Raw genomic sequence first — 72,089 nt, 5'->3', positions numbered from 1 at the left:
GGTTCGGACCTCATATGACCAAATTGTAAGATAAGTTTACTAATTAATTTGTTTGTATTATAACATTGCTTCTGAGTGGGGAAAAAGCTCTTGGGGAGGAGTTTTTGGGGACCGTCAAATCTAGCACGTCCAATTTGATGTGATAGATATGTCGGGACTGACCGAACTCAGTTTAGACCATGTATTCCTGAATTGGACTCATGGGTGGTTAAATTCAGTTTAGTGTACTAAGTTTGCATCTAATAGTATAATTTTCAATTGGCATGGAATTTTTGGGCACTATCAGATCTACCATGTTCAATTCGATGTGACGGACATGTTGAGACTGACCACACTCAGTTTAGACCTCGTATGCCCAATTTGGACACCTGAGTGCTTAAAATGAACTAATTTTACTAAGTTTGTTTCTATTCTAACTTTACTTCTTAGTGGGGAAGAAGCTCTCGATGATGAGTTTTTGGAGACCGTTAGATCTGCCATAACCAGTTTAATGTGACGAACATGTCAGGACTGACCATGCTCAATTTGGACCTCGTATGTCCGATTTGGACACCTGAGTGCTTAAAATGAACTAAGTTTACTAAGTCTGTTTCTATTTTAACTTTACTTCTAAGTGGGGCAAAAGCTCTTAGGGAAGAGTTTTTGGGGATTGTTAGATCTAACACATCCATTTTAATGTGACAGACGTGTTGGGACTAAGCGAACTCAGTTTGGACCTCGTATGCCCGAATTGGACACATGGGTGGTTAAATTCAACAAAGTATACTAAGTTCGCCTCTAAGCATATAATTTTCAATTGGCATGGAGTTTTTGGCCACTGTTAGATTCAAAATGTCTAGTTCTATGTGACGAACATGTCAAGATTGACAACGCTCGGTTTGGACTTTTTATGCACAATTTGGACACATAAGTGCTTAAAATGAACTAAATTTACTAAGTTTGTTTCTATTCTAACATTGCTTCCAAGTGAGGAAAAAGCTCTCATGGAGGAGGTTTTGTGGACTGTTAGATCCAGCATGTCCACTTCGATGTAACAAACATGTCACCACTAACCAAACTCAGTTTAGACCTCATATGCTCGAATTGGACACATGGGTGGTTAAATTCAACTATGGTTAAATTCAACTAATTGTACTCAGTTCGCCTTTAAGAGTATAATTTTCAATTGGCATGAAGATTTTGGGGACCGTTAGATCCGAAACTTCTAGTTTGATGTGACATACATGTCGGGACTTACCACATTCAATTTGGACTTCATATGCTTGATTTGGACACCTGAGTGCTTAAAATGAACTTAGATTACTAAGTTTATTTCTATTGTAACTTTGTTTCTAAGTGGGGAAAAAGCTCTTGAGGAAGAGTTTTCTAAGATTTTCAAATCCTACCGTCCAATTTGATATGACCGACGTGTCGATACTGACCGAACTCAGTTTGTACGTCGTATGCCTGAATTGGAGACGTGGGTGGATAAATTCAACTTAGTGTACTAAGTACGCGTCTAAGCGTATAATTTTCAATTGCCATGGAGTTTTTGGACACCGTTAGATCCGGCACATCTAATTCAATGTGATGGATGTGTCTGGATTGACCACGCTCGGTTTGGACCTCGTATGCCCTATTTGAACACTTGAGTGCTTAAAATGAACTAATTTTACTAAGTTTGTTTCCATTATAACTTTGCTTCTAAGTGGGGAAAAAGTCCACACGGAAAATTTTTTGAAGATCGTCAGATCCAGCATGTCCAGTTCGATGTGATAGACATGTTAGGACTGACTAAACTCAGTTTGGACCTCGTATGCCTGAATTGGACACATGGGTTGTTAAATTCAACTAAGTATACTAATTTCGCCTCTAAGCGTATAATTTTCAATTGGCATGTAGTTTTTGGATATCGTCTAATCAAGCATGTCTAGTTCGATATGATGGACGTGTTAGGACTGACTACACTTGGTTTGGACCTCGTATGCCCGATTTGGATACCTGAGTGCTTAAAATGAACTAAGTTTACTAAGTTTGTTTTGATTCTAACTTTGCTTCTAAGTGGGGAAAAAGCTCTCGATGAGGAGTTTTTGGGGACCGTCATATCCGACATGTCCATTTTGATGTGATAGACATGTTGGGACTGACCAAACTCAGTTTAGACGTCGTTTGCCCAAACTGGACACATGGGTGGTTAAATTCAACTAAGTGTACTAAGTTCGCCTCTAACCATATAATTTTCAATTGGGATGGAGTTTTTGGGCACTGTCAAATCCAGCATGTCCAGTTTGAAGTGATGGACATGTCAGGACTAACCGTGCTTAGTTTGGACCTAGTATGCCCGATTTGGACACCTGAGTGCTTAAAATAAACTAATTAAACTAAGTTTGTTTCTATTCTAACTTTGCCTCTAAGTGGGGAAAGAGCTCTCGGTGGAGGAGTTTTTGGGGACCGCTAGATCCGGCACATCCAACTCGATGTGACAGACATGTCATAACTGACCAAACTCAGTTTGGACCTCCTATGCCCAAATTGGACACATGGGTGGTTAAAATCAACTGAGTGTATTAAGTTTGCCTCTAAGCATATAATTTTCAATTGGTATGAAGTTTTTGGGTACCGTCAGATATGGCACATCCAATTCAATGTAACAGATGTGTCAAGACTAACCATGCTCAGTTTGAACCTCGTATGCCTGATTTTTACACATGAGTGCTTAAAATGAGATAAGTTTACTAAGTTTGTTTCTATTTTAACAATAAAAATATTGTTATGTGAAATCCTACATAAATTGGATCTATTAATTCATTGCATACACAATACATATAATAAAATATGAAAATATAACTGCGTAATTACAATGTGTAATTTATAACAACTCAATTTCAAAACTCCCCACACAAATTTTCCTACTGCATACTAGTTATACCTTCTAATGAGAGGAGGAGTCACCTGCATCATCTAGACGAGATTGGCACCACATTTGTTCCATCTGCACTTTCAAGATTTTCATGACTTCCATCTTTGCTTGGACGATGGACATCTTCGCTTTCTAGGTGGACACCTCTTCTTTAAGCTGCTGGTTCTCCACTTCCATCATCTGCATCCGGAGAACCATATTCTCCCTTTGAGATTTGGCTTCCCTACATGCTCAGTCAAGCATAGTACGAGACACTGTAGTCAAAGAATATGATGATGTTGGGGCGATGTATCCAATGCCAAGACCATTCAACTAGCCCCCCGTGCGTTCCCCAAGCACCTTCCTGCAGATGTCGTCATATGAAACTGGCTCACTCCCCTCTAGAACCTGTAACGACCTGCTTAACTTATCATTTATTAAAGAGTAATAAATAAAATAGTCAACCCAAACCCGTGGGTAACGGGGACACCTGTCATATACAGCGGAACCTAGGCAGCTGTAAATGTAAATCATCATTCTCATAACCACAAAATACATAATACCGGAGTCAAATATAATTCAAAACACGGTGTTTATATACAGTCTCCCAAAAGTACAAAAATTAACTCTAGGATCCCATATCCTAATTCAAGCTTACCCTCCTAGCGAGGTAACATAGCTGACTCAACGACAGTCTCGATCCGCCAGTCTTTCTGGGTTTCCTGAAAATTGTTTAATGTTCGGGGGTGAAACACTTCTCAGCAAAGGAAAATAAATTAAATACATCTGTGTCAACATGAATATTTGATACAATTATACATATGCAGTACATTCCATATACCTGAAAACATTCATCATAACATACTGAACAATCATAACTTTCATAATTTCTAATAATTTATACTGATCATGAAATGTCTTATATAACTGATAATACTGAAATTTACCCAAGATGTATAGTTAGCTGATGTCATGTATTAGCCCTCATAACAGTTTGTGCAGCTCAAAGATGGGACGTAATAATGGCTAGCCGACCACTACCGAGTCAAAAATGTCTGTAAGTACGATGGGCCCATCACACCCTAGTCCGGACTGACAGGTGAATGTCTACAACTCTACACTAAAAGCCACATCGAATATCCATCTCCCACCCCCTTGTGGGGCGGTTAGCACAAGTCTGAATATAATATCTTATATGTATAGCTACGGTACCGTGCTCCTGTAATTGAACTAAACTATCATCCGGGTTTTAATAACATATAATACATGATAATATACTTGCGCCAGTTTCTTTCATATTTGTGCCCTTGCGCCGAACATTCATAAATACGACCTTGCGTAGAAATCATACATATAACACAACCTTGCGCCGGCTATCAATCACGGCCTTGCGCCAAACATTTCATAAATATCATTCTAATTAAATATATCATTCATGATGTATTTTGAAACCATAATGTACTGCATTGTTTCAAAATCTCTGAAAACATATTTTACTCGTAAAATTGCTATAACATAATACTTTCCTTGTCAAATAATATTCATGCCACACAAAACTGAACAAAACCATACATTCTATTCTAAAATCATATTTTCTGGCATTACATATTAATTTATACATTTCAACATAATAGCAGTATTTTCCAAAATATGCATTTTCACCAATCTACTTATATATATATCTATATATATATATATATATATATATATATATATATATATATATATAGTACATGCTTTCTGAAAGTTAATTTGCTGATAAATAATAATAATTTACATGAAAAATTACAACTTTAGTTTATTCCCTTACTTAATTACTTGAAAAGAAACCCCCTAAATACACCGGTCCTGCACTCATAGGATTCCCTGCTCAATACCTTGAAAATGACAATTTCCAGAACTAAACTTCAGTATTTCTTCGTGAATAACCTTTCCTATAACTATAGAAAGACCAAATTTTGCTTAAAAAGTCTTACCTTAAACCAAGGATGAATTCCAACTCTGCCCCACCAATGATCCGCTTCGGTAAACTTGGAGAGAACTTCCCCAAGAGCGTCGTGGTGGCCTCGGATCATCGATCCAACGAACATCGGAGCCGAAATCGAAAAGAAAGGAGAGAGAAATTGTAGAGAGGAGAGAGAGTGAGGATTTCATGATTTTTCTACATAAAAATCCGAGGTTTGGGCTATTTATACAATGGGCTTCGTCGATGAGCCACGTCACCTCATCGACAAGGTCAAAAGGAAATTTGTCGACGAACTCTCCCCTTCGTTAACAAAATTTAGAGTCACCTAAAACATCCTCTCGGTATCTTCTCATTGACAAAACACACCTTCGTCGACGAGCCTATACTTCCGCGTCACCAACGAACGCAAAACGTTCGTCAAAGAAATCTGCTGCTACCTTTTTCCTATTCCTGTTTTCCTCTCTCTTCATCATTTAAATACCATTATTCTTCGGGTCATTATAGAACCGGTGCAATCCTCAACTCGACCATCATCGCCTATTTTCAATCATGAAAATGTAGAAAATGAAGAAATAATAATACACCTTTGATGTTTTGAATAAAATAATGAACTAAATAATATATTTGAAGAACATCTTTGCTCTCCGCACCCGAGCACCACTCCCTCAATGGCCTCTGATGTGTTCTCTAATAAAAATTCGACATCAGCTCCAGGTTACCAGTCTCGGGATCATGCTACATTATCATGTAAAGCATAATTAATATTAATGTGAAGGTGTAAACATAATTAACACGTGTTAGGTAATGATGAGATATATAAATATAGAAATGACCTTTTGATGCCTGACGAATAGTTTCGACCCACCGCAATGCGTCGTCTCTAGTTTGCTACGGTTCTCAGCAGTTCTCTTATAGGTAGCATATGAAAAATAAAAAACAACTTTTCATTAATTAGTGACATCAATATGACAAAGCAGTTATAGCAAAACAAACACATCACCTAATAGGTCGGGTCATGGAAATGGCAACACACCACCTCCAAATCCTTCAGGGAGATCATATCGAATGGGTGAGCCTCAGCCTGATCTTCCATCGCCCTAAATTGCTTGTGCATTTCAGTGTAATAGCGTTTGATTCGAGCACACAACTGAGTGTTCACCGCCTTTTTTACATGGTCAGCAGTGAGAATGTCCATATCAAACTTTACCTATATATGAAATACATATATATAGAATGTTAGACAATTAATTGTGTAGTATATTAAAAGTAAAAGAAATGGTTTAGAGTTAGTTACTAAGATGCGCTCTTAAAGAATTAAGCGCTGAGCCTCTGTCACATGTTGCCATTTGAAGTAGGTGACTGGAGTATATTGTCAGCATATAATGTCGAAAACCCGTGTCCAACCTATGCACCAATCGTTTAGTGGGGCCGTGTAGCCTGGTGAAATATTGATCCAGATCCACTACCCCCCATTCCTCTCTAGGTGTTTTTTAACAACCATGTTCTTTTCTACACCACAGCCTGACCTCTTATGTGTCTCCGACGAGGTCAATGCTGCAAGGAGAGTTAATTAAGAACAATATTGTTATCATGCACGTGTACGACCATACATATATTATTCTAAATCAAATACTCATAATCTTACCAACGCTACTCATTATGGTGGGCAACTCACCCTAAGGCTAATGCCCAGCTGATGGATTAACATTCTTGGGTAGGGGTCCCAAGGGCTCAAATGGTACGGCATGAGGACCGATATCCTCGTCTAGTCTCAAAGATGTTGGATAATCCTTTAGGGATGATGTGGTCAAGAGCCTAGACTGAACTCTGCGACGACGACCTCTTGGTTCCATGTCTTCAAAATAATACAGAAGTAAATATAAGAAGATTGGATATTAGATGGATGCATAGTAATTATTTTTTCAGTTATTTACACATGTCACAGTTATGGTGACAACATAACATGCTTACCCCCCATACGTCCTCAATATCGATATCATCCTCACTTTCTAAAATATCTTTCTCTTCACTATAGTACTCAACCATAGTTTCATCTTCCCCATCAATTTCATCATTGTCGATGAAGTCAATGTCTTCATAAGGTTCAATTCCAATGTCAGCAGTCCCTAGGAATTCTGTCATGGCACCAACCCTGTTCAATGGTATAGGATCGGCTCCTTCCTCAGAAACATTGATAGTAGATTGCGTTGTTGCACTAGTAGATGGCTCATCATCCTGGAAAGCATCCTCGACGACACTATTTTCCACATCTGCAACTTCTGTAATATCATTCAAATTTCTGGGAGGAATTTTTTTAGGTCACATGCCATTATCCCTTCAATTTTGTGTCCTTAAGATAGAACACTTGCTCTACCTGTGTCGCTAGCACAAAAGAATCATTTGGACACCATGTCTTGCTAAAATTGACACTAGTAAAGTAGGCATCCGTGTTTATCCCAGTCATTTTATTGCTAATGTCCCACCAGGTACACTTGAAAATGTGGATGAGTCTGTTCGCTCCCTAGTGAAGCTCTATAATGTCATCCAAGACACCAAAGTAGTCAATTTCCTCATCTCCTTCTACGCCTAGCACCGCAACCGCACAATTCTAGGTTCTTCTATGCAGCTCGGGGGACTTCGTATGAAATCTACAGTCATTGACAATGCAACCACTGTACCGGTATTGGGGCCACATGCCAACACGTACAAATCTTTACTTGTTGTAGGTTCTTTATTGTAATACATGACTTTCATCTATTAATTATAAAGGAGTTTAGATAAGTAAACCATTAATATTAAAAATGTACATTGCTTCGAACTCATATATTTGTTACTTACACGGTTCCCAAACCAATTGATAAATTCCTTCTCATGTCTTTCGTCAACATTCCTTTCATTTTGGGTCAGAAGTTCGGCTTTATGTTCACTATAAGCGACAATAGTACATTAATGTCAACTAAGTATATATACATATATGCGTATATATATATATATATATATATATATATATATATATATGTATATATGTAAATACAATGGAAAGTAAGGAGTTTGGAACCACGTACTCGATATATGGAGCAGTTTCATCACAATTATTAAGGACGTAAAAATGAGCCTTTCGTAGGTCATCCATATCAATGAAATTATAAACCCATGCATCGAAAGGCCGAACATTTCCTAAAAATATAGAACTCTTCGGTTCTTCATCCTTGGCATTAATAGCATGAACTTTTGCATTTCGCTCCTCACAAGTGAACCTTGTGTCAATATCATATAGATACATTGAGTTAAATGCAAAACATTCACTTTCAAAGTATGCCTTAATTATTGAACCTTCCAGTCGTGCCTTATTGCACACATACCCCTTTAAAGTGAACAAGAATCTATGCATTTTACATAGCATTAGTGACTTGTATGCACAAAAAAAGTGAGAAAATTGCATGAACATTGTAGGAGGACTTTATAATTTACCTCTCAATAGGATACATCCAACGATATTGCACCGGTCCTCCAATTATGGTCTCCCTTGGTAAATGAACGACTAGGTGGACCATCACATCAAAGAATGCTGGTGGAAATATTTTCTCCAGCTTGCATATTTTGATCACGATGTCCTCCTCTAACTGTACAAGTACGTCAAGTTTTTGGAGCACAACTATTGGAAGAAGATCCCCAACTCAATTAGCACTGAGCGAACATTTTTTAGTCAAGTATCATCAAAGGAAAATGGGTAGAACCCGTTGAAGAATGACGTGATAGTCATGACTTTTCATTCCTAACATCTTCCCTTCATTCGTGCTTATGCATCGAGCTATGTTTGATGCATATTCATCAGGGAACTTCACTGATTTCAACCATTCGAAGAAATTATTCTTCTCATCCTTCGAAAATGTGTAACACGCTAATGGCATGAGAAGTTTGTCTTGATCGTGAATCAGATGCAACTTAGGTCGTATTCTCATATCTTCCATATCCCAGTGAGCATTTGTGGTGTCCTTTGTCTTCCTATTTATATCCAGTAATGTACAAATGTTCTTCTCAATGTGCATGACATCCAGGTTGTGGGTAAAAGTTGAGGTGTAGTCTCAAAAGAGGGTGAATTGGGTTATTAAAATTTTCTTTTAGTACTTTTTATAAATTCTTGATGCTTTTGTTAATTTAACAATAACACATCATAGGCTTATTTACTTATTCAATCCACAACACAAGTAATCAAAACTCAATCAATCAAAAACCAATTAACAACTTTAAAGTAAACAACCAAAGATACCAAATCAAGATAAAGTATGCAGCTCTTTAGCATTTTTAGCTTTTGCAACCCTGTGAATGCATGAGTTTGTTTCAAACCCTGTATTAAATGAAAATTGTTGGCCTAACTGGGTTTTCAATCTTGTTTTGATGATAACAAATGAAGGATAATTTAACTTATGTATTTAAGTGGCTTTATTTCGGATCTAAGTAAAAGGACACTTATGGTTAATCATGGAAAGTAAGTTGAAAATGAAAGTCAATCAAGTGAAATTTTATCAGTATATTGAAGTAATGAATGACAAATGAAGAGCTTAAAGGCTAAGCAGATCTTGAAGTAAAGACTGAACCTTAAGAGGCTGCAAGACTTAGTGATTAAGGAGATCATGCTTAGAAGGATATTTGTAAGTACTTCAAGTCATTACTATTTAGATATGTGGAGCTCCATAAAATACATGGACTTAGAGACCTATTTTAAAATTCTGGAAAATGTTTTATGAAAGACCAAAACAAGAGAGCAATTTGGCCCTACTAGAACACAAAGTCTAGGAGGAAAGCAATACACATTCGTCATTGTTGATGACTACTCCAGGTTTACCTGGGTACTTTTCTTGTCCTCGAAAGATGAAGCTTGTAAGATACTAATCAGCTTATGCAAGAAGCTCCAAAATGAAAAAGGATACGGAGTATTAAATATCATAAGTGATCGAGGAAGAGAATTCAAAAATAAAGATATTGAGAAATTCTGTGATGAATATGGAATAGCTCACAACTTTTTGGCAACTCGTACTCCTCAACAAAATGGAGTTGTTGAAAGGAAGAATATGTCGCTTCAAGAAATGACTAGGACTATGCTAAATGAGCATAATTTACCTAAGTATTTTTGGGCCAAAGTGGTAAATACCGCATATTATGTGATGAATAGAGTCTCCCTTAGATCAAGCCTAGAGAAGACCACTATGAACTTTGGAAAGGAAGAAGACCAAACATATCTTACTTTCACGTACTTGGATGTAAGTGCTTCGTATTGAACGATAAAGAGGACTTACGAAAATTTGATGTAAAATCAGACGAAGGAATGTTCTTAGGATATGCGTTGAATAGTAAAGCCTTTAGAATCTATAACAAAAAACGCTCTCAATCATAGAATCAATACATGTAGCTTTTGATGAGCCAAATCCATTCTCTAAACCATCTGATATTGAGGAAGCTTAAATAAAGCAAAGTCTAGAAGACTTAGAAACTCAAGAAGTAAAAGATGAGAATAAGGAATGAAGCTTAACTTTAGATGATAGACCTCTAGATCAATCCGAACTACCTAAAAAATGGAAATTTGTAAGAAATCACTCAAATGATCAAATCATTGATGAACCTTCACGAGGAGTAACACTAGATCCTCTTTGAAGAATATGTGTAGTTATTACGCATTCCTATCTCAGGAGGAACCCAAGAACATAAACGATGCAGTAAATGATGACTCGTGGATAGTAGTCATGCAAGAGGAGTTAAGTCAATTTGAAAGAAATAAAGTTTGGAAATTAGTTCTTAGACCCACTGATCATTCAGTAATTGGAACCAAATGGTGTTTAGGAATAAAAAGGAAGAAAACGGCATTGTAGTACGTAACAAGGCTAGACTCATAGCTCAAGGTTATAATCAAGAAAAAAGAATAGACTACGATGAGACCTTTGTTCCAGTAGTTAGAATGGAATCAATAAGAATTCTACTAGCCTATGCATCTCACAAAGATTTTAAAATCTATCAAAAGGATGTGAAGAGTGCATTCTTAAATGGATTTATAAATGAAAACGTATATATAGCACAACCTCTAGGATTTGAGGATTTTCATTACCCTAATCGTGTGTTTAGACTAACAAAAGCATTATACAAACTAAAATAAGCTCCTAGAGTCTAGTATGAGCGTTTAAGTGGATTTTTGTTGGAAAATTACTTTTCTAGAAGAAAAATGGACAGCACACTGTTTATTTAGTCGAAAAATAAAGATATGATTATTATACAAATATATGTGGATGATATCATCTTTGGTGCTACAAACAAAGAGTTATGCAAAGACTTTAAAAAATGCATGCAGGACGAATTTGAGATGAGTATGATGAGCGAATTGACTTACTTTCTTTGTCTTTAGATCAAGCAAGCTAAAGCTAGCACTTTCATAAATCAATCAAAATGCATGAGAGATTTTCTTAAGAAATTGAACTTGTGACCTTATTTAGCTATTATTCTACTTGTAGAACTGAGCATCTGCCGCATTGTAGTAAATGCTGTAACTAATAGTGAGAGCATTACACAAATCTCTTGAATTTTAGTAACTCAAGAACTATGTTTCTACCATGACTTGACTATACTTTGAGCCCTGTGTAAATTATTGATGTCAGACCATACTAAACCAAGGATTCAAGATGATTACACACCACATATAGACTCTAGGACAAGGTTGGATCAACACCCTATGCTTATCATTGTATGCCTTACTTTCTCTCTTTGGAAATAGTTGACAATTGAAATGCATGCTTCACAGGAGCAACACTTGGAAAAGGGTTAAACAGCGGATTGGCAACACGTGTGGGTGGTGCTCTAGGTGTTTTTGCACATGAATTGGCTAGTCTTTCTGGAAAGAGTTGCAAGCTCGTACTCCTTGGCTTATTTGTCCTTCTAGTAGGTAAATGAACATGCACAGATGTTGCATATTACTTCAACTAGTTCCCCTATTCAATTTGTTGCAACATATAACATCTAATATATTCAGGACTTGATGTGGTTGGGGTGTGATGTTATAATGCAGCTGCTTCAGTGACATTTCTAAGATTCTATCCTGGACTGAAGGCAAGATATGACTATGGGTTGTTGGTGTTTATATTGACATCCCGAATGATATCTGTATTTGGGCATCGCGACTAGGAAGTACTTGAAATGGCCCATCAGAGGTTGTCAACTATCCTCATCGGTGGTGCTACTGCTGTGATTGTATGCATACTAATTTGCCCAGTGTGGGCGGGTAATGATTTACACAATTCAGTGACCAGCAACTTGGAAAAGCTTGGGAGCTTCTTAAAAGGTAAATATTGTGTTTTGTTTTGGTTTGCCTTTATTTTTATTTTTTATTTCTTGCACTAAGTTTAAAGCATGACACTTGAACAACACATAATTTGGTATTTGACATGCATTTTTTACCTGCAAGATAGCATCTCAAAACTTTTTGGTGGAGTGATTTTTTAAGTTTGAAAGAGATTGTTGGTCTAGAATTCAATTCTTATTATTTGTCTTTATTTTCCTAATAACTGCTCTTGGTATATAAAGGTTGCATATTGACCTCAAAAAAGGAGCTCAAAAATGTGACAGCATGACTTGGGAAAATGGATATGAACTGGGAATAAACAAGCAAACTAAGATCAGTCAAAAGACCAAGTAGGCTGGTCCAGCAATTGAGGAAACGCCAGTTGGGTTTAGATGGTACGCCTCAATAAGAAGTAGTGTGCCAAGGACAAGGGAGCTCCCCTCATTGAAGGAGGGAACACCAACAAAAATTGTTCTCCTAGGTTCCTGTTAAGAAAATTGTCGCGACGTCCCCGAGCGCGGGTGCTCCGGGGTGATGAAATAAAAATTGTGGTTTTGATTTTCAGAGACAAATAAGAATGGAATCGCCACTAACATTTTAGTGTGATTAAAACACTTGATTACTACCCAATTAACGGTAGAATCTGTCTGCGTTACCAAAGTCAGGATCGAGAGTTCGATTACGCGAGAGGAAGGTACTAGCACCCCATGCGCGTCCGTTCTTATGAACGGTACCTACTTAATTATAAAATTATCCCAAAGTAAATTTGAAAAACATTTTATGTTACTCCTTTTGTGAATTTACAAATTACATGTACATGTACGTGTATATATATATATATTCCCTCAAAAACGGGGTACGTGAAGCTCAAAGAGCTCATACCCCCTTTTTGTTGCAATCATTTGGATTAAAATCAAGAAAATATTTTATAAAAAATAAACATACCGATATAGATATAATAAAAAAATAATAATAAGTTAATACAAATATATAATACTAAAAATAGTACAATTCATAATATTAAATATAAACATACGATATAAACCAAAATAATAATAATGATAATAATAATAATAATAATAATAATAATAATAATAATAATATATTTTTATACCATAATAAGTAATACCAAATATATTAAAATACTAAACATATCAATAATAATAAAATGCTGTAACACCATATATACTTTAAGAAAAATATCATAATAAATAATACCATAATAACATACTAATGATACATAATACTACATATATTAAGATACAAAAAAAAAAAAAGAGTAATACTAAATATATTAAGATACTAAAAATGAGTAATGCTAAATATAATAAGATACTAAAAATAAGTAATACTAAATATATTAAGATACTAAAAATAAGTAATATTAAATATATAATTACTTAGACTATTAAATTACTAAATATTTAATATTTTTAAATACATATAAAATACTAAATTATTTAATATGTACAATTACTTAAAATACTAGACTACTAAATATATAATTACTTAGAATAAAAAATTAATAAATATATGTATCACATAAAATGCTAAATTACTAAATAATAGAATATTACAAACTCAATTAATACCTATGAAATTCTACAACTACAATAATAAATCAATTAATATTTACAAAGAAAAAATATAAACATGGATATCTAAAACAAATATTACGGCAATAAAAATCCTTCCATAACATTATTAATCATTTAATACATATAGAAAATACAATAAAAATTTAAACTTCCAATATTAAAAACCAAATAAAATATTAAACTATATACATACATGCATGTTGTGATTGCAAGGCTATAGGTGTCGTGTGTGTGTGTGTGTGTTTTGGTGTGTGTTAAAATGTGTGTAAAGGAGTGTGTTTGTGTGCTTGAGTGTGTGTTAGAGTGTGTTTTGCTGTGTGTGTTAGAGTGCCTTTTGCGGTGTGTGTTCCAGTGAGTGTAAGTGCATATTGTTGTGTGTGTTTCAGTGGATGTAAGTGTGTATTTGCTGTGTGCAAATAGTGTGTGTGTGTGTGTTTACCTGCAGGAGGCTCACGATGGTTGATGCTGGCTCGTTTGTTAGCAGCGGTGGTGATGGTGAACGAGGATGGCTTTGTTCGGACGAGTTGAGGTTGCAGAGGAGGTGCGTTGGCGGCTGTGGTGAGCAAGTCCGGGGGGGGGGGGCCGGGGGCGACGGTGTCCGTGGTTTGGCCGTCGGATCTGTAGCCGTTCTGGTGAGGCTGTGAACAGTGTGTAAGCAGGTAGTGGGTTGCTGTGATGGCGGTGATGATGTAGCTGTGGTGCCGCGGTGGTGTCGTGAGAATGAGGGTGGTGCCAGTGACGGAGAGCCGTGAGACTGCTGAGCGCGGTGGTGTCGTGAGAATGAGTGTGGTGCCAGTGGCCTTCTATTCCAGTGTCGCCGTCGTCGAAATCGGAGGAGAAGGAGAGAGGCAGAGACGGTTTCTAGCTGTGGGTGAGGGGGCTATCTGCTCTTGTGCCCTGAGCTTGCTACGCGTGGGGCATGATAGTGGCCTGAGATGGTGAAGGTTAGGAGAGGGAACGGGGATTGAAGGTGGTGTTGGCTTGCTTGGAAAGACCGGGATGGCCTTGAAAGAGAAGAGGGGGAGCGAGGGAGATGGGAGGATGTGTGGAGGCCATGAGGGAGAGATGGAAGAAGATGATGGTCTAAGGGATCCAGAACCGTGGCTGGGCGAATGGAGAAGGAGAATAGAGAAGCTTAGGTTTTTGCGAATGGGGAAGGAGAATAGAGAAGCTTAGGTCTCCCTCCTCCCCCCCACCGCCCACCCCCAAACAGCCATGTTTGCATGAATTTAAAGAAAAGAAAGACCCCCGTCTTGCCCTAGCTGCTGCCGCCCCACTCCCCTATTTTATGTGTGCATGGGCTTATTTTGCATAGTCCATGTGCAACTCCATATTGTTGCCTTAGCCCAACTTACATTCCCCTCAAAGACGACCTGGACTCAATCTTAAATAAAAACGACTCAATAAAATACCAAATCGAATGAACTCCATTTTTAAAATTCAAAAGACTCAATTTAAAAGACTTTATCTAAAAATTAAAAGACTCAATTTAAAAACTCAATGAAAAACTTAAGAATTAAGAGACTTCATTTAAACATTGAAAGACTTATTAAAAATTAAAAGACTCAATTTAAAAATTAAAAGATTCATTTTAAGAATTAAACGACTCCAATTTAAAAATCCAAAGGACTCAATTTTTAAATGATCAAGACTCGATTTTTGAAACGACCGGAACTCAATTTTATTCAAATAACCTAGACTTCAACATGACTGGAACAATTGAGACTCGATTGGATACCAAAACTCAAATTAAAAATATCGGGACTCAATTTTAAAATACCTGGACTCAATTTTGAAATAGACCGGGACTCAATCGGATCTTCCCATTTTTGAGAATATAAGTTCAACTTTTTAGTACTAAGGGTCGCCTGGTTAAAATTGGGTGTCTACAAAAATCATAAAGCTTTAACAAATCAAGTGGTTGAGTTACTTGAACAAACCAATGACCCCTTGTAAGAATCTAAGACTTGTAGAAACTAGAAAGAAAGTAATAAGTCAAACTCGATACAAGATATGCATGGCCAAAGTTGTCAAAATCCTACTCAGAATGTAGAGTCTCGACCTAGTAGAACAAAAATGGGTTCCCATTATTCCCCAGAATCCAAGGTGTCTTGTATTATATCCCCCAAGCAGGAGAGGTGATGAAAGCATGAATACAAAGGAGAAGATAATATCTGGCGTCCATGAGGTGGCATGCTCGAAATGTGACACCATTGATGGGTGGAGAGGAATGCTCAGTCACTGGTTGTGACTAAAACTCAGTGAGAATAAATGCAATAATAATGTATTTCAATCTAAAATGAATACAGAGAACTTTCAAATCACAACTCTCTCTTTCGCTCACTGGTTTTACTCTCTTAACACACCACATACTACATTGCGCACACACACATCTATTTATAACTGATTCTAAATCAAGATAATCAACAATTGTGGCTGGTAGGTGACGTTGGTGACCGCCGATCAACAAAAGCGGTTAGTCAGTAGCCGTCATCAAATATTGCTACCACCGTCAAGTTTACTCTTTCAACATCCCTCCTTAAACTTGACTCTCCTAACTTTGTCATTCCAAACATTGTCTTTAGTCTTGCAAAAATATCATGCCTGAGTGGTTTCGTGAAAATGTCAGCAGTCTGATCATACGTTCTGCAAGATATTAACTCCACTTTTTTATTTTTGACATGCTCCCTGGTAAAATGATACCGAGTATCAATATGTTTGCTTCTTTCATGGTAAACTGGATTTTTCGCAAGTACAATTGTTGATCGGTTGTCGATGTAGACTTCTGTGGGGTTATCTTGAAGAAATCACAGATACTTTTTTTGTATAGTGGCTCTAAGAGATGAAAATTTCCTTCTCACTTTGCACGACTTCTATGCTAAGGAAATAAGCTATCTGGCCAATATCCGTCATTTCGAATTTTTTGACCATGCTCCTTTTGAAAGTGGAAAACATATCTGGATTATTGTCGGTGAAGATTAAATCATCAACATATAGGCAGGCAATTAGCCTGCTTCCATCTGTCTCCATCTTCATGTATAGCGCAAGCTTGTAGGGACACTTTTCAAATTCATTCTTCTGGAAGTAGTCATCAATCCTCATGTTTCACGCACGAGGTGCCTACTTCAAGCCACAAAGTATTTTCTTCAATTTGTACACTTTACCTTCTTTTCCCTTCTTTACATATCCAGGTGGTTGATCAATATAAATCTCTTCTTCTAGAAAACCGTTCAGAAATATTGATTTCACGTCCAGCTGGTAAATCTTCCATCCATTTTGTGCTGTTAGTGAAATTAGTAATCTGATGGTTTCAAACCTGGTAACCGGGGCAAAGATTTCTCCATAATCAATCTCTTCTTTCTTCTTATAGCCTTTGGTGACAAGTCTTGCTTTGCATCTCTAAACTTCTCCTTGAGCGTTCTTCTTGGTCTTGTAGACCCATTTTACACCAATAGTTTTACGGCCCTTCGGGAGATTTGTCAACTCCCAAGTCCCTTTCTTCTCGATGGATTGAATCTCCTTATCCATCATTTTTCTCCATTTGTCTTCTTCGTTAGCTTCCTCAAAGCTAACCAGGTCACTAGTCAACAACAGACAGTATAGAGTAACATACTCTTCTATTGGTTTTGTAGTTTCATACAGGTCAGTTAGATTTCGAGCTCCTCTAGGTCTCATGTCTGTGATTTCATGCTCTATTGGTGATGGATTCATTCCTCCGTGGTAAACCATGTGGAGGTGTCTGCAGCTCAGGAACTTGTGACTCGATAGCCACTTCTCTTATCTGTGTAGGTTCTTCTCCTTCAAGTGTCAATTCCGTATCTTTGGAACTTTCAGCTTGGTCCCATTTCTAAGATTCATTTTCTTCAAAAATGACATCCCGACTGTGAATGACTTTCTTGTTGATGGGATTGTAGAGTCGATATCCCATGGTGCTATAGCCATATCCAACAAGGATACACTTCTCTCCTTTATCATCCAGCTTTGTCCTTCTTACTTCTAGGATCTTGACGTAGGCTATGGAGCCAAACACCTTAAGATGACTCACACTGGGCTTGTGAGTACTCTAGGCTTCATGTGGTGTCTTTGTATCAAGACACTTCGTAGGACACCGATTAAGCAGATAGATTGCACATGACACTGCTTCCGCCCAAAAACTCTTGGGCATATTCTTATCCTTTAACATGCTCCTGGCCATGTTAAGGATTGTGCGGTTCTTCCTTTCAGCTACACCGTTCAACTGGGGAGTGTAGGTTGGTGTGAACAGTGTTTGAATCCCTTGTTGCCTAAGGAATTCTAGGAAAACTTCATCCTTGTACTCTCCTCCTTGGTCTGACCGGAGTGACTTGATGCGGTAGCCACTCTGTTTCTCCACAATAGCTTTGACCTCTTTGAACTTGTAGAACACCTCTGACTTCCTTTTCAGGCCTTCATGCTGTAGTCGTCAATGAAGATGAGGAAGTATCGATTATGTCCATTTGAAAATGGTCTCAATGGGCCACACACCTCTGTGTGTATTAGCTGGAGCAGCATGGTAGATTTCCAATCGACTTGCTTTCCAAAGCTGTTTTTGTGTTACTTGTTCAGAACACAGCTTTCACACATAACATTTGGGTGGTGGATGTTGGGTAAGCCTTCCACCGTTTTATTGCTTCCTAACTATTTCAAACTTTCAAAATTCATATGTATATACCTTAGATGTCATAGCTAGTCTTTATCTTTGATGATAGCGCTCAAACACCTTGGCATATCATGTTGAATGGCGAGTGGAAACATTCGATTCTTTGCCATTTGTACTCAAGTAACTAGCTTTCCTCGAGCGTCTGTTATCACCATCTGCTTATCACTAAGGCTAATTTGGTAGCCTTTCTCAACAAGCTGTCCGAGACTCAAAATGTTAGTCTTCATATCTGGCACGTAATAGACGTTGGAGATGTAAGCATGATCTTCGGACTTCTGTTTGATCAAAACATCTCCTCTCCCTCGGATTGGGATTTTAGAATTATCACCAAAAGAATATCTCCTTGAACTTTCTTATCAAGTTCAAAGAATAGGTTCTTTTTGTCAGTCATATGGTTGCTGACTCCAGAATTAAGGTACCAAACACTTTGGTCCTGAGGAGTTGAATCGTGTACTATCAACATCAATGACTCTCCATCTGCATGTTCAGTTTTGGCAAGGCTAGCCTCCACGTTAACATTTTCTTATTGTCGCCCCCAACACTTATTGCTATAGTGTCCGTACTTATGACAGTTGTAGCACTGAACGTTTTTTTTGCCTACGTTCGGGTGGTTATTGTATCCCCCGCTTATTCCTTGTTCTTTGCCTCATGGAACATAATTCTGTTAATTGCATCCTTCTCTAGTGGGACCTCTTCCGCCTCTGCCACCTCCTTTAGAGTCAAAATTTTCATAATTTCTTCCATGAGATCCTCGGCCTCGTCCTCTTCCTTACTGTGACGTCCCCCCTTTTGTCGTATCTATCTATAGTAAGGGACAACTTTGTTTGGAGGGCTTGCTCCAGTGTTGTATCATCACTCTTTCTGTTGACTTTTTGTTCATGGGCTTGGAGTGAGCCCGCAAGTTCTTCTACGGATATGTTTTCCAAATCTTTTGTTTCTTCCAAGGTCACAGCTATATAATCATATTTTGGATCTAGAGATCGTAAAGTTTTCTCACAAATTCTCTTGTCATTAAGAGTCTCTCCATTTCTTCTCAATTGATTTGATACTACCATAACTCGTGTATAGTAGTCAGCAGTAGATTCAGTAGATTTCATTTTTAAAGATTCGAAATCACCTCGCAAAGTTTGAAGACGAATCTTCTTTTCTTTGTCTAAACCTTTGTGTGTTCGATGGAGAGAGTCTCATACTTCTTTGGATGTCTTGGCGAAAGCAATGATTTCAAATGTGGCCTCATCAAGGCCTTGGTAGAATATGGACTTGGCCTTGCAATCCTTCTTTCGATCGGCTAGCAAGGTCATTTTTTTAGCATTGGACATAGTTACTTCTGCTTCTTTTGATAGGATTTCTCTATACCCATCTTCAATGATGTCCATGACATCCTGAGCACCTAGAAGGGCTCTTATTTGAAGAGACCAGTTGTCATAATTCTCCCGAGTCAATTTTGGAATGGTCGTTTGAATAGCACTGTTCGCCATTGAATTTAATATATAAAATAGAGAGATGAGGGTTGATTTTGGCAAATCAAATGCCACCAATGTGTTCAGAAGGTCGAAAAGCCTTAGGAACCGATTTTGGGTTGCAAAGAACCGGTCCGAAAATCACTAAACCGGTTACAAGAAGCTATGGTGGTTGAAACTAGCCAATTTAACTTAACGGCCCTTTAATGGCATTAGCGCTTACCGGGTGATTACGCGCCGAAACTGCGTAATTGGACGTTTAACCCGGGCTTTACGGTTTATATTTTTAATTAAATGTCCAAATTTGTTCAATATTTTAATAAAGTACCAAAATTATCATTCTTGAACTTTATTGCACTATTTATAAAGTTTTGGTAATTTTTTTGTCGCAGGAAAATTCCCGGGAATCAAAATCGACACCTATTCGTATTTTGTGCATAACTTTCCCGTACGAGCTCCGATCGAGACGATTCAAATTTCTGGAGAAAGAGGAAAGAATCATCTACAACTTTTGTGTTTTGAGTTTTGTGAGATACGGGCTACAGAAGAGCATAATTTGCGACGAACAGAGAACAAATAAAATGAAAAAAATTTAAAAAATTGGATAGTTGATGTGACCCGGCCATGCATAGCCAGGTCAGGTTGGCTAATTGGGTAGGGCTTCTTTTTTTCTCTTTTTAAACCTCTCCTTCAGCACAGCCTCTCCGATCACACTGCCTCTGTTTTTCTTCTTCTTCTTCTTCTCCTTCTTCTTCTTCTTCTTCTCTTCTCCTTACTTTTCTTTGCTGTTTTTGTCTTCTCTTTTGGTATTTTCTTTTAGCCTTTCTATCTTCCATTATTTCTCTTCTTCTTTTTCCTTCTTCTTCTTCTCCTTTCCCATCTTCTTCCTCCTCTGTTCATCCCTGCAAGCACAGAAATTCCAGAACTTTGAAGACCCGAGAGCCTCACTTCTGCCTTCGGGTTGCTCCAGAACCAGCACGGCCAACACGAGGCCATCTCTTTGTTGCTGCCAGCACTCCAGCAGCAGCCGGCTCCCACAACACCAGCAGCGTCCCTGTTCCAGCCACCAAACCCAACACAGCAGAGCTTCTCCAACCCGAGAACACAGCAGCAGCAGCCCTCTGCACAGCACTTCTGCAATTCCAGCAATTCTTCTCGGACAACACCAGCCAGCTCCCTGCAACTCCAGCTCCTCCACAGCAGACCTGAAGCACTCCACGGCAGCCATGCTCTGTTTTTCCTCTCTCTCTCTATTTTATTTTAGTTTATTATTTTTTTGGTTGTTCCTATTTCTTCCATTCTCCATCAATGTCTAGTTGTTTTTTTTTATTCGAAGTAAAGTTTAAGTTAAATTGTTATTGTTTAGGGAATTTAAATTCTTTGTTTTATTGAGTATTATGTTTCCATTAAAGTTATTTTTTGTTGGTTTTGTTTTTTTTTGTTTGAGTATGTTAAGTTTGATTTCTTGAATAAAATACAAAAAGAAAAAAAATTGTCTTTATTTTAGAAAGTAATTTAGTGCCTTTCTTTCGTAAAATTTGATTTTTGATTGAAGTTCGGTCTAATTTAGGTTCGGTTTTTATTAGAGTTTATGTTTTTATTTATCGTATTCTGTTATCGATTAAATCATTAATAGTTTATTTTAGTTCGAGTTTTTAATTCGTGATTAAAGGTTCGGTTTTTATTGCGTGTGTGTGTGTTTGGTTTAGTTTCTATTGTGTGTTTTTAATTTCATATTCAAAGTTCCCTTCTTTAATTGACACGTGCTTTAATGTTTCCTTAGGTAGATTAGAGTTTATATTCTAGCGTGTTTTAATTCCTTATTTGTAGTTTCTATTTTTAATTAGTGCGTGTCCCAATGTTTCCTTAAGTAGACGTAGGGTTTCTATTCTTGTTTTCTTTTATTTAGTGCATGTTAGTTTTAGGGTTTTTAAATTATGTGTCATTTAATTCGGCAAACGTAAAATTGAACAACTCTTGAAAAACCCGAATCTGAACTGAGTTCAGTACCTTTTTAATTTCGATTGGAAGAACGTAAAATCTGAGATTAAACGCATTCCCTGAGGAGACGATCTAGCCCTTGGGCTTAATATTACATGACGTAACTCCTATACTTGGGATAACTTTCGAGCTGCTCATTTTTCGAGTGAGTCAAGTTTTTGGCGCCGTTGCCGGGGAATGTCGTTTTTAGTCTCAAATTTATGTTTTTCTCGTCATTTTTATTAGCTTTATAAAAAAAGAAAAAAAAAAAGCAGAAAACAAAAACAGAAAAAAATTTTGAGTTTTGAAAAATGGCTGCACCTGCACCGCGCACGATAATGGACTTTTTGCAGCTTGAATATGCCACTGCTTCCTCTTCCACTGTTTTGCCTTATGACGAGCTTAATTTCATGATGCAGCGCGGGAGGACGACATTGCTACCCGAGTTCTACGGGACAAAATCTGAGTGCCCTTATCAGCATCTAGCATAGTTTGAGTTAACCTGCAACATGTTTTTCTCTTATGCTAGAGCTGACGAATCTACTCACTCTATCATTAATTGGGTTGATATGGAGCGTGAATTCCTGCATGCATTTTGTCCCTCACAGAGAACTCAATTTTTGCAAGAACAGATTCTTAATTTTGTGCAGCAGGATGACGAGACATTTCGAGCTTGCTGGGAGCGATTCAAGGATCTACTAAGCACTCGTCCACATCATGGGTTCGACTCATGGAGGTTAGCTGATTGTTTTTATACTGCTCTTACCCCTGATTGCAAGTGTTTTTTCTAGACTATGTCTAATGGAGAGCCCGTCAGCGAGGATCCAGATCAGGTATTATCATTCTTTGATTACTTAACTAACAATGTCCCACAGTGCAACACACAATACACTCAAGCACCCATGATTGCACATCCTATCAGCACAATTAGTGGTGGTGATGCATATGAACCACCAAAATGCCCGGATATTCCTCCGCGTCAATACCAGCCACCACAGATCCCTCAGAGTTGTACGCCGTCGGAATTTCTAGAGGATAGCATAACTCAGATGGCGAACATGCTCCAGCAGTTCATGCAAACTCAATTCGATCATAATAATGAATTGCGGGATACCATTAATGCGATAAGCACACAGTTGGACATCTTAGAAAATGAGGAATCACTCGTGGAACCTCAGCCTAGTTTTCAAGAGTACCAGCAATCACAACAACAAATACATGATGTTTCTCTTGAGACAGTAGAGGCCACCATCACCTTCAGTAGCGAGAAAGACGATCCCCAATCTGAAATGCTCATCGCCAGGCAAACAGTTGTCCCAGCACCGGAAGTTACGGTTGAAATAGATGAATTCAAAGAAAAATCAGAGGAAACGGGGCTAGAAGCGAAGCAGTTAGTTGATGAGGAGACTGATACTCATACGGAGTACCAACCTGTGGTACCTCACGCTCCGAGCTCAGAAACCATGAAACTGTCACTCTCGCCTGAATCAGATGTTAAGGAGCCTAGTGTGGAGGTAGACTCTTGCAGTGGTATGATGATATGTACACCCGATAAAGAGGGTGACCAGTCTGGTGAGCATATAATTTTTAAAGAACCAGGTAAAACCTTTAATGTTAATGCTTTTGAAGAACTGCAGGTAATTATTCCGATCACTTTCTCTCAACCGTTAGTTCGTAAAGAAGCAAATTTCCTGGAAACGATGTTGAATAAAGACTCATTCTTGTCAACACAAAAGGGTCAACCTGCACACAAATTGTTTAGTATTTTGACACGCATTAATTCATTTGAGGTTGATTTTCGTGCAGGTATGATGACTGATCGATTGTGGCGTCTTAAATTTGGAGAACCGCCGATGCAATTTATAGACCTACGGCCACTAGACGAAATTCCTCCAGAGCCTCCGCCGAGACAATTGTGATGTTTTTCTTTCCCTTATTTTCCTTTTATTTTATTTTATTTTATTTTTACTTAGTTTTCAGGTCTATTTTCTCGTAGTTCGATATTTGTTTTCCATTATTTCGCCACTCAGGTACGCCTTACTTTTCCCGTGCACAGTATTTTCTATTTCCCCTATGCTTTCACATTGAGGACAATGTTCCACTTTAGTTAGGAGGGATGAGTATTCGCATGTGACACTGTGCATGTACACAACTGGGTTTAAAAATAAAAATAAAAAAAAATCAAAAAATCAAAAAGAGAGAGAAAGAAAGGAGGAGCACTGAGGAATTACATTGCATTATGTCATGCTTAACACTGTGCATGTACATGTACTGGGTTTAAAAATAAAAATAAAAAAAATCAAAAAATCAAAAAATCAAAAAGAGAGAGAAAGAAAGGAAGAGCACTGAGGAATTATATTGCATTATGCCATGCTTAACACTGACTCATACCCTTCACATACTTTTGCATAACTTACGAATGACACACTCTGAGTCAATCATGCGTAGTTTTCTCTTTATATGATCTTATGACTCCATGAAGAATCGATTGGTAGTACATTCGTGTTAATTTAACTATATAATTTCCTGTATTTACACGGCATCTCACAAGGCTGAATAAGCACATTCACGTGATTCATTGCACTTAGGGTTTCTTGTGAGCACTGAGAGAACACCCGTGGCGACTATGACACCTTGTGAGATATCCTTGAGCTATTTATCGTCCTTTTGAGCGTTAATATTAAATCAAAGTTCACAGAACTCAATTCTATTTTTTTGGATGATTCCTTGTACACTAGTCTTATTTTTTGATTTGCTAGCCTAGAGGTGACACCTAGTGGGGAGATAGAAACCTAGGTCTTGTAGCCTACTCAAAATGTGAAGGCTGAGCCACCCCTAGAGATAAACTTAATTCATGAACTTCTATTCGAGCTCAATTCCTATTGATGGTATGAAGATTACAAAAGAAGCGTTATATTGTCCTTATTGATCAAGAAAAGACAGAAAATGAAGAATGAGCAGAAAAAAAGAATAAGGAATACACATGCGCATGAAATGAAATGTCAATGCCGGCCCAAATACATATCACAAAAAGTCAAGGACGACACATATTTTCCACGTATGAAGATTCTTCAACTGATTAATGCCTCAGATGCATTCACGATAAGTTTGTGAGTAAGTTGATCTAGGGTGGTCTCAGTTGGATATGGCGAGTAGGTGAGAAGATGTTAGGGTGAAGGACCTGACACCTTATAGATAGGCTAGATCCTTTCCAAACTAGTCCACTCCATATACTTAGCATTGTTCCTTTTAATATGTGGGATGTTTGATCGCGACACTCCTCCTCACATATGACGAGTGAACCCATTCCTTTGAGTGTTTTTGAGGGTATACCAGTTAGGCCAAGTCAAAGCGACCGTTCTGTAGGTGTCCACTGGCGTCCTAGGTGTACCGAGTCAGACACATCACACACACCTCGAGAGTTTACCTGTTTATACCCAAACTTATATGATTGCATTAACTCTAAATGTGCCACTGATTAACTTCATGTGAGTATACTACTCTTAAATGACATATAAATGATGAAACTTGCACGAGTGGCGTGCTTTGGAGTCGTGTGCATTGAATATGAACGAGCTTGTGTGAAATTCAGTATGTTCTTGTATGTGAAGTGATATAGTTATATCGCATGTGCATTGATTTCATGATTATTGGAGTATGTAGTTGTAGACATCACCCTGAGATTCATTCACATCATTTGCTAGAGACTAGCAAAACGTTAGTTGGGGGGTATGATTACGCGTCGAAACTGCGTAATTGGACGTTTAACCCAGGCTTTACAGTTTATATTTTTAATTAAATGTCCAAATTTGTTCAATATTTTAATAAAGTACCAAAATTATCATTCTTGAACTTTATTGCACTATTTATAAAGTTTTGGTAATTTTTTTGTCGCAGGAAAATTCCCGGGAATCAAAACCAACACCTGTTTGTATTTTGTACATAACTTTCCCGTACGTGCTCTGATCGAGACGATTCAAATTTCTAAAGAAAGAGGAAAGAATCATCTACAACTTTTGTGTTTTGAGTTTTGTGAGATACGGGCTACAGAAGAGCAGAATTTGCGACGAACAAAGAACAAATAAAATGAAAAAAATTAAAAAAATTGGATAGTTGATGTGACCCGGCCATGCATAGCCAAGTCGGGTTGGCTAATTGGGTAGGGCTTCTTTTTTTCTCTTTTTAAACCTCTCCTTCAGCGCAGCCTCTCCGATCACACTGCCTCTGTTTTTCTTCTTCTTCTTCTTCTCCTTCTTCTTCTTCTTCTTCTCTTCTCCTTACTTTTCTTTGCTGTTTTTGTCTTCTCTTTTGGTATTTTCTTTTAGCCTTTCTATCTTCCATTATTTCTCTTCTTCTTTTTCCTTCTTCTTCTTCTCCTTTCCCATCTTCTTCCTCCTCTGTTCATCCCTGCAAGCACAGAAATTCCAGAACTTTGAAGACCCGAGAGCCTCACTTCTGCCTTCGGGTTGCTCCAGAACCAGCACAGCCAACACGAGGCCATCTCTTTGTTGCTGCCAGCACTCCAGCAGCAGCCGGCTCCCACAACACCAGCAGCGTCCCTGTTCCAGCCACCAAACCCAACATAGCAGAGCTTCTCCAACCCGAGAACACAGCAGCAGCAGCCCTCTGCACAGCACTTCTGCAATTCCAGCAATTCTTCTCGGACAACACCAGCCAGCTCCCTGCAACTCCAACTCCTCCACAGCAGACTCGAAGCACTCCACGGCAGCCATGCTCTGTTTTTCCTCTCTCTCTCTATTTTATTTTAGTTTATTATTTGTTTGGTTGTTCCTATTTCTTCCATTCTCCATCAATGTCTAGTTGTTTTTTTTTTATTCCAAGTAAAGTTTAAGTTAAATTGTTATTGTTTAGGGAATTTAAATTCTTTGTTTTATTGAGTATTATGTTTCCATTAAAGTTATTTTTTGTTGGTTTTGTTTTTTTTTTTGTTTGAGTATGTTAAGTTTGATTTCTTGAATAAAATACAAAAAGAAAAAAAATTGTCTTTATTTTAGAAAGTAATTTAGTGCCTTTCTTTCGTAAAATTTGATTTTTGATTGAAGTTCGGTTTAATTTAGGTTCGGTTTTTATTAGAGTTTATGTTTTTATTTATCGTATTCTGTTATCGATTAAATCATTAATAGTTTATTTTAGTTCGAGTTTTTAATTCGTGATTAAAGGTTCGGTTTTTATTGCACGTGTGTGTGTTTGGTTTAGTTTCAATTGTGTGTTTTTAATTTCATATTCAAAGTTCCCATCTTTAATTGACACGTGCTTTAATGTTTCCTTAGGTAGATTAGAGTTTATATTCTAGCGTGTTTTAATTCCTTATTTGTAGTTTCTATTTTTAATTAGTGCGTGTCCCAATGTTTCCTTAAGTAAACGTAGGGTTTCTATTTTTGTTTTCTTTTATTTAGTGCATGTTAGTTTTAGGGTTTTTAAATTACGTGTCATTTAATTCGGCAAACGTAAAATTGAACAACTCTTGAAAAACCCGAATCTGAACTGAGTTCAATACCTTTTTAATTTCGATTGGAAGAACGTAAAATCTGAAATTAAACGCATTCCCTGAGGAGACGATCTAGCCCTTGGGCTTAATATTACATGACGTAACTCCTATACTTGGGATAACTTTCGAGCTGCTCATTTTTCAAGTGAGTCACTGGGCAAGGAGACGCATGCGGGGTGCGTGGAGCGCGTGCCGCCGGCTGCCAGAGTTTTCATCAGCACAGGCGAAAGGCACTGAAGAGGCTGCGAGCGCATGTGAGCGCGTGTGGCATCTCCTGGAGTCCGTTTGAGACGTGGTTTTCACCATTGGAATCGTCTCAAAGCAAATCTCACATTGATAGGCTCAATTTTGGATTTTGAGCAACTTCAAATCTGGGAGAAAATTGAATTTTTTCTCTATTCGTCTCTGTTTAGTGGATTTTGGCGTACCTTGACGTTATAATACCACTGATGGGTGAAGGGGACACTCAGTCACTAGTTGTGACTGAAACTCAGTGAGTATTTGCACTCAATTGCAAAAATATTTTATTTCAATCTTGAAAATATATACAGAGAACTTCAAAGAACAACTCTCTCTCTCTTGCTCACTGGTTTTATTCTCTCAACACCACATACTACATTGCACACACACACATCTATTTATAGCTAATTCTAAATCAAGATAATAAACAATTATGGCTGGTAGGTGAGGTTGGTAACCGCCGATCAACAGAAGCGGCTGGTCGGCAGCCGTCGTCAAATATTGCTGCTACCACCAAGTTTACTCTTTCAACAACCATATCACCCATTCCTAGAAAGATAAGCATGGTTGCCATATATGGAGGTCTGCCCAAGAAGAAGTTAGGAGCCAATTAGGGTACTTAGATCAAACAATAAGAAGTCCTAGGAAAGGGTTAAAGCCTGGTTTAGTCGAGGGGAAAAAGTAAACATGCGTCAATTGTCATTCATTCAAAATATCTTTAATAATCCTTTGCCAAAGACATTTAGGTAGCATGAAATTGATAGTTGTGATGGTAGCCAAGGCCCTATTAACCAATATACCATGTTACTCCAGGTGGTTTCAAATGTCGTCAAATCCTAGTCACTTCATATGAGCCATTATGCGCGAATCCTTCACAATGTCACTCAAAGGCAAGGTCTTAAATTTCGAATTTTCAAAAGTACAAAAATTTCGATTTCGATCTCAATTTCAATTTTGATTTGAAAAAATAAGTAGTAAAGCATGGAATTCTTTGTGAAACTTTAGAAATGGTTCACATACATGATAATGTAAGTTTTAGGACTAATATATTACAAGTTAAATACATCTATGTTGTGTATAAGGTGAGAAAGTTGTAATATTTTATGTGTATCAAAAGTATTTGCAAGATAATGTGCAATAAACATATTTAGTTAATACAAATGAAATTCATAAATCATTTAAATCATTGTGGTCCACCCCTTCCCCGGATCCTGCATATGCGGGAGCTTTGTGCACTGAACTGCCTTTTTTTATTTAAATATTATTTATTATATAAATAATGAGAATTTAGGCATTAACAGTTAAATAAAATGCTGTTGTAAGTTTATCTTTTCATATAATTCCAAAAACACTTGTAATAATCTTTTGATTCAATAAAATAAATTAAGACAAAAATTTCACTTCACTTCTAAATTTCTCATTTGAATTTCGAGGAAATTTCATTACATAGTTAATATTTCAATAGGTTTCGCTAAAATTTTGAGATTTCGATAAATTTCAGATAATTCGTTGAGATTTTGATGGAATTATATAAGATGGAAATCAACTGTCATTTCAATTTCAAGGGTGACCGAAATCAGAAATTTTGACGATTTCATGAAAATTTAAGACTGTGCTCAACTAGTGTTGGAAGTTTGAACCTTCCACCGTAATTGTGGCTTCCATCTATCTTAACTATTTGAAATGCACTTCATTAGCACTTGGAAGGTGATAAAATTAAGAGTGCATATGTTGGTGGTGGTGGGACAACGTTGAATTATGCTCAAAGATTCACCATGAAATCCCAAAGTTGATCCTAGATGTCAAGATCATCATCTTAGTGGCAAGGGATTAGTTTAAATTTTTTTTCCTTTTGATTTCTCTGTCTGAAACTCTATAAATCTGTTCACTTAGGTTGACAAACAGTTCAAGTTGTGGAAAGACGAAATTAAACATACAAAAAGGAAATCTTGAAATAAAAAAATTTAGAAAAGAAAAGATGAGTTGAAGGACCATCATGCCTCATCCTTTAGAGGAGGATCTAAACAATCATTGCATAACTATACTTCCCTAAACCTACCTTGTTCAAAAATTTTGATGCAAATCCAAAATGAAGGCTAAATTTATTTAAAGAGATACAAGTATTACCATATAACCAAGACCACAAACTTAACATGATACATGAGCTTGTAGGAATCTAAAAATTGAGATCAAACGTTGGATCATATGAGAATTCATCCACTACAAACCATGCCACTTGATGATCATATTGATGAGGCATTGATACTCAACATTCTTTTGTTCTACGTTGGATCTCTCCCACCTCCTTTAGTTTGAGCACAACATAGCTTCTCGTTAAGTAAGATAATCACTTAATTAGCTTCACCAAAATGGGTATCAACATTCTTAGCATAGGAAAGAACCTTCTTCAATTAAGCAACCACTTATTTCATCTTCGTATTCATCCATAAATAACCCATCATGCCCCCCTCTCTACGAGAACATCTTTGGAACGACTTAAGTTAAACATGTTTGTAAAACAAGTTGCATGTAGGTTAATTATTAAGTATTAGGTCATCCCACCTGACATCGACCTCCCAATCTTTATTCCAGTTAAATCTCAAGTAATAATTGCAATCATTCTAATGCTAAAAGATTGGAGCCTTAATACCACATGTCAGCCATAGGAGTAACTAGTCTTCAATCAAAGCTCTTACCAAAAATGAGAATTTAGAAGGTACCAAGGTCTTAAATTTCAATTCAAACTAAAATTTAGTAGCCCAGTCCTGAAATTTTTATTTCAATTTCAATTTGAAAAAACAATGAAAATTAGTAAAACATGGAATTCTTTTATGAAACTTCAGAAATGGGTAATAGGCACAATAATGTATGTTTTAGGACTAATATATTAAAGATTAAATAGATTTATTGTTGTGTATGAGGTGCAATAGTTGCATCTGGCATTAGAAGCCCCACCGATCTATTGTAAATTAATAGATGGGGACAGGGCTAATTGCATCCCTTTGTGTTTTTATTATATTATAGTCAACTTATTAGTAACCAAAAGGTGATTTCTATCAATAACAACCTTCACACCATCAAGGAATTTTGTTAATGAAAACTCTAGATTGTTAGGCTAAAATTTAACATTCTCAATGCTTTCAACTGAGTCAAATCTGATGGGATAGAACCAGTTAAATTATTTCACTCAAAGCCCAATGACAATCAATGACATGAGAGGCAAATTAGGACTGCCATTAAGGCTGAGCCTGGGTGAATTTATGATAGAAACCTCAGAACTTCAATTGCAACTCAATGCCTACCAGGATCCTTTACACAAATCGTTACTAGACTATTGAGAAACAAGATTTAATTGGTAATTCACAGCACCAAGGAAATCAATTTGAAGTAAATTGCAGTGGCACAATGAAGCCCAGGATCAGCTTGACAACAGGAATTAAAATCGTAACATTACCAGGTATAAACTTCGGCATCAACCTGTTAGAAGATTTTTAAATCCAGGCTCCATAGCTTTGAGGAACCAAATTAAGTAGTTAATTCACATTGAGGTTGAGATCTGCAAAGAGGACAGAGCTCCAATGCCTTCCAAAATGGTTCCAGTGAAATGATTTCCCTGCAGCCATAGCTACATCAGAGACGTCATTCATGCAATCACATCTGTTAGGCCAGTCATCCCAGTCCCATCCTGATCATCAGCCCCAAAATCTGCGTCAATAACTATCCCAAAACTCACAGAATTGCACCAGATAATCAATAGTAGGAAAGTTTCAGCGCCTTGCCAACCATACTGATTTCTCTAAGTCACTCATAAAAGACCACCCAGAAGTTGCATTGAATACACTGCGATCCAAGGCGAGCACCCGCGCACTGATGAGGCCCTGGAAGAAATCAAATGGAACTGTATAAAATTCATGAAAATCCAAGAATGCAAATTGCAATTCCATCCATCCATGGGCAATTTTCTATTTGCATTGGTTTCTTTGAAGACTCAAATTGGAGAGCATTGAGAGCTGGTTGAAGTACCCAAGAAAGGTTCCCTTTAAACTCAAACCCTGAACCAGAATGCAGGACAACTTCACCAGAGCAAAAGACATGAGGCCACAGAGGAGGGCCTCGTGGATTTCAGGTGCTCTGGATTTTCCAAACCTTTATTAAAATCATTGAGAATTTTAAGATCATTAGGACCAGTGACACAATATGCTACTCCAAGAAAGCACAAAAGTAATGCAAATCACAGATTCCTTCCGTCATCTTCTTATTGCAGCAGTACACCAGACAGAATAATAACCAGAAGAACCAGGAATACAGAAGCAGGAATCACAGCCACAATGACAATGATGCGCATTCTTTTGGTAATTTTCAGCTTGGATTGCACTTGAAAATGAAACAGAAAAATTACTTTCCACAGTTAAAAAACTCAACTACCAGAAATGATTGAAATACAGAAGTTTGAATGGTCCTACATGCTATAAAAAGATGCAAAAATAAAATCAACTGTATCCTTTGTCGCTTGTTGTATTCCAAAATTAAATTTTTTTTCTCTGAATGTTTAGAATGTTACTGTGTTTCATCTTAAACCATGGTAAGAACTTTACAATTTCAACACGGACATCCTTTTTTGTCTCTCTGATTCTCCAGTTATGCCTATCATTGGAGGTGATGGATATTGAAAGTGATAGTGTAATCCCAAGATAGGGGTGAATTGGGCATTTTAAAATTTTAAAGTGTGGATGCTTGATTAATTTTAAAACTTATTTACCAAGTACTCTAAATATATCAATCACCGTGGAAATCTAATCAGCAAACAACTATACCAATGAACAATCCTAAATATAAAATCAAACTACAAGGTACATTATTTTTCCAGCAAATTAATATTGGCAACAAGATATTTAACCATACAAGTATTATCCTTGTATTTGAACAATTAAACAATCAATATTAGTCAATCCCTGCAGATTAAATCACATCTGAATTTACAGCTACAGCAGCGTTTGATTACAATGGAGATCTAAATTATTCAAGATATCCACAAATCAACCTCAACATTCATACCATTCCCAAGTCAGAACTAATTCATCCACAGAAGATAAAATCAATAAATATGTGCGGGAAACTAAAGAGATAAAGGGAAAGAACAACACCGAGATTCTTTACAAGGTTCAGCAACATGCCTACGTCCTTGCCTCAAGCAACCCGCTGTGAGGATTTCCTTAACTCTCTCCGTTCAATAGGTGGAATACCTCTCTCCTTTCAATAAGTGGAGCACCTCTGTCCTTTCAGTAGGTGGAGCACCTCTCAAGCAAGAACACCCTCTTGCTTGGCCGATTCTATCCCCGAATCGATTGTTTACAAAACAAATTACAGCAGCAGATTTTCGTACAAGAAGAAACTCTCTCAAAAGAGCGAATATGTACAAGTTAAAATCACCAATATACTCTCAAAAGGTATTGCTATGAAGCTCAAGGAGATAGGTTAGGTTTTCTGGGTTTTGAAAGTTTTGAACTTGAAGAACAAACCAGAAAATATTTTGCAATAGAAGAGAACGGCGCACAGCAGCTTATGAAAGATAAAATCAATGAATGCTATTTGGTTGCCCTAACATGTTTAGGGTTAGCCTTTTATAATTAGGTTTGAAATATGACTGTTTGGGCATGTTTTGGTAAGATAATCTTTCAAAAATCAGAAAGATTTTAGGCTGTTTCCGAGAGTTGTCACAGCGCTTCAGTCGCCTGAACCATGTGTTCAGGTCGCCCGAACCAATTAAAATTGAATTTTCAAAGTGAAAGTACAGGTTTGGCTGCCTGAACTCTAAGTTTGGTCGCGGAAACTTGTTCGGTCGACTGAACTTTAGGTTCAGTCGCCCAAACTCCCTAGGAAATTTCAGATGCGATTTTCCTGAACACCCTTCAGCATTTTGAGCATAACTTTTTCTAGAGAACTCCAAAAAGGGCGATCTAGGTATCAATAGAAAGCTAAGAAAAAATCTCATTACTTTCGTGTTGAAGACTGCTGAAGAGAAGAAGATATAGATAGAGAAAATTGCACTTCAAGACTGCTACAGAAAAAACAAGGGAATTTGGAGAATCCTGTTTTGGGGCTTTTCATTCCAAAAATAATTTTAACCTTTTTGAAATAACTTTTGACCTTATAAAAATATTTTCCAAGTATTTTAAAAAGGTATCTAGGTCCAAGTAATTAACCTAATAGTTTCATAAATAAAGACCAATTGAGAAGTACTTACATGAAACCTAGTTTACAATACTCAATATAAACTAACTGGGTCTTCATATCCTTAAGTTTGATCTTCATCCAAACTTTACTTCAATAGCCATCTTTGATATGCTTGTATTCTTCATGGTTTTCCATTTTTCATCTTTCATTGTGCTTTTTTATTGAAATACTTGTACATACACTTAAAAGTACAATCAGATGTCTTGGTTTGTCATCATCAAAAAGGGGGAGATTAAGTCTTATTAGGCCAACAATCTCCCCATTTTTTATGATGACAAACAAGGAGCAAAATGAGGTAGCCTTGATAAAGCTCCCTCTCACAATAAGCATAAACATAAAATAAGCAATGTAAAATTATTTAATAAGCTTAATTGTGATTTAAATACTCCCCTTTGACAAAAAATTTTCCCACTTTCGACTTAAAATTCAAAAGGTATTTTATAATAAATTTTTGTATTTTGCTCAAAAATTCTCCCCCTTTTCGTCATCCTTCCCCAAAGTCGCACCGCAATTTGCCTTAGTCTTTGTTTGGGGCATTTTGCTTTCAAAGGAGAATAACTGAATGTTTAAAACCCTAGGAATCGTGGGTAGGTGTTGTAGGAAGATGATTTTCTTACTTTGATCGGAGGACTTTGAGATTTAGACTCGAAGGAGATCAATGAGAAGAAATTTCGAGTGAGTGATGAACAGGGTCTATTGATTGGAATATGAAAAGTTAAGGTTTTGCATTGAGGAGTATTTAAAATCCCGTCCCTCCAGTCGCCTGGGGTCCTGAGGTCAATCGCCTGACAATTAGCAAATTTTATTTTTTACAAGTCAGTAGCTTGTCAATCGACTGGGGTCTCAGGCTCAGTCGCCTGACCTCACCAAACTTTCAAACAAACACTTTTCACTCATTATGTATCCTTCCTAAACAACTTCCCCACTATGTAATAGGTCAAGTTCTCTTCTTATTGATATAAACCTATCTTCTGGAAGAGGTTTGGTGAAAATATCCACCCATTGGTCATTTGTATTCACAAATTCAAGTAATATATCTTCTTTTTGCACATGATATCTTAGGAAATGATGTCTTATGTCTACATGCATGGTTCTTGAGTGTGATATAAGATTTTGGAAATATTTATAGCACTAGTATTATCACACTTTATAGGTATAGCTGAGTACTCTAAATTATAGTCTTTTAATTGTTGTTTCATGTACAGTGTTTGTGCACGGCAACCACCTGTTGTTACATACTCAACTTCAGTAGTAGATAAGGCTACGGAGTTTTTTTTCTCAGAGAACCAAGAGACGAGAGACAATCCTAGAAAGTGACAAGTTCCACTTGTACTTTTTCTATCAATCTTACATCCAGCAAAATCAGCATCCGAATAACTAATCATCTCGAAGCCAGTGTCCTTAGGATATCATAGACCTAAGTCAATAGTGCCTATCAAATATCTTAAGGTTCTTCTTTTTTTCTTTTTTTTGTCCCACATTGGTAGAATAGTTCCACATTGGTATAAAAAGTTGTTTTGAATTTTTTGTATTATTTGTCCCACATTGGAGAAAGTGTTTTTTGGACTTGAGGTTGAAGCTATATAAAGAGTTCAACTCTCCATTTGTAAAACACACCTCAAAGTTGTACTTTGTCAAGAAGTAGTGGATTGATCGTCGGCGCCCGATGACGTAGGTAATTCTATACCAAACCTCGTTAATTTCTTGTCTTGTTCTTTTTTTTGTTTTATTATTAGTTTCTGCATTGCTTTAGTTTCTTATATATATTCAATAGTAATAGTTGTAGTATTGGTGTTTGACACAAGTGGGGTGCCCGGTACAACAATTGGTATCAGAGCTAGGTTGAATAGTGTTGATACGGAGGTGTTCCTCTGTTAGGATCCTTGATTCCACGTTTGATGATTAAGAAAGACCTTGTCTAAGCGAGTGCTCAGAGACCATTGCGGCTCAGTCGCTCCCTGGAGGTCGGCCTGGTCAAAATGGAATTTCATAGGATAAAACAGAATAGACACAGTTGGTATGTACTATTCATCCTATGCCTTTTGCTTTGTTGGTTGCTATTGAATATATAGAAGATGGCAGAAACTAGTATAGCAGTAGAAGAAACTTTGTCCACACGAACTCCAACCCCTTCGGCTTCAATATTATCATCGAAGGCGATAGCTAATGCTCGGTTTTAGGTGGAGAAATTTGATGGTACCAAAAATTTTGGTATACGACAATGTGAGGTGATGGACATCTTGTATCACCAAAAACTAGATATTGCTTTGGATAATAAACCAGTAGATAAGGGTGACAGAGATTGGGAAAAGATCAATCGTTAGGCATGTGGTACGATTCGTCTATGTCTCGCTAAAAATCAGAAATATTGTGTTATGAGGGAGACATCTGCAAAGAAATTGTGGAAGACATTGGAAGATACATTTATGATCAAGAGTTTAGAAAATCGGCTCTATTTGAAAAAGAAATTGTTTCGCTTCCAGTATCAACCAGGTATTTTGATTAATTACCACATAAATGCTTTTAATAAAATTTTGGCCGATTTTTTAAATTTGGATGAAAAGGTGAAAGATGAGGATAAAGTCATATTGTTACTAAATTCTCTCCCTGATGAGTATGAACATTTGACCACCACTTTATTGTATGGGAAAGATAAAATTACTTATGATGTTGTTTGTACTGCATTGATTAGTACTGAATGCAGAAAGAAGGATCAGAGGGTCCATAAGGAAACAGCAGAAGCACTAACAATAAGGGGACGTTCTCAGAGTCGTATGCCTGGAAGGATGAGTAAATCTCATGAGAGGAGTAAATCTCGTGGGAGACCTGCTAAAGATGAATGCGCCTTTTGTCATGAGAGAGGGCATTGGAAGAAAGATTGCCCTAAATTACAGCAGAAGAATAAGGGCAAAGCACATTCTAATGCCAATATAACCAATATGATGGAAGTGAGTCAGATTTTTCTCTTGTTGGAACATCTTTGTCACATTATTTTGGTGAGTGGATTTTGGATTCTAGTTGTTCCTATCACATATGTCCCAATAGGGAATAGTTTTTTAATTTTGAAGAATTAGATGGTGGGGTTGCTTTTATGGGAAATTGTAATATTTGTAAAACAACTAGAATAAGATCAATACAGTTGAAATGTCAAGATGGAACTATTAAGACCTTGACTGATGTTAGGTATGTTCCAAGCCTAAAGAAGAATCTGATTTCATTGGGTGCCTTAGAATCTAAAGGGTTCACTATCACTTTGAAAGATAGAACCTTAAAGATTAAATCAGGTGCGCTGGTGGTGATGAAAGGAATAAGGAAAAATAACTTGTATTATATCATTGGCTCAGCCGCTATTGTTTCTAAGAAAGATGCAGGTTCAGATACAACCAGGTTATGGCATATGCGATTAGCACATGCAGGAAAAAAAATTTTACAACAATTAGCTAAGCAAGGCTTGTTAAAGGGTGCAAAGGTGTGCAAACTTGAATTTTGTGAGCATTGCATTCTGGGAAAACAAACTAGAGTGAAATTTGGCACTATGATCCACCAGACTGAAGGTATTTTAGACTACATCCATACAGATGTATGGGGGCCCACAAAAACGACTTCGTTGGGTGGTATATATTATTTTGTCACTTTTGTTGATGATTTTTCCAAAAGAGTTTGGGTGTATTCTATGAAGCATAAAAATGAAGTGTGATATTTTTCTTAAGTGGAAAAAATTAGTTGAAACTCAAACTAGCAGAAAGATTAAATGGCTCAGATCGGATAATGGTGGTGAATACATGAGTGACCCGTTTATGAAGGTATGTCAGGATGAAGGTATTGCTCGACACTTCACAGTTCGAGATACACCATAGCAGAATGGGGTGGTAGAGCGTATGAATCAGACTTTACTGGAGAAAGTTCGATGTATGTTGTCTAATGCTGGGTTAGACAAAAGGTTTTGGGCTGAGGCTATTAGATATGCGTGTCATCTCATCAATCATCTACCATCATCTACAATAGGGGGAAAAACACCCTATGAGGTATGGTCTGGAAAGCCTACTAGTGATTATGATCCTTTACATGTATTTGGTACTATGGCTTATTATCATGTTAAAGAATCTAAGTTAGATTCAAGAGCCAAGAAAGCAATATTTTTGGGGATAAGTGCAGGAGTTAAAGGATACCGTCTTTGGTGTCTAGAAACGAAAAAAATGATTTTAAGCAGGGATGTGACTTTTGATGAACTTGCGATGATGAAGAAAACAATACACAAGGAGTCATGAATTGAAGAGAAGACCAGTGGTACTCAACAACTGGTGGAGGTTGAGACAATTTTGGGAAACCCAATGAGAAATGAGACTACACAAGGTAACTCTCCAGTTATGGTGGGGAATAGTGTACAAGAAAAAGAGATTTCAATTCAAGAATCTTCACAACAACAAGAATCAATTGTTTCTCAGAGGCCAAGACGAGAAATTCGAAAACCTGCTCGGTATACTGATATGGGGCATATGCACTTCTAGTTGTGGATGATAATATTCCTTACACTTTCAAAGAAGCAATTAGGAACTCTGAATCAGACAAGTGGAAAAGAGCGATGGATGAAGAAATGCAGTCTCTTCATCAGAATCAGACTTGGGAACTAACCCAGCTGCCCAAGGGTAAGAAAGCAATTGGTTGCAAATGGGTTTATGTAAAGAAAGAAGGATTTCCAAATGCAAATAATGTTCACTTCAAAGCTAGATTGGTAGCTAAGGGCTACACACAAAAGGAAGGCATTGATTATAATGAGGTATTTTCTCAAGTTGTTAGACATTCTTCCATTCGAATTTTGTTGGCTTTAGTAGCACAATTTGATCTTGAACTAGTTCAGCTCGATGTAAAAACTGCATTTTTACATGGTGATTTAGAAGAGGAAATCTACATGACTCAACCAGATGAATTTCAGGTTGCTCGAAAAGAAAATTGGGTATGTAAACTAGGTAAATCGTTGTATGGTTTAAAAAAGTGTCCAAGACAGTGGTACAAACGATTTCATCAGTTTATGATGGGTCAGAAGTACATCAGAAATAAACATGATCATTGTGTTTATTTTCGCAGACTAAAAAATGAATCTTTTATATATTTACTCTTGTATGTTGATGATATGTTGATAGCTTCAAAGAATAGGGAAGAAATCAACAAGTTGAAAAGTCAATTAAATCAAGAGTTTAAGATGAAAAATCTTGATGAAGCAAAGAAGATACTCGGCATGAAGATTCGCAGAGACAGAATGAGAGAAAGAGTTAGTTTGTCACAAAAACAGTATTTGAAGAAGGTAGTACAGAGTTTTGGCATGTCTGAGCAGTCAAAACTAGTAAACACTCTTCTTGCTCCTCATTTCAAACTTATTGCGGCTTTATCTCCTAAATCAGATAAGGAACGTAAGTATATGTCACAGGTTCGTTATGCAAGTGTTGTTGGTAGTCTAATGTATGCAATGGTTTGTACTAGACCTGATATTTCACAAGCTGTTAGTATGGTGAGCAGGTATATGCATGATCCGGGTAAAGGAGATTGGCAAGCTGTGAAATGGATTTTGAGATATATTATGAATACGATTGATGTTGGTATAGTATTTGAGAAAAATCATACTATTGATCAACGTGTTGTTAGATATATGGATTCTAATTTTGCAGGTGATTTAGATAAACGTCGATCAACTACTGGATATGTTTTTACATTTTCTAATGGTCCAGTGAGTTGGGGGTCTACCTTACAGTCTATCATTGTCTTGTCTACAACAAAAGCAAAGTACATGGCAACTTCAGAGGCTGTTAAGGAAGCTATTTGGTTGCAGGGTTTACTTGAAAATTTGGGAGTTGTTCAGATGCACATTGTTGTGTTCTGTGATAGCCAGAGTGCTATTCATTTGGCAAAGAACCAAGTCTATCATGCACAAACGAAGCACATCGACGTTCGGTTTCATTTTATGCAGGATATTATTGATGGAGACAAAATACTTCTTTAAAAGATTGCTACAACTGAAAATCCTGCAGATATGTTGACCAAGATTGTGACAACAATTAAGTTCAAACATTGTTTGGACTTGATCAATATCTTGCAAGTCTGAGTATTTTTGGAAGGCGCCGATGATGTGGAACTCTAGAAAATGTTGATGACTGAAAAATTTGTTGAATTTATTGTCAAGGTGGAGATTTATTATTTTTTTGTCCCACATTGGTATAAAAAGTTGTTTTGAATTTTTTGTATTATTTGTCACACATTGGAGAGAAGTATTTTTTGGACTTGAGGTTGAAGCTATAGAAAGAGCTCAACTCTTCATTTGTAAAACACACCTCAAAGTTGTACTTTATCAAAAAGTAGTGGATTGATCATCGGCGCCCAAGGACGTAGGTAATTCTATACCGAACCTCGTTAATTTCTTGTCTTGTTCTTTTTTATGTTTTATTATCAGTTTCTACATTGCTTTAGTTTCTTATATATATTCAATAGCAATAGCTGTAGTATTGGTGTTTGACACAAGTGGGGTGCCCGGCACAACATTTTTTACCGCTATCTGGTGAGATTCCTTAGGGGCTAATTGAAAACGGGCGCACATATATACACTAAACATTATATTTGGTCTACTAGCTATCAAGTATAGCAGACTACCTATCATACCTCGATAGTATTTCATGTCAACTGGTTTTCCCTTTTCATCCTTCTCAAGACTTATGGAAGTACTCATTAGTGTTCCCATAGACTTATTCCTTTCATGTCAAACTTTTTAAACATGTCATTTATATATTTTGATTAATTTATAAATGTTCCATTTTTAGCTTGCTTGATTTGTAGTCCTAGGAAGTAATTTAACTCTCCCATCATACTCATTTCAAATTGCTCTTGCATACATTTTGCAAAATTCTTACACAAATCTTCGTTTGTAGCACCAAATATAATATCATCAACATAGATTTGTATGATAAGTATATCTTTTTTTTTAGATTTAATGAACAAGGTGTTGTCCGCCTTTCCTCTTGAAAATCCATTTTCTAGTAAGAATCCACTCAACTTCTCATACCAAGCTCCAGGAGCTTGTTTTAACCCATATAAGGCTTTTGTTAATCTAAATACGTGATCAGGGTTTTTTATATCCTCAAAACCAAGAGGTTGTGCCACATAGACTTCTTCATGTATAAATCTATTTTAAAAAAACACTTTTTACATCCATTTGATATAATTTAAATTCTTAGTGAGATGCATTAGCTAATAACATTCTCATGGCTTCCATTCTTGCTATGGAAGCAAATGTTTCATCGTAGTCTATTCCTTCTTCTTGATTATATCCTTGAGTCACGAGTCTTGCCTTATTTCTTACTACAATACCATTTTCATCCTATTTATTCCTAAATACCCATCTTGTTCCAATTATTGAATGATCATCGGGACTAGGAACTAATTTTCATACTCTATTTATTTCAAACTGATTTAATTTTTCTTGCACTGCTACTATTCATGAATCATCACTTAACGCTTCTTCAATGTTCTTAGGTTCTTCTTGAGATAGAAATGCATAATGATTACATAGGTTTTTCAATGAAGATCTAGTTGATACTCCTCGTGATAGTTCTCCTATGATTTGATCTTTTGGATGATTTCTTACAAATTTCCATTCTTTAGGTAACTTAGAATTTTCAGTAGAATCATCATTTGGAGTTACTTCATTTTTCTCTTCTTTCACTTCTATGATTTCTAAGTCTTCTAGTTTTTGTGTAGCATCGGTTTTAACTTCTTCAATATCAATTGCTTGCGTAAATGGATTTACTTCATCAAAGGTTACATGATTCTATAATTGTGGTTGTTCTTTTATTATAGATTTTAAATGCTTTACTATTTAACGCATACCCTATCAAGATTCCTTCATCTGATTTTGCATCAAATTTCCCTAAGTTATCTTTGACATTTGGTACAAAGCACTTGCATCCAAATACATGAAAGTAAGCTATGTTAGGCCTTCTTCCTTTCCATAATTCATAGGGGGTTTTATTTAAGATTAATCTTATGGAAACTCTATTCATTACATAACATGCGGTATTAACCGCTTCAACTCAAAAGTACTTAGGTAACTTGTGTTCATTTAACATGGTCCTAGCCATTTCTTGAAGGGATCTATTCTTTCTTTCAACAACTCCATTTTGTTGTGGAGTTCTGGGTGCTAAAAAGTTGTGTTTTATTCCATGTTCATTGCAGAATTTATCAACATCTTTATTATTGAATTCTCTTCCTTGATCACTCCTGATATTTAAAACACTATATCCTTTTTCATTTTGAAGTCTTTTACACAAGTTTATCAACATATTGCAAGCTTCATCTTTTGAGGCTAAGAAGAGTACCCATGTAAACCTAGAGTAGTCATCAACAATGACGAAAGCATATTTCTTTCCTCCTAGACTTTGTGTTCTAGGGCCAAATAAATCTAAGTGGATAAGCTCTAAGGGTCTGCTAGTGGAAATATGTTTCTCCTTCTTAAAGTTGGACTTAGTTTGCTTTCCCAATTGACAAGCATCACATATTTTATCCTTTACAAACTTAGAGCTTGGTAGTCCTCTAACTAAGTTCTTTTTAACTAATTTTGATAGTAAGTCCATACTAACATGTCCTAATCTTCTATGTCATAGCCAACTTGTTTCATTCATGGCTGCTAAGCATGTAATATATTGAGATTTTAGATTTTCAAAATTTATGCAATACACGTTATCAACTCTTTTAGCGGTGAATAAAACATTATGTTTTTCTCTATTTTCAACAATACATTTGTCTTCTTTGAAGATTATGGCAAATCTTTTATCACTTAATTGACTTATACTTAAAAGATTATGTTTCAACCCATCTACCAACAACACATCATCAATGGTCAAAGAAGGTTCTTTACCTATTTTCCCAATTCCAATAATTTTACCTTAGTATTGTCGCCGAACGTGACATATCCACCATCTTTTTGCATTAGTGAGGTGAATTTGGATTTATCTCCGATCATGTTCCTTGAACACCCGTTGTCCAAGTACCATTTTTCTTTTGATGGGGTTATCCTAAAGCAAACCTACAAGAAGGGTTCAACGTGTTATTTTTAGGTACCCAAACCTTCTTAGGTCTTTTTATTTCAGATTTATTTTCTTTGACTTTCCATACTTTCTTGACTTTAACATTTTTTCTTTTGAATGGGCATTCAAATTTTATATGTCCCTTTTTCTTACACAAGAAGCACGTAGTGTGTTTATAGATATTTGTGGAAGATGTGCTTGCATAATACTTTGATTCCTTTACAAAGTATCTCATATATAGATTCTTTTTATTTTTGAAATTAGGAATAGCTTCCCAAGAGGGGGGGTGAATTGGATTCTAAAAATTTCTTTTGATTCCTTTTAAAATACCTTAAACTTCTTTTATTTCTTTTAACCAATTCTTAACTTATTTTTTAATTCTTTAATCAATCAAAAACTTAGTTCTTTTATCCAATCAATTAAACACAATCTTCAAACCACACAATCAATTTATTTGCCAAGCACAAGTTAAACAACAAACAACCAAACCAAGATATAAAGTATTCATCACTTTGGTAATATAAGATCTTGAGATAGTTTGTTTGTTTATATAAGCCCTGTGATTATGAATTATAATTTATGCTTGCTGAAGTAAAGCCCTGTATAAATAAATCCAATCACTCTTTCCAAATATTTAGAATTCAAATAAACTCTTGGTAAATTTATCTTTGGGGTGTTAACCAAATAACGTACTCCCGTATGGTTTCCGCAAGATATGGTGTAACCAACGTACTCCCTTTCGGTTTCCGCAACCCAAATCAAAATTGGACTTTAAGTTTACTTGATTTCCAAATATGCGTAGTATGTATAATTTAGATATTTAAATCATCCACGCAGTTGTATATGAACTGAAAATAAAGAATAGGGAAAGAGAGAGTGAGATGGAGATTTTTACGAGGTTCGGCTTATACCCAGCCTACGTCCTCGCCTTTAGCAAACCACCAAAGGATTCACTAAACCTGTTCCGTTGACGGGTGGAACAAAACCAATTACAACATTCCTTGGTTAAGGCTAGAGCCGACCTTCTCCAAACGATATTCCCTCGTTCGGTCACTCCTTACATACGCTAGAGTCCGCCTCTCTAAGCAATATCCCCTTACTTAGCCAACGATCCAAACACCTTAGAACGTCAATGAACTACAAGAAACACAAGATAAAATCTGCGTACAAGTATACTCTCTCAAAGAGCAAGTTAGTACAATTTTAGCACTATATACTTCAATGTAAAATATCAATAGAAAATAGAATGAAGCTCAAGTGTAGAATTCACCAATATCCTTCTTAGAAGAGGATTAGCAGTAGGAATTCAAAGAAAGAATGATCAGCACTTCAGAATTCTCAGCAAAAGAATTTTTCAATGAGTGAGCAAGAGAACTTAGGAAGAACAAGAGTACTTTCAGCTTCTCAAAACAGATTTTTTAATTCTTAGCATTTTATTTTTGTTTTACAAAACCATGTATTTATAGGCTTTCAAACTTGCAAAAGTTTCCTTAAAGAATTTCCCTATTTATTAGAATATTTAAGGTTCAAACAGCTATAATTTAAAACATTAGAATTTTAAAAATTTGTCTGTTGAACAGTTTTTAAATGTTTGACAGCAGTGACCCCGTTTCAGTGTTTTGGTCATAACTTTTTCTGTATAACTCCAAATTAGGTGTTCTTGGTGTCAAAAGAAAGCTAAGAGAAAATCCTACAACTTCCATGTTGACAACTCTTTAAAATAATGAGTTTTTGATACAGAAAAATTCACCTCAATGCGGCTGTATAAAAACTGACAGCATTTGGGAAAACTCTTTTCGGTGCTTTTTATTCAAAAAATGATTCTAACCTTTTTTAAAATAATTTTTGACCTTATAAAAATATTTTTCAGGTATTTTAAAAAGTATCTAGGTCTAAGAAGTTAACCTAAGAGCTTCAAAATATTTCAAACGATATTTTAAATATTAAAGCACTTACATGAGACTTCTAAAATATTAACATTCTAAATTCTTGAGTCTTCATGCTTTGTCCTTGGATTGAATCCATCTTTTCTTCAAACTTCCATATTCTTTGAGCTTTCTTACTTTGCCTTTCTTTAGCTCTTTTGACTTTAATATACCTTGGCTTTCAACAACTCATTCATGTCCTCATATTTCTTCAACAAGTAATTCATGTCTTGGCTCATTTAAGCTTCATTTGATCCTTGTGAGCATTTTGACCTTGCTTCCATCATATTTGATCCTCGTGGGCACTTTGGCCTTACTTTCACATATATGAACCCTGAAATATCATTACTCACACAAATACATTAAATTTCACTTGTTTGTTAGCATCAAAACAAGATAATAAGATTTTAAGCCTTGTAAGGCCAACAATTTTTGTTCTCAATTCCATTATATCCAATTCCTTCTTAGTCTAATGACATTTTTTGGGTTTCAATCAACTTTTCAAAGTTCTCTTTTCCTTTTTGTAAAAATGTAGATGATTTTATCCTTATCCTCAATTTTACTTTTACGGTCTTTTATTTCTAACTCTTTCTTGCTTTCACCATTTACTTGAAGTTTTACCAAATCTTGAGGCATCTTGTTTATTTTCTTCATGAGATCAACAATGTGTGATTCTTTTTCTTTTTCAACTGATTTTGAAGTTTCTAGTTGATTTTTAAGTGTTTCATTTTGTTCTTTTAAAGCTATGTTTCTTTTAGATACTTTTATGAACCTATTATGTAACGCAAACAACTCAGCCTGAATTTCTCTATATGAAGACATACTTTCACATTTGTCATTACAAGATTCATCACTAGACTCTTCAAATGAGCTAGAATAGGAGTTTACCTCATCATCTTTTGCCATGAAGCAGATGTTTGCCACTTCTTGCTCACTTGATTCACTCTCCAATTCACTTGAGCTTGTGTTATCCCATTTAGTAGCTCTCATTGCCTTCTTCTTCTTCTTCTTTTCCTTCTTGAGCTGTGGACAATCTTTTTGCAATTGTAACATGTAGGAGGTTCATTTTTAGTTTCCTCTTTGCTTGTTTCTCCTTTTTCAGATTTTGAGCTTCTGAATTTTCTAGAAAATTTCTTATTTCTTTTAAAGAACTTTCCAAGTCTCCTAGTGAGTAATACTATTTCATCATCGTCTAATTCGTTTTCATCTTCTTCTTCACTAGAGCTTTCTTTTGCAGCTTTAAGAGCTATTGATTTATTTTGTTTGTTATTTTTAGTATTTCTTTCATTCATAGGCATCTCATAAGTGAGAAAAGATCCAATTAATTCATCTAAGGAAGTATTTTCAAGTTTCTTTCTTTTGTTATAGCAATGACCTTAGGTTCCCATATTGGAGGAAGTCCTCTAAGGATTTTTCGAATCATCTCATAAGTTGAGTAATTTTTCCCTAAAGCATTGAGGGAGTTTATTATATGGGTAAACCTAGTGTACATACTAGTAATAGTCTCATCCGGGTTCATCCTAAAAGCCTCACATGTGAGCATGTCAATTCTACTATCTCTAATATCAATTGTTCCTACATAGGTTACCTCTAATTTTTCCCATATTTCTTTGGTTGATTTACATGCCATAACCGTATTGAATTCATTTACATCAAGAGCACAATATAATGCATTCATAGCACTTGAATTTGCTTGCAACATCTTATGGTCATTGTCAGTCATCTCTTTTTCCTCCTTAGGTATTTCTTTACCATCCACAATTTTAGTGGGGATAAGGTCACCTTGTGTGACAACTTCCCATGCTTTCCAATCCATAGTTTGTAAGTAAATTCTCATTCTTTGTTTCCAAAGGGTGTAGTTAATACCACAAAAGATAGGAGGTCTAGTTGAGGATTGATCCTATAACAACCCAAAATTCCTATCCTTTTTTTTTTTTTTTTTTGTTTATTTATTATCTGTCAAGCTATTTAACATAATCCCTGATACCCTGTAAATAAGCATCTATCATCTTCACGGCCCAAAGTAGACGTCGTGGTAACCTGTGTCATTCCTATAATTTACCTATGCAGCGGAAAAACATAACATCCAAAACATAACCCAAAATACACAATACCAAAGTTCTACAGACCTATCTATATATACATACACACATATACATCCTTTCCTCAAAACTCCTCAAAAATACTGTGGGCTCTACCACATAGCCCAAAACTCACCCCAAAAATACGCCGACTCAGCCGCCTCCTCTATCTCTGAGCCGGCTTGCACGCCTCTCTAGGTTACCTGAAATAATTATGATGCTAGGGTGAGACACCTTTCAGTAAGGAAAAACATGTTATTACCAGTGTGTGACATATGAGTTTAAGCACATAGTAATACCTTTAATTAAACTATACATGGAATATCATTAAAAAGTGATTGTATATAAAACTTACATTTATGTCATTTTAAAATACATGATTCTAAGTTCTCTATTCAATAGTACTTCTAACAATAATATGTAATCTCTGTTTTCTGCGTATTATATATATATATATATATATATATATATATATATATATATAACTCTGAAAACTTCCTTGGATGGCTATATGCCATGATTTAACCCCTCATGACTGGGTTGTGCGGCTCGTAGGCGGGGCTAGACACTGGTTGGTCCTCCAATGTCAGCCTAACTGTCTGCATCTGTATATGCCTATAGCACGAAAGGCCCCACTCCACGTGGTTCGGACGCCAGGGAGTCCTCTACCCTACCTGTGGCACAATCGGCTGTACTATACTCTATCTGAGACGTATGGTTGCACTTTCTCTGCTGTATAGCTACGGTATCGTGCTCTGTAAACTGCTCTGTTCCATCAGGGTCAGATACTATATAATACTATTTCTATATAAGATCTATCTGTCTTACCATAATTCTGTATCATCTGTATTAACCATGACGCTATAAATTTCTGTAATTCTGTATAATCTGTATTTTTGTATAACATGTATGTTATGGTTCTATGCTTTGTATATCATGGTATTGTAAAACTCTATACAATCATGATTCTATAAAACATTTTGTATAGTCATGGTTCTGTAAAATGCTGTATAAACATGGTACTGTAAATTACTGTATAAACATGGTACTGTAAAAGTCAGTAAAATCTTAGTTTTGTAAAACCATGTAAATTGTAATTTTGTATAGCTGTAGCTCTATAAATAAAATTGTATAAATTGTATTTCATAACTCTGTAAAAACTATATAATTACAAGTCTGTAAATCTATATAAAATTCTATAAACGTTTCAGTATTTTTTTCATGCCACACAATTAAATACAACTCTCTATAAATATAAACTATAATACTGTATAATTTCCATGCTTTATTTAGTTTAAAACCATACTTTGTAACTCATATTCAAGTACTGTGCTATACTGGTAAAATTTCTAAATTATCTAGTATAACATATTTTCCCTTACCTGACTATCTAAGCTCTACTTACTGTTTCTCTATCTTACGCTTGCGGCATTCATAATTTCTACGCCTTGAAATTATACACGCATGTTCCCCAGTCAATCAACTAAAATTTCCCAGAATGTCAACCAAACGAGTATTACTATTTTTACCTTATTTCCTGGAAAATACTCGCCCAATCCTAACTCATGCCTGCAGCATTTACACCATAACCCTGTATTACACAAAATTCAAATTCCTTAATTCAGCCCCACAACTATATTCATATTTACATTTCTAAGTCTATTCATCCCATAATTTAGATAAACAACCCATAAATACTTAAATAACACCCTTACCTCGATTTTGTGATGGTGCCCTAGAACCCCAAATTGAAATTTCGCTCCGTCTATGATGTAGAGAATCTTCCCAGGAATCCTATGGTGGTTCCTAATCGTCAATCCGGGCTTTAAAGGAACCAGGATCGAAGGAAGAAGGTAAGGGGGCCATGGGATTCTTGAGAGTAAGAGAGAGTTTTTATTTTTATGTTTAACAAATGACTCTTGGGTTACTTTTATACTTTCAGCACTGAAACCAAAACCGTCGACGGTTTTCCTGGCTTCTCAGAAGACCGTCGCCGGTTTTCTATTAATCGGCCCAAAATTCACCGTTTTACCTTTGCCCAGCTGCGGTTAAAACCCAAAACCATCACCGATTTTCTGGCTCCTCCAGAAAACCGTCACTGGTTTTCCTCCTGCCTTAGCCAAAATTCATTTTTCTTTATTTCTTTTATTATGTATATATTTTCCAGGTCTCTACAGACCCTCAGCAAAGGGAGATACGCCTAGGTATGCCATAGGGATCTTTGTGTAGCTTCTAGATTAAGATTTACTACAACCTCGCTCTGATACCAATTGAAAAACTAAGGTGTACTCACAAGAGGACGGGTGAATTGGGTTTTAAAACTTTCTTTGAACTCCTTTTATTAATTCTTTATCAACTCTTTTTAGTTTCAGCAATCACACATGTAAGGTTTGATTTTAAATTACAAGTTCAACCAAGACACAATTTAATTTAAAACTTTATGAATGAACTTGAATGCTTTGCAATTTAATGCTTCTTTCAATAATCAAAATTAAAACTCAATAAGTCAATTCAATCAATCAAGATAAGCTTCACAATGTGAAATACTACAACAATTCTAGCAAGCTCCAAGATTCGGATTTTGATATTGGAATGTAGCTGATGAATGGCCTATATAATGAACATACTCCCTTAGAAGGTTTCCGCAAGATTTAATCAACGTACTCCCCTTTTTAAGGTTTCAGCAATTCCCAATCACAAAATAATTTCCAGCAATTAAAATAAGCATCCACATAGTTTATATGTGCTGAAATTTAAAGAGAATAGGGAAGAGAGTGACACCGAGATTTTTACGAGGTTCGCCTATACCCGCCTACGTCCTCGCCTTAGGTACACCACCCAAGGATTACACTATACCACTTCTTTAACCGGGCGGAGCAAACCGTTTACACACTCCTTCAAGTAGGATGGAGCCCTCCTCTCCAAACGATACCCCACGCTCGGTAATCCAACGATTCAACAATCTTGAACCATCAAAACAACAAAAACAAGAACAATTCTTGTGTACAAAGACACTCTCAAAACAGAGCTGATCAGTACAAGATTAAGCACAGCTAATATACTTCAATTTAAATATCAATAAAGAATGAATTTGAAGCTCAAGAAATTAATCACCGGGTTCTTCTTTGCATTGAAAAATCTTAGTAAGAACACAAGAACCGTGTGAATGTATCAACAGAAACTCAGTAATACTTCAACAAGAATGTGTGAGCAAGAGAGTTTTTGAAGAGTAAGAGCAATATAGCTTTGATTTGCTGATTGTAATTCTTGGTTGTATGTAGTTGTGTATAATCTTTTAGTTTGCCATGTATTTATAGAGTTAAAAAGCATCTATTTTGTGTTTCCTAAGTTACTTTGAGTATTTCCCAAATTTTTACAAACATTGGGGTCCAAGAAATCTAATTTGGAAACTTTTATTCGCTATTAAAAAATAGCCGTTACGAAGTTTAGTCGATTGGACTCATCAGGGTCAATCGCCTGAACTTTGAATTTCAGCGAAATATCAAAGTCAAAATGGGGTCAGTCGCCTAGGTCAGTTGACTGGGCCTATTCTGTCTTCTGAAAATTAATTCAACATAAATGTCAGTCGCCTGATGAGAATGGGTCAGTCGCCTAGACAAATAAAAAATCATGCTTTATGTTTGTTTTAAAAACTTTTGTGAGCTTTTACTTGCCAGATTGTTTTGAGACTTTTGAAAATATTTTCTGGGGTTTTCAAAATTTGGACTCTAAGTCAATAATTAATCCTAATAAGCTTCAAGGCATCCATATTGACTTTTAATTGAAGTACTTACATAAGACTTTCTTAAGACTTAAAAACTTTCTAAACACGAAGTCTTCATGTATGTCTTTCTTTGAGTCCATCTCGTCTTGAGCTTCAATATTCTTTAAGCTTTCATAAGATTTGTCTTTCTTTGATTGTTTGAGCTTTCTTTTGATCACTTGTCTTTAGAATGTAGGCTCCCATAACACTTGTGATCACTTGATTTTGAACTCTAATACTTGACTCTTGAAACATCATCACTTTAACCAAAACATGTTAAATTCCCTTGATTTGTTATCATCAAAAAAAGATTCGTAAGTCTTGTTAAGCCAACACGGCCCTATAGCCTTCACCTCAGGTCTCAACCCTCATTGCCCAAAGGCAAGGGAGACGGGTACAACGGAGGATATGTTGTGATATTAGTATGGAAGAGATCAAGAGTTCCAATGGAGACTGAAGGCTAAGCCACCATGATCAGCATCACCAGTGCTAATTGCTCCTTTGCCACTGCTGGCAAGCTCTAGTGAGTATTTATTTTGATTAATTTAATTAGGGAGGAGCTGGAAAGAGATTGGACTGAATTGTATTGAAGGAATGGCAGATGATGAGTGTAAGTAGAGGCCAGGAAAAGTATTAATTGTTGGAAAAGATTGGAAGATGTATGCGGAAGTGGAAATTTTGAGTGGATATTCCAATTATAAAGGCACAGAAAGGCTTCATTTATTGCTTGGAGAGACGACTCAATGTTTGTGTAAGAAAGCAATACAACATACGGAAACCCAATGGATTTAAAGCTATTGCCAATTCAAAACCAAATAACTCCAAACAATTAATGCAAATTCATCAAACTTAACTCATCTATATATCACAATTTCCTTGAGGTTTCTAGCCACTAGTGAATTGTTGGCACCACCCACCACATAAAGTCAACTTAATGGAATTTATGGTGAGTTTTAGACTAGATAGAGAAAGAAGAAAAAGATTGATGAATTTTTAATTGATTTGAAGACTTTTGATCTTTCGAGCAAGGCTTTTAAATTTCTCAAACTCACATGCAAATATGTGTTTTGGGTCAAGTTTTTATTTGTCAATGCACATTGTTAAATTTTAATTTGACCAATTAGTAAATACCTAGCTCAAAGTGGCACACTACATCTTACATGAACCCTAGAATCCATCTTAACATATGCAGAAATATCTTGTGGATTATAGGGCGATGAGGAGTGATTATCGATTATTGATGCAAATTATTATGACTCGATGATAACATAGGCATACATCTTCGTCTTAGTTTAGGTCTCCTCAAATTTCAATCTTCATCCTACGCAAAGAGCTCAATTGCAACGGGCTGCTCTGACTCACTGCTGGTGAGTGTTGAATTAATTATTAATTCCCAAGACCTCCAACAATCCTTTTCGACACTAAGTAGCTATACATATTTTTAACGCTGTGCTTGTGAGATCTCCCTCTGTTGAGCTTGGTATTTGGTAAAGTTTCCAATTCTCAAAGCAGTCATGGCCAGAAGGCTGAAACACATAAATGGGTTGGGCTATTGGCTTATTGTGGCCCTAATTTAATTATCCCTCCATTTTCTTTATTCATGCACTAGGCATGGTGTCTTTACCACATGCCATATTTTTTTAAGAATCACGTGATGTACAAATATAGAAACCCATATTTGATATTTAGTACAGGAAAAGGTTTTAAATTGTAAATAAACTCATGTCAAGATTAATTTGAATTTACAACCTTTAAAAAATGTCTGAACATGCTAATGAAACTCTTCTTTTTTAAATTCTTGCATATTAATAGAGTAGATAATTTAGCTAAAACACAATGAAAGCTACAACAGTTATAAACATATAAAAATTTTCCTAATAAATTTTTTATGCATATAATTTGGAGCTCCCTAACCTTGATTTCCAGATCTGCCACTGCTTGTCTTGATCTTGTAGAACTACGGACCTTTATCGACTAACTCAGCATCGCTACAAGCAATAAGAGTTCCTGCAAATTTGACTTCATTTGGCTTGAATCCCTCCTTCTGGATCATATCAAAGAATTCCATAACCCCCTCTGCATAATCATTTGCCACAAATCCCACATAGAGTTGCATGTGACCAAGCTTCATGTGGATATTCTCAAAAAACTTAATAAGCCAACCCAATACATCCGGTTTGAGAAAACACATCAGTTAATGAGCCTCCACCCCCGACATCCGCATTGTGCCAAAACCATTCCAGCGCAAGCTCAAATTGACCTTTCTTGACAAGTCCACCAACCAAAATAGTGTAGGAAATAGTGTTTTTCTGCGGCATTTCAGCAAACAGCATGATTGCATCATCAACTCTCCCATTTCTCATATACTCATCAATCGTTGTGTTCCAAGAAACCGAATTCTTCACATGCATGTCATCAAACACGAATCGTGCGAGATTCATACGACCACACTTCAAGTGCAAGTCGATGAGGGCCATGCTCATCATGACATTGTTCGCAATCAAACCATGCACTGAAGCTCCAAGACAAACCGCTTCTGGTGGAAAATCAGAACAACCGAAAATATGAGTTAAAAATGTAACGTGATTGGTTTCAACCTCAACCATTCTCATTCGGACAAAGTCCGCTACAGCTTCGGACGACTGCCATTTCGGCGTTGCCGAGTCATGGAGGTGGTCCACGGGACAGTGGGGTCAATGGGTATTTTGGAATGTTTGAGGGAGTGACAGTGTTTTGTTTTAGTGCTGGGTAAGGGATGCCACTGAGGATAGGGAAGTTAGGTGGTTTGGATGTGGCCTTCGGTACGAGCGTTCGTGGCCTGCGGGACAAGCGTTCGTGGCTTGGATAGTTGGACGCGCCTGGTGCCTGCGCGGGAAGGCTTTTCTTTTCCAAAATACCGGAAAAACAGGGAAGTTAGCCAAACCGTCCCAAAACAACAATGGTTATAAGCCCAATGTGTCATGGGCAAACTATTTTCACACCTTTATAAAAGCATCATGTGGCACTAGTTAAAACGCTTTTACTTAACAAGTCATCCTATCATTTACCAATATTTATTAGCATTCAATCAAATAGTAGTGGAAGTAGTAAAAAGTTATGAAAGTAGTGGCAAGCAAGCATTAAATATTGAAGCAACGTAATTTATTAACAACACCTCCGTTGACATTGTGTGTTCAGCAAGAGAAACAAGTAAGCTAAACACATTGACAATAGCTAATAAGTTTTATAAGATTGATGAATACTCACCCTTTTCTAAAGAGCTTTATATGCAAATATCATCCTGACACTAGGAAACATCAAAGTGGCCGAGTCGTCATACTGCCTTATTTGGCATACAGAGAAACAGCTAGTAGAAAATAAACCTACACTTAGGCCTAGAAAAACGGGTCATAACCCATCGAGCCACCCGGACCCGCCCGTTTAAAATAGGTTCGGGTTTGAGAAAGTTAACCCATTTAACAATTGGGCGGGTCACGAGTCAACCAGTTTATAAACGAGTTAAGTGGGTTTGGGTGAGTCACCCGGTGGGTGACCCGTTAATTCGCTACTTCAGCCCTTCTCAGTTCAGCCCCCCTTCACGCCTCACGGTTCACAATCACACACACTTAAAAAGAAAAACCCTAAAGCTAAGTAAAGTTCCCGACTCCCTAACCCTAACCCGCGCCGCGCCTCTCTAGTCTCCACTCTCCAATCTCCTCGTCTAGGTCGTCTCTGACCTCTCGGCTCTCAACTCTCACTCTCTTTGTCTCTCAGATTGTCAATCCTCTCCAGCTCTCCTCTCCAGTCCGGCAGTCCTCAGTCTCCTTTCCTCTCCTCTGGTGACTAGTGCGCTGTTACGTGCCGGACTTGCCAATCATCGTCTCCTGCGAACGATCCTCCACACCTTGATCAGATCGAGTTGTCGTCTCCTCCAGGCACCACGGACCACTGCCACAAGCGTCAATCCCCCCCCCCAGCTCCACAGACCACTTCTCCATACCTCCAGCGTCCAGCTGCTCCACGGTAAGATTAAGCTCCCTCACAATCCACAAACGCAGAGGACCAGCCGACCAGAGGTGGAGCCGTGGAGGTAAGATATTTTAGTATTTTTATCTATTTTTTGTCATATTTCTAAACTTTATCTAAAAACTCAAAATGCATGCTTTAGAAATTAGAATGTTTACTTTGATATCCCTTTTCATTATATATTTTTGCACAATAGATTTCTCAATTTTTTCCATAGTTTATTTAGTGAAGTAAGTTAATGAGTGATGACTCTTATGACAGTAACGATGCATCCAAATTGAAGGACTCTACTTTTTCATGTGTTTGGGGCTTTGTCCACAATAGATCTTCAATCCTTAGTATAACATGCCTAATTTTTGTTTGATTTAGGTGTGTAATGGACTACTGTTGGCTATTGGTTTCATGGATTCGTGATGAATAAATAGTAGATAAATGTTTATTGTGTTTCCCCTACAAAAAATAAAAGAATAATTAGTTGTCTCTCTCTTTCACACACACAGACACATACACACATGCATACTGCTACTACTAGACTTCCCAATAATATTATCCTGATTCCATTTTTGTAGCAGCTTCCTTCCATGCATATATATTTATACAAAAAAACTAATGGTTTTTTAGTTAATAATTTTTATAAAATGCAGATTTGTGTTTGTTGTATAAAATTTTCATTATTTTCTTTATTTTACTATTTTCCTTAGTCTTAACAATTTTTCTTTGTTAGGGAATTAGTCTGGTGCGAAAGCCCAAGACACCCAACGTGTCCAAATATATTATTCTTTGTTTGGAAGAATACAAATTGCAAATAATGGACACCATATACTTGGATTTTGATGATGAGTAGTGTAATATTACTCCATCTTCATATAAATCTGAAAAGAACAATTCTTCTATCAATGATGGCACTAGCAAAAAGAGACAACGTAGAAAGACATCAACTGCTTAGGATGAATTCTATTTGTTACCTATAGATGTTGATGGAAAACAGAAGGCAAAATGTAAAAAATGTGGGGCTGAATATGTTGCTAATGCTTCAACCCATGGGATGGCAAATTTGAGACGCCACATTAATAGTTGTCCATTATGTGATAACTATGATGTGAAGCAGATGCATATGGATTATGAAACCAAACTTCATGCGAAAAAAATTAAGCAAGATGTTTATCATGAGAAGATGGCAATTGCCGTAATAAAACATTGCTATCCTTTTTCATGGGTTGAGCATGAAGGAAATCGAGATGTGCATAAATATCTTAATCCTGATGCTAAACCAATTGCTAGGAACACTGCTAAGGCCGATGTTTTGAAAATACATAAAAGGGAGAAGGAAAAACTTAAACTTACACTATAGAGTGTTTTTGGTAGAGTGTGTTTGACTTCTGATTGTTGGTCTTCTCTTATGACTGAAGGATATTTATGTATTACAGCTCATTTTGTGGATGAAAATTGGGTTTTGCATAGTAAGATCATTAACTTTTCTCAATGCCACCCCCACATTCTAGAGTTGCTTTGTCAGAAAAAACATTTAATGTATTGAAGGAATGGGGTATTGATAGGAAAATATTTTCCATCACATTGGATAATGCAACTGCTAATGATAGTATGCAAGATATTCTATCAAGTCAATTGTCTTTGCAAGCACCTTTAGTAAGTGGCGGTGAATATTTTCATGTAAGGTGTTGTGCTCATGTTTTGAATCTTATTGTTCAAGAAGGCTTAAAAGTGATTGAACGTGTTGTGTATAACATTAGAGAAAGTGTCAAGTACATTAAGGGTTAAGAAGGTAGAAAACTTAAGTTTGAAGAATGCATTAAACAAGTTGGTATACTTGCTTCAATATTTTTGCGCTTGGATGTACCAACTAGGTGGAATTCAACTTTCACGATGATAGAAAGTGCACTCATATATCGACAGGCTTTAATTCATTATGCTTTACTTGATGCAAATTACAAGTATTGTCCGTCAAATGAAGAGTGGAATAGAGCTGAGGTCACTTGCAATTTCTTGAAGCCATTTTACGACATGACAAAACTCTTCTCGGGTTCGGATTATCCTACATCTAATTTATATTTTTCAAATATATGAAAAATTCAATTGCATTTACTTGAAACAATGGAAAATCCAGACTGCATTGTTAATGGTATGGCTGCAAAAATGAAATAGAAGTTCGATAAATATTGGAAGTGTTATAGTGTCATTTTGGCATTTGCAATTGTTCTTGATCCTCGTTACAAGCTTCAATTTGTCAAATTTTGTTACTCAAAAATTGATTCCTCCACTTCTCGGCAAAAGCTAGATCTCCTTCATCAGAAGTTGTACTCTCTATTCCAAGATTATGCAAACAAATCAAAATCTTCTTTGGAATCTACTGCTCTATCTACTGGGGGTACTGGTGGTAGTGACAATCTCATTAGAGATGAGCTTTCGGTAACTTCATTTATATTTTTTAATTTTTCATTTCTTATTTTATACATTATTTTTAGCTGTTATATTTATATTGTTTTTTTTTCTATTCTAATATATGACAGGAATTTGAATTTTATGAAAGCCAATATTGTGCTACTACAGAAAAATCTCAATTAAATTTATATTTGGAAGAGCCCAGGCTAAATCGTGTGGAATATGCTGAAATGGATATATTGCGGTATTGGAAAGATAATTGATTTCGATATCCTGATTTATCTCTTATGGCGCATGATGTACTTACTATTCCTATCACAAGCGTTGCATCAGAATCTGCATTCAGCATTGGAGCCCAAGTTCTTAACAAATATCGAAGATCACTTTTGCTGGAAAATGCATAAGCATTGATAACAACTCGAAATTGGTTGTTTGGTTATGTAAGTATGCATTTTTCTTTTGAGTTTGCCAATATTATTTCAATAATTTCAATAATTACATTTTATTTACTTTCATATCCTTTGTCAATTGTTATTGTTTCTTATTTGTTATCTATTTATTTTTTCATTGCAGTGGATCCAAGTGAAGAAAGAGAAGAAGCTGAACAATTAGAAGTCAAATTTGAAAATCTTTTGATTAATGATTTGAGAGAAGCTTCTACAAACAATCAGGGCTAATTAAGTTTTTTTGTTGTGTTTTAAAAATTGTAATCTTGTGAATTTTTATGGAACTCATTTAAATTTGGTTTTGTTTCTAAATATTTAACTATTATATTTTTTAAGATTACGTTTTGATTGTGGGACTTGAATATTTGATTCATGTGTTATGCATAATGCATGAATTAAAAAAATATGAATGATGAATGAACTTATTAAATATTTTACATTTAGCTTTGTATGTAAATATTGTGGGACTCATTTAAATTTAGATTTATATATAAATATTTTATACATGTATTATGCAAATTTAATATTTTTAGAGGTGTTTGTTTTTCTTAATTTTACATTTTTTTAAAAATGTATTCATTAAAGGGATGTATTATTTTTTTACATTTTATGTTCTTTTTATTTAGAAATTAATAAATATAATGCAGTTTTTTTTTTTAAATGTCATTTTATATGAAAATTTAAAATAAAAAATTATATTTTTTTAAACGGGTGACCTGTTACCCGCCCGTTTATTAAACGAGCGGGTTAGGGTTGGCATGTGTGTGATCCGTTTAACATCGACTCGTTTATGACCCGGCCCATTAGTGACCCGACCAAACCCAGCCCGCCCGCCCGTTTTGCCAGGCCTACCTACACTAGCATTTACATTATGGAAATTCATCCCAAACACACAAGACAAGCAGTCATAGGCAAGCATAATGCCCTGAACAAACTAGGCTCGTGATGCTCCCCCACTTATGCGGTTGACGTCCTTGTAAACTTTGACGCTAGGTACACTTCAACTTTGTCCACGAATGGTTACATATCTTTCGTAGAAATCCAACTGATTTCTTAATCACCAAGGCCTTTCCACTTCACTAGGAACTCCTGCTTCTTCTTCCTTGAGGATATGAACTCTCTATTTGCAAGGATATCTTCAACTTCACGTCTGTTAGGTTGCACTTTCTTTGAATCAGCTCAGTTTGACTGAGTTTTGCTCAGATCGTTAGTGTTGACGTTGAATGGCTTCAGGCAGCTAACATGAAACACAGGATGCACTTTCATCCAAGTCAGAGGGTCAATTATGTAAGAGGCCTTCCCGACTTTGGCCAAGATGGGGACTAGTCTTTTATATTTGTGAAGTAGTCTCCTATCTCATCCTCGTAGTGACCTGGCCAATTCAAGATTGAGCTTAACAAGCACCAAGTCACCTATGTTGAAGTGCTGCAGTCTTCTCACTTGATCTGCCCACTTCTTCATCCGCTTATAAGATTTCTCCACATAGGCTCGGGCAATCTCTGCACTCTGTCTCCATTCTCTGGCGAAGATGTACACCGTGGGATTTTTTCCTTTGTACGGCTCATCCACTGTGTGAGGTAACAGTGGCTGCTGGCCTGTAACAAGTTCAAAAGGGCTCCTACTAGTTATTGATATTTTTTGGATGTTGAAACAGAACTAAGCCACATCAAGTAGTTGCACCCAATTCTTATGGTTGGCATTGACGAAGTGGTGCAAGTACTCTTCTAGTAGCCCATTGAATCTCTCCGTTTGTCCATCTATCTGTGGGTGATAACTCGAAGAGATTTCAAGCTATAAGCCAAGGATTCTAAAAAGTTCTATCGAGAAGTTGCCAGTGAATCTTGAGTCTCGGTCACTAACAATGTCTTAGGGAATACCCCAATTTTTCACAATATTTGTGAAAAACAACTGTCTTGTGTCCTCTTCTAAATAGTACTTTGGTGCGACTATGAATGTACCATACTTTGAAAACTTGTCTATAACAACAAGTATAGACCCTGCATCTCCCATTCTGGGCAGGTTGGTGATGAAGTATAGTGAGACACTCTCCCACTGTTTGGATAGTATTGGTAGGAGCTCCAACAGCCCTATAATCTTTCTCAGCTCCACCTTGTTTTGTTGAAAAGTGAGATAAGTTCGGGTATAGTCAACCACATTATCACCCATGTGCGGCCAAAAGTACCACTGCTTCAGTAAGGACAAAGTGTGCTACCATTTTGGATGTCCGGGCCACATGGTATCATGGCACTCTCTCAACAGTGTCTTCCTTAAATCACCAGCTCATGGCACAAAGATCTTACTACCATGGGTTATCAGCAATCCATCTTCCATCCAGAATTGAAGTGTTTTCCCCTCTTCGGTAAGCTTTATTAGGTTCTGAACAACTGGATCTTTGGTTAAGTTCTTTTTTATACGCTCCTGCATCGTCGTGGTAACAGCACTCACAAGCAAGTGTGCTACCATCTGCAAGACAGCTAGCTTGGCCTTCCTACTCAGTGCATCCACAACTTGGTTCAAATGCCCTTCCTTGTGCTCAAAGAAGGTGTTAGCCTTAGGCGCTATGTGAGCTTAATTGCACTGTTTTGATGATAACAACCCATTAGTGGTTCTAGGTAATCTTATCTTTGCATATCAAGCCATGATTAGTATAAATACAAATGCAAAGATTAAGTAAATTAGTAATAGGTTAGACATTATCAAAAAAGGGGAGAATGTTAGCCTTAATGGCTACACCATCATTATTTAATGTGTTTTGATGATATTAACCTATATGTTGTTCCTAGTATTTTCCTATCTTTGTAGATCTTATTTAGTACAGGTACAAAGTGTCGGATACACGGAAGTACTAAATTAGAAGCAAAGATCGAACTGAGTAGACATCATATAGGAAAGATCGAAAGGACGCTAACTCAGAAGCACCAAAGCACATCCAAAAGTTTTTATTGTGTATAAATTAATTGTAATAAGGGTTGTGTGAGTGAGTGCGTATTGTAACTCTTGCGGTGTGTGTCTTGCATGATTTCTGAGTAAGAGTTGAGCCATTGCATAAGCATACTAGGACACATGAGCATATAGGATCTGCACAAAAGTAACAAACTCACAATTCATAGTTTTCTAAGTTAAAACAATAGTTTGTCAAATGAATCCTAAAACTCCAATATGTTTTCAAAGGGACAAGTTTTTAACATCCTAGTTTTAGGAACATTTTTATACTTAGTCCCGATTGTGTTAAAACAAGTTTTATGTCCTAAAGGTTCAAAGAAAGTCAAGTATATTTATAAAAGGGCATACTAAGCATATAAGATATCAAAATGGGTTTTCAAAGGTGTTTTATTAATTAAGATATCTTATATTCAAAAGGAAACTCATTTGGACAAGTTTTAATCTTCATTAGACTTAATATATTTCATATAATTTTTTCCAAGAATGTTTTGAGTCATTAAAATACTTTTTGACAAGGAAAAACAAAACAATCATCGCTACCATAGTGCAACCTTGAGTCCTGAATACCTTACGGTATTTTGAGCATAACTTTTTCTAAAAAAGTCCAAATGGGACGATCTTAGTGTCCCTGGAAAGCTAAGACAAAATTACATAACTTTTGTTTTGATGAATTTTTCTGATTCAGGGACCTTATTATTGAACACAGGGAATTCGTCGACGAGTCCAACGGGTAGAATGACGCTAACAGGCAGAAAACGGCTAGTTTGCCAAATAAAATATATTTTCTTCCCCTAAACAGCTAGTTAATGGATCATAAGGCTCTTGGGCTATAAATACAAGTTATTAAACTTGTATTAACATGGTTTTGAAGGTCTTTGATCATTGTTAGTAAAAAACATCATTTTATACAAAACCTGCCACATTGCATATTAGTTCTTCATTACATGTGCTCATTCTCTCTTACTCACTTATTGTGTTTGATTCAATTCTTGAGATAATAGTGTGAGATTTGAGTTGTAAATCATATTTTCTCATTGTAAGGAGCATTCTTTGTAATCTTCCATCTTCGTGTGAAAGGTTCTTTGTGAACCGAATCAGTAAAGGCTCTTTGTGAGGCGGTAGGGATTTGTTCCCAAATTTGTAAGGCTTGTTCCGCTATGGAAGGAGCGATTATAGTGGATTGTGGAATCCTTGGTTTGATTCTAAGGCATGTACGCCGAATCACGTAAAAATACCGATGTTGTTCTTTCTCACCCTTACACTCTTTATTTTATATCTTGTGCATGATTTATATTTATATTGCGATATAATTTCTTGTATATTGCCAAGAGTTTTTATTTTGTAGAAAAATACGTCTTCCGTGAAAAAAGTCTATTGACCCCCCACCTCTAGACCGTGAAAAAAGTCTATTGACCCCCCACCTCTAGACTATATACTCCCGAGTTGGGACAACCAACAAGTGGTATCAGAGCCAAATGCTTGCATTTAATGGTGTAAAATCCAGAGCGTAAAGATCAAATGGCATATTTGGTGAGTACCTCCTCACATGGACAATCCGTGGCAAGACCGTCATTGTTCAACGGTTCAAACTACCCAGCTTAGAAAAACCGAATGACCATCTTCATCCAAGCACACAATCTCAAAATGTGGCGTGTCATCAGAGGGAAATTACGAATTCAAAAATACCAAGGGTGAACCAAAAAAACTCGAGGAGACGTCAGACACCGAAATAAGGTTAGTTGAGCTTAACTTTCAAACCAACAATTTTCTTTATTGTGCTTTAAGTGATAATGAATACAATCGTGTTTATGGTTGTGATACCGGTAAAGAAATATGGAAAAAACTTGAAGTCACATATGAAGGTACTTCACAAGTTAAGAAGTCCAAAATTTACATGTTAGTCAGTGAATATGAGATGTTTAAAATGGATGAGGGATAATCCATCGCATCCATGTTCACTCGGTTCACACACATCATAAATGAATTAAAAGCACTCGGTATAACTTATTCTATGGAGGATAATGTTCAAAAAGTTTTACGATCTTTACCCTAATCATGGCATGCTAAATCCACCGCCATTGAGGAGGCAAAGGATTTAACCAAAGTCACACTTGATGAGCTTATTGGATCACTTATGACTTATGAACTTAATAAAAATACGACTTTGGATCCTAAAAGACCTAGGAAGGATAAGTGTGTTGTTCTTAAATCATCTAGTCCAAAATTCAAAGAAATGCTAGAAAATGATGAGGATAGTAAGGATGATATGGAATCACTCATAAAAGCCTTTATAAAATTCCTTGAAGAAAAACAACACTTTAGGAAAGAAGAAATAAGCAAAAATGAGAAAAAAGCACATCCATGCTTAATGGCTAACAAACAAGAAGATGAAGTAATTAGTTCGGATGAGGAGGATTATGCACCTTCTTATGATGAAGTAATAGAAAATTGTGCTAAATTATATGATGAATTAGTTTTAGGAAAAAGAATGAGAAAAAATATGGAGAAAGAACTTGCTTTGTCAAAACATAGGGAATCCTCATTGATAGAAGAAAATAATTCTTTTAAAAAGAAGAATGAGGAAATTGTTTTAAATTCTCAAAAGGAGCAAGTAAAGATAGAAAACTTGGAGGAAAAATTGTCAAAATACAAAGGAAAAGAACCTTATCTTTGTTCCTCCTTGCAATATGAAAATGTTTCCCTTAGAAAAGAAAATGAGGAGCTTAATGAAAAAGCTCAAAAAGACCATAAAATTTTTCAAGAGCAAGTTGAAAATTTGAAAAATCAAATTGAAAATATTATGAAAGAAAAGACTCTCTTGAAAAAGATAAAGAAAGATCATAGCAAAACCATTAAAGGAAAAGAAAACTCCAAAGCATTTTTGGGAGTTACGAAAAATAATTTTTACAAAAATAATTTTAAACCACATGGTCATGCCTCAACAAACAAAAATAATACAAATAAGTCAAGACCCTCACATGAAAATAAAATTTGTTTATATTGTGAAAGAAATGGTCACATAAGATATTTTTGCTTTTATAGTAAGAAATAGAGGCAAACAAAAGAAGTTAGAACGGGTAGTGAAGAAAAACTCATTGGCACCCAAGGAAGAATGAGTACCCAAAGGAAACACGTGATCTTTGAATTCTTGTTTCCTTAGAACCTAGGATTAGGAATTAGTTTTAGGTAGACTTTACTTTACCTAGGTAAAAAGAATTTGATGACTAAAATGTGCTTAAAGGATAAAATCTCAATTAATGTATTCTAAATTCTTAAATTACTTTTTTGGGAATTTTTGATGATCAAGCCAATGTTGATGAATGAAAATACTAAAACCAATATGATTTCTTGAAATGTATTCATCTTGAAAATTGGTTTATTTCCTTTTATTGGCTATTATTTATGGTATGAAATAGCTTTTTTTTTTTTTTAAAGAAGGGCGGTACCTCCATTTATTTATTGATAAACCCTCACTTTTGGTGAAAGAATACCGTGGTTACAAGATATTTAAAGGGAGGGACAAAAGACAAACCTTTAAAGGCTTCCCAAATAAGAACACCAACATCCAACCAAAATAAGATTACAAAACCAATTAAATCAAAACAAAACAAGGACCTACAAACCAAATATCACGCAACAAAACAAACAAAAGAAAAATAACATAAAGTATATACCAAAACCAACAGGAAATCAGCTAAACATACCTCAAATAAGCCGTACCCATCTTCTCTAATTTATATAACCCATTGATAACTCTAAGAAATTGACTACTATTTGTAAACAACCTATTCCTCCCCCTAGCACCTTGACGAGCCAAGGCATCTGCCACTTTATTTCCTTCTCTATACCAATGCTCTATCGAAAAGTTTACTTCCTCCAATAAACCAATCAGCTGCTCCCAAAAATCCCATAAATACCATAATGAGCACCTCCTTGTTCTTATCCAATTTACAACAATCTTCGAATCACATTCAATATCAATACTAGTATGGCCCAAATGTTTGTAAATCTCTATTCCCTCTAACACAACTCTCAATTCAGTTTCATTATTTGAACAAGAACCAAAATATTTTGAAAAACCAAACACAAAAGTACCCGTATGGTCTCTAAGGATGCCACCACCACCCGCCTGCCCTAAGTTCCCCAAACTGCTTCCGTCCAAAGTTAGATTCAACCTCCCTTGCCCCGGTTTTAGCCATCTCACACATTGCATAGTTTTACTTCTTTTATTCACAGTTTGTACTTCCAAATTCTGCAATATCTGAAAATCAGCATCCTTTAACTGAGTCAATCGTGTCATGTTCCTGCTCAAAACCCCCACCCAATACTTAATGGACAATCACACATTTGAACTATTCTCCAATTTCCCCTCTATTCTAGCTAAACATCTCCTTCTCCACAGCCTCCAAACTATTAAACAAGGAATCAAACCCATCAATGATCCCAATTGAGAAAATCTGGAAGTCCTATTAAACCACATTTGGACTCTTTCTTTCCAACTTTGTTGTATAAGGAAAGGAACACCAACCTCCACTGAAACCTTCCTCCAAACCTCAGTAGCAAAGTCTCCCCTATTTAACACATGCTCTATATCTTCTGGCGGCCTCATCTCACAACAATTACATGCCAAAGCCAGCAAAAACCCCACCCTTCTCACCTTTTCATCAACACTTAAACACCCAAAATTGGCCTTCCACATGCAGATAGCAATTTTCTTTGGTAACCATTTATTCCAAACCCATTTTTCCCACACAAACTTTGGAGCCCTAACTCTGATAACATCTCAAGCGGACTTTGTATTAAAACAACCATCCTTTTCTAGGAGCCAAAGCAGTATGTCCGAAGAGTTTCTAAGATTTCCCACCTTTTCCATCACTTCTTTCGCTTTATTAAACCCTAGAATTCTCTGCAAATTTTCCACATCCCATGCATTATTGATAACCAAGTCTTTTAATTTAATATGAGAATGTGCACCATCTGGACACTCTGCAACCAAAGGTCTAGAATCTAGAAACTTATCATACCATAAATTTATATCTCCTTCTCTAACCTTCCACTTAGATTTAGTTAAAAGTTTAGGCATACCCTGCAGAACTTTCCTCCAAAAGGAAGAATCCGATCCATGAGGTCTGCAAAGAGCAATGTGTCCTCCCTTCACATATTTAGCTCTAAAAAATCTAGCCCATAAAGAATTTTGAGTTAATAAATGCCAACCAAACTTCATGAACAAAGACCATTGCATTTCCTAAATGTCCCTAACTCCTATGCCCCCCCTCCTCTACAGGAACACACAATTTCTTCCAAGCCCTCCATTTCATTTTTTCTTTTCCATCTTTAAAATCCCAGAAAAATGAAGCAAACATACCTTGTATCTTTTTTAACACCAGTTTTGGGACATTTAGAACAGCTAACAAATGCAATGACATACTCAACAACACATGTCTCAACAAAATAAGACAACCTCCTTGAGACAACAGTCTACCTTTCCATCCCTCAACTCTCTTACTTATTTTTTGAATTAAAGGATCAAAATGACAGCCCTTCAATTTGCCATCCACTATTGGCACACCAAATACGTAAAAGGAAATTTACCCTCACTATAACCAGTTTCTTGAAGAATTTCTCCTTTCCTCAGAACACCCAACTTCTTTGAGAAAAAAATAGCTAATTTATCTTTATTCACCCTTTGGCCAGTCCAACTTTCATACTCCTTGATCACCTCCATTATCTGTCTAACAGATTTTTTTCTAGCATTAGCAAATATAACAACATCATCCGCGTACATTAAATGTGATATAGTAGGTGCACCACACGATTGTGCAAACGGTAAAATCCTCTTCTCAGACATCCTTTTTTGAACTAATTTAGAAAAAACTTCTTCCATGATGATGAAAATATACGGCAACAGCGAATCCCCTTGCCCCTTTTTGACTTGAAGAAACCTCTATACGTGTCATGCATCATGACATAAAACCAAGGAGTAGAAATACAATTATGAATAAACTTACAAAACCAATCTGGAAAACCAAAAGCATGGAAAATATGATCCACCACCTGCCACTCCACTCGATCATACGCTTTGCCCATATCAAGCTTTAGCATTATATTACCTCCTCTCACCGACTTATGTAATAATTTTGTCATCTCTTGAGCAAGCGTTATATTTTCAAAAATACTTCTCCCTTTCAAAAAAGCACATTGTTCTAAAGATATTAAATCACCCATCACCAACAAAAACTTACCAACAAGGATTTTGGAGAAAACTTTATAGATTACATTACAAAGGCTTATCGGGCGAAATTTATCAAACGATTGAGGATCCTTTACTTTAGGAATAAGCACTATGTAAGAGGAACAAAAAAACCGAGGCAACATATCACCTCTGAAGAATTCTCTTACCGCATCCATCACATCATTTTTAATAATCCTCCAACAGGTACTATAGAAAGAAGACCCAAACCCATCCGGTCCCTGGCTAATTCATGAAAATAGAATAAATAACTTCATAAACCTCCTCATTAGTCGGTCATTCCCTCAACCGACCTATAGCCTCCTCAGAAACCACCGGATGGATAAGACCATTTAGATTTGACCTTTGCACAAGACTATTTTTCCTCAAGAATTGCTCAAAATAATTTACAACTTCATCGTGGACCATCTACATATTTTCCAACATTGAACCATCAGTGAGCACCATTGAATTAACACAAGAGTTATGCCTTTTTTTCGTAATCACAGCATGAAAAAACTTGGATTCTAATCACCATCAATCAACCATTTCAATTTTGCTTGCTGAGCCAACCTAGCCTCTTCCCTTTTATACCAAACCTCCAATTCAGCTTTAGATACAAGGAACTCTTCTTCAACTGATTCCGAGTACTCTGTCTGTAGTAAATTCTTATATTTTTCCACCCTTTCCTCCAACTCTTGAATAAAACCACCAACACGCCCAAAAGTCTGTTTATTCCACACCCTAAGTCTTTGTTTTAACCTTTTCAATTTACCTGCCAATTTACACAATCCTAAATCTGCCACAATGTGTTCTTTCCAAGATGATTCAACCATTTCCAAAAAATCCCCATGCAACGTCCACATGTTTTGGAACCTAAAAGGCGTTGGGCCATACCTCTCCATATTCGCACACAGTTGTAAAATGATAGGAGAATGATCTGAAGTATTTCTTTTCAACAAAGATGTCTTAGCTTCACTATATTTTATAGAAAAAACATTATTAATCAGTACCCTGTCCAGTTTCGCCCAGCTTCTCATCAAACCTTGTTGGTCGTTACACCATGAAAATTGACTTCCTTCGAAGTTGAGGTCCAATAAACCACATCTATTAATACAACCATTGAATTCAGTCATAGACGAACCCAAGCGAGGTCTACCTCCAACCCTTTCCTCATCTGACCGAATTACATTAAAATCCCCCATAACAACCCAAGCCACATCAAAACTTGACAGCCCCTGAAGCTATTCCCATAACTCTCTTCTCTCAATATGATAACATTTGGCATAAACAAAAGTAAGAAGCAAGGGGCCTCTATCCTCTATTAACAAAACTATCACATATTGATTAAAGGCACCCACCCAATCCACTTGAACATCCTCTTTCCAGAACAGCCAAATCTTCCCACCTTCCTCTACATTAGAGAAAAATTTAGCAAATTGCAAATACACTGCCCACCTTCTTATCTTTTCTATATCTTGTAAAGGTTTTGAAACTGCCAAAATCGAAACTTTCTGATCTTTCGCAATTTGTTTCAATCTTCTCTTCGATGTACCCAACCCTCTTAAATTCCAAAACATAATTTTTTCCATCATAAGTTCAACTTTTGAGGCACTGCCTTAGCCCTCTTAGACTTTCTTACTTGACCATCATCTTTATATCTTCCTTCCGACTCACCCATTGTCACATTACCTGGATCAGAATGATATTCTTTTTGAGTATCAATGCAAACCTCCATATCTCCCTCAGACAACACATCATAATTCTCCCTACACCCGACACCCTCCACATCACTCTCTCTCTCATCCACCTCCTCCACCAAAATCACCTCCCCATCCTTGTCCTTTTCAACTTTTCCCCTCTCTCCTTCATCAGCAACTCTGATTTGGTGGGCAGACCTTGAGCAACCTCCCAGTTCTACCTGCACCCCTACCACCTCTGACTTTTGGTCTTAACAATGATTGACTTTCTCTCCACTCTTTTTCTCTACCAAATTAACTTCATCCACTTTTTGAGTGCCCACATTATTAACCTCATTCACAATTTCTTTATTTTTCTCAATCTCCTTCGATAGCCCACTCACGTTTCCATCCTTCTTCTCCGCCATCCTCTGAACCTGAATCTTCAAAACAAGACCTTCCTCTTCAACTATCATATTCTCTTTTCTACCCATTTCTTTCCAAACCCTCTCATCTCCCTTCTTCCTCATACCTACCTTTCTTTTATCCTTAGGCTTAACTCCAAATCGGCATACTACTTCAGTGTGACCTTGTCCACAACATTTATTACAATAGAAACCTCTTTTCTTATATATTACCCTTTGCCAATTCTGCTTTTGTCCTACCACCAACGGAAAACCCTCCACAGGACCTTTCTGTAAGTCCACCTCAACACATAATCTCACAACAGTGGCTCATGTTCTATATAATGTGGCATTATCTGTCCCTAGGAATCTACCAAACCTAGTGGTCAAACTTTGCAAATAGTCCATTCTATATAAATGTAATGGCAAACCTGGTAGGAAAATCCACTGAGGTGCGATCGATGGCTCCTTGTTTACATCAAAATTCATAAACCAGTTAAAAAGCCGAAATTGGCACCCTGCCACCCATCTTCCTTCTCGTGCCCATGCATGAATGTAATCATTTTCATTTACCAAATTCAATAGAACATGGTAGTTGTCCATAAAACTTATCATTGGGATTTCAGAGAGACCCTAGGATTGGATAATATGCCTCTGAAGGACATCAATAAACGGCCTTGCAGAAAGAAATTTAAGAACCAACGCAAACTTCAGATCCTCAGCAGCCTTTTCCATCTCCACATCTGAGAAAACAAAATAACAAATAAACAATAATAAATAAAAAAAAACCAAACCTGCGGTAGACCTACGTCTTTCGTCACCGTATGTCATCGACGCAAGTTCGCCATCCCCACTTCATCGTTGTCGCCGTCTTAGATTACCTCAGCCTAGAAGCCTCTACTGCTCTCCGAAGAGTACCTCTGCCACTACAACTTGCGGTGGAGTGCTGAGGCGGTTGAAGCAACGGAGATGGCAGCACTCCTCCTCTGGCCGCCAACAACACCAAAAAAACCCCCCACGCCGTCATGGGCGACAGAGTCTCGCCGAAGTCCAGGGGCAGAGCTCCAAATGCCATTGTCGTGGGTCGCGACGGCGATAAGAGATACACAGTAACCTCAAGGGTAGAAAGAGAGTCAAAGAGGACCCCCAAACGCCATTTGGGCGACAGCTCCAACGTGTGCAGTCGAAGACGACAAAAACTCTCCATCATCGTTCGCAACGATGGCAAGAAACAGCACCTTGCGGCTCGTCGTCTTCCTCGTCATGAAACTCCCAACTCTGTCATCGTTCTCGACGTCGGTTAGAGACAACACCTCGCAGCGACAGTGATGCTCCGTCGACGTTCTCGTAGCAATGACGTCGGAGAAAGGACACCCAACAACCGAACGGCTAATGCCATCGTCACAAAACATCGCTCTAGGCCATCGTCGTCTTCCTTGCGACGCGGCTAGGGTTTCACCAGAGCAGCTTTTCAAAACAATTCACATGAGAAAAACAGCTTTAGTTTAGATATCTAAAACATAACATCCTTAAAAATTGAATTTTAGTAAAAATAATCATAACAACAAGTGGTATTATAAAATGAAGCATTTATTTGTAACATCTTATGTTTGAAGAATACTTTCCCATTAGTGGCAAATTAGGATAACATGTCTCCTATTTTCTAAAGAGCATTATCAAATAAAGCCAAGTTTACATCTACATGCTCTTTGCTAAGTTGTTAGGACATATTTACCATGCTTAAATTACAAGCATAAATATTTTGTGCTTATTTTGAAAATGTCCATTTTTGAAAGATTGATTCAACATTAAGTGGTAATAAACCTTAGAAATCATCATTCATGAGTAAGTAAGGAAGCCAATCTGGGCATTTCACATGTTATAGTTTAGCACCAACAATCGGTTTATGTGTTTATCACATACTCACCTTACCACCATGAAAACTTATGTTAAGGGGGGAAAATAATTTTTAACTCAAATGAATTGCATCTCTTTTTTTTATGATGATCAAAGGGGGAGAAGATTTTTGGTGTCATATATGTTAGGAATAAGATGTTTGAGGTTATGTGTGGGGGTGAAGGCTTTATCTTAAATGGACTATTTTATGGTATGCATGTTTATAGATCTAGTAGATATGAAAAATATAGCTAAATATTTTTACACCTTATATGCATAAAGTAAGGGAAACATATGCATAAATTAAAGGGGAGATTTAAATTTCACCCTATAGGAGAACACCAATGGTTTGCCATCATCAAAAAGGGGAGAATGTTAGCCTTAGAGGCTATGTGAGCTTAACAACACTGTTTTGATGATAACAACCCATTAGTGGTTCTAGGTAATCTTATCTTTGCATATCAAGTCATGATTAGTATAAATACAAATGCAAAGATTAAGTAAATTAGTAATAGGTTAGACATTATCAAAAAGGGGGAGAATGTCAGCCTTAGTGGCTACACCATCATTATTTAATGTGTTTGATGATATTAACCTATATGTTGTTCCTAGTGTTTTCCTATTTTTGCAGATCTTATTTAGTACAGGTACAAAGTGTCAGATACATGGAAGTACCAAATCAAAAGCAAATATTGGACTGAGTAGACATCAAATAGGAAAGATCGGAAGGACGTTGACTCGGAAGCAACAAAGCACATCCTAAAGTTTTTATTGTGTATAAATTAATTGTAATAAGGGTTGTGTGAGTGAGTGCGTATTGTAACTTTTGCGGTGTGTGTTTTGCATGATTTCTGAGTAAGAGTTGAGTCATTGCATAAGCATACTAGGACACATGAGCATATAGGATCTACACAAAAGTAACAAACTCACAATTCATAGTTTTCTAAGTTAAAACAAGATTTTGTCAAATGAATCCTAAAACTCCAATATGTTTTCAAAGGGACAAGTTTTTAACATCCTAGTTTTCAGAACATTTTATACTTAGTCCCGATTGTGTTAAAACAAGTTTTATGTCCTAAAGGTTCAAAGAAAGTCAAGTATATTTATAAAAGGACATACTAAGCTTATAAGATATCAAAATGGGTTTTCAAACGTATTTTATTAATTAAGATATCTTTTATTCAAAAGGAAACTCATTTGGACAAGTTTTAATCTTCATTAGACTTAATATATTTCATATACTTTTTTCCAAGAATGTTTTGAGTCATTAAAACACTTTTTGACAAGGAAAAACAAAGCAATCGTCACAATAGTAGTGCAGTCTTGAGTCCTGAACACCTTATGGTATTTTGAGCATACCTTTTTGTAGAAAATTTCAAATGA

General features: G+C 36.4%; 1 protein-coding gene and 1 long non-coding RNA gene across 2 annotated transcripts; one reads left to right on the top strand and one right to left on the bottom strand.

Moving 5' to 3' along the window:
- Nucleotides 1-46,940: 46,940 nt before the first annotated feature.
- LOC131147695 (uncharacterized) lies at nt 46,941-53,565 on the bottom strand. The gene is made up of 2 exons (XR_009134896.1): nt 52,619-53,565; nt 46,941-47,144 (listed from the first exon to the last, which is right to left on the bottom strand). It is a non-coding gene; the product is annotated as an uncharacterized LOC131147695 (long non-coding RNA).
- A 2,626-nt stretch (nt 53,566-56,191) lies between these two features.
- LOC131148345 (zinc finger BED domain-containing protein RICESLEEPER 1-like) lies at nt 56,192-58,881 on the top strand. The gene is made up of 4 exons (XM_058098060.1): nt 56,192-56,472; nt 56,575-56,698; nt 56,873-57,136; nt 58,759-58,881. The coding sequence occupies exons 1-4, from the start codon at nt 56,192-56,194 to the stop codon at nt 58,879-58,881; spliced, it is 792 nt and encodes a 263-aa protein (XP_057954043.1).
- Nucleotides 58,882-72,089: the final 13,208 nt, after the last annotated feature.

Source organism: Malania oleifera, chromosome 2, assembly GCF_029873635.1.
Source record: "Malania oleifera isolate guangnan ecotype guangnan chromosome 2, ASM2987363v1, whole genome shotgun sequence".
In the NCBI taxonomy this organism is placed as follows: Eukaryota; Viridiplantae; Streptophyta; class Magnoliopsida; order Santalales; family Ximeniaceae; genus Malania; species Malania oleifera.
This window is presented reverse-complemented; position numbering and strand designations above follow the sequence as displayed.

What these genes read in the sequence shown, in the direction of transcription:
- LOC131148345 (XM_058098060.1), top strand. Translation starts at nt 56,192, where the DNA reads ATGCCACCCCCACATTCTAGAGTTGCTTTGTCAGAAAAAACATTTAAT. An exon ending in AAGAGTGGAATAGAGCTGAG is followed by an intron (nt 56,699 to 56,872) that starts GTCACTTGCAAT and finishes AAAATGAAATAG; the next exon opens with AAGTTCGATAAATATTGGAA. An exon ending in TCATTAGAGATGAGCTTTCG is followed by an intron (nt 57,137 to 58,758) that starts GTAACTTCATTT and finishes AGTTTTGCTCAG; the next exon opens with ATCGTTAGTGTTGACGTTGA.